Below are 60,592 nucleotides of genomic sequence, written 5' to 3'. Positions count from 1 at the left end.
TTTTTCAATACATGTACCCTTTAGGTTAGGTTATATTATATTAGGTTAACTGTATTTGATAGTTTAACTAATTAAATTTGGTTGTCAAATGTGACACAATAAAGGAAAATAAAATACTAATTCATTGTTGTGCTGGTGGGGCCCCATGGTAAAGAATATAGGTTCCTTTAAAAATGTTCTCCCCTGCCCTTCAGAGAGATGTGCAACTGTCCTTCTAGGGCGTCAAATTTGAGTCAAAAGTCTATAGGGCACTGAATCACATTTTCTTCACTGGGATTGTTTTCTCTCTATTGCAAGGCACTTCAACATGTTTTCTCACTTGGAAGGGCATCTAAGAGGGCACTTCATGAGCTTTTTCATCAGCAAAGCACCTGTAGGAAACCTCAAGTTTAGTCCATTGTATGCCACCTGCATGGCACCACATCACACATTGGAGGGGTTTCCTTTAGGACACTTACATTTACATTTACATTTATTCATTTAGCAGACGCTTTTATCCAAAGCGACTTCCAAGAGAGAGCTTTACAAAGTGCATAGGTCACTGATCATAACAACAAGATAGCCAAAAAACATTGCGAGTAGCCAAAACATGAAGCACACATTGTGAACAACCAAAGTAAGTGCCAAAGGGAAGAACCATAAGAGCATGTAGTTAAACAAGTTACAATTAAACAACATGAACCGCTATAAGTGCAAGTGTACCTGTGGAAAAAAGCAAGCAACAGTAATAAAACAATATATCACAGCGAGAACAAAAATTTAAATCAGTTATCACTAACCACAAGAGCAACAAGTCTCTAAGCAAGAGTCATTGTGATCCTTGAGGAAACTAACATCGGGTCAAGCGAACCGTTCCTAAGTACTTACCCACATTTTCACACATGTAGGGACACCCTTTACAGCACTGCATCACATTTTATCCACTTAAGGAGCTCTTCTCCATTAGATGAGCACCTAATTGGGCACTTCATGTTTTTTCTCACCAGTAAGAGGACTCTATGCAGCACTGCATCCCATTTTCTCTACTGGCAAGTGCACCCTATGGGACACGTCATGTAGGAGCAGCATAGACAGCACTTCATAATGACAGTCTTTTTCCATTGGAGGGAAGGGCACTAATATGGAATGTCATGTTTAGACCAATGAAAGGGAATCTTAGAGGGCACTGCATCACATTTTCTACACAGAACAGCACTCATGAAGACATGTCATGAAATGTTCTTCCTCTAGAGGGCACATCATCATAATTTCTTGCATGAAAGGGAATCCTGGAGGACACCAATCATTGTTTTCCCATGTGAAGGACAGCCAGAATGACACTTGTTCTCCCAGTTCAACTGAGCACATCTTCAAACTCCTACATTAAGCACGTGACCTGAAGCCACTTACTTAGCACTTATGTACCTTCCTTCTCATGGTATCTTTGAATCTCTTTTCTACGGTGGACGACATGTGCAAACGCGCTGCAAATTAAGAAAACACGTGCAAATAGACAAAACACAAGCAAATTAAGAAAACATCTTCATGAATTTCACAACACATGCGCAGCATTCAGCAAAAACGCTGCAAATACATAAACGCGTTGCAAAAAACGAAAGCACGCAAAACAAAAACGCTGCAAATACATAAACGCGTTGCAAAAAACTAAAGCACGCAAACCAAAAACGCTGCATCCAGTTTTCACAACGGAAGTTTTCCAGGCCTCTAAATGGAACAGCTTGATTTTCGGCCCCACGGAGCGAAAGAGAGTTTGGACCAACATCAAAGTAAAGAGGCGACATAGAAAGGTTATTTTCATTTTAAATGCGGCCCTCCTCTTTTACAGTTTTTCAAAAGAGAAACTTCGATTTTGGTCCCATTTCCAAAAAAAACTTCTCATATGTCTCTCTCGCTCCGTGGGGCCGAAAATCAAGCTGTTGTATGGTTGTGTTGTGTGTATTTGCAGCGCGTTTGCTGAATGCTGCGCATGTGTTGTGAAATTCATGAAGACGTTTTCTTAATTTGCTTGTGTTTTGTCTATTTGCATGTGTTTTCTTAATTTGCAGCGCGTTTGCACATGTCGGCCACCGTACTTTTCTGCATGATATACAGTTAGGTCTATATATATTTGGACACTGACAGACACAATTCTTTTTATTTTGGCTGTTTACCAAAATATATTGAAGTTACAGTTCAACAATGAATATGGACTTAAAATGCAATCTCTCATCTTTAATTTGAGGGTATCCACATCCAATTTCAAGGAACGTCCACGCTTGGACGTCCACGGAAGACGACAGTGGTGGATGATCACAGGATCCTTTCCATTGTGAAGAAAAAACACATCACAACTTCCAGCCAAGTGAAGAACACTCTCCAGGAGGTAGGCATATCATTATGCAAGTCTACCACAAGGAGAAGTCTTCACAAGAGCAAATACAGAGGGTTCACCACAAGATGCAAACCATTCATAAGCGGCAAGTTTAGACTTTGCGGGGGGGAAAGCCAGTCCAGTTCTGGAACAGCATTTTTTGGACAGATGAAACTAAGATCAACCTGTACCAGAATGATGGTAAGAATAAAGTATGGAGAAGGCTTGGAATGGCTCATGATCCAAAGCATACCACATCATCTGTAAAACACGACGCTGTGTGATGGCATGGGCATGAATGGCTTCCAATGGCACTGGGTCACTAGTGTTCATTGATTAGACAGAATACAGAAGCAGCCAGGTTGATTCATCTGCTCTCAACCCAATCGAGGATGCATACTGCATGCATACGGAAGACAGCTGCAGTAAAGGCCTGGAAAAGTATCAGAAAGGACATCGTCTGGTGATGTCCATGGCTTCCATACTTAAAGCAGTTATTGCCTGCAAAGGATTCTTGACAAAGTATTAAGAATTAACCTTTTATACATTATTATGGTTATTTGTCCAATTACATTTGAGGCCCTGAAATAAGGGGAACTGTGTATACAAATGGTTCTAATTCCTAGATGTTTCATACAATATTCTTGTTCAACCCCTTGAATTAAAGCTGAAAGTCTGCACTTCAAATACATTGTGTTTGTTTAATTTCAAATACATTGTGGTGGCATACAGAGCAAAAAAATAAAAAATGGTGTCACTGTCTTAACCTATCTTTTTACCAAAGCATTTAACTAATTTTATCTCAGAAGGGTTTTACTACTTTTATTAGTTTTATTATTGTTTTATTATTGCATTTTATTATTGCATCTAGTCTGGGTTGTTATATGTTTTGGAAACTGCAAAGGCAGCTCGAGTCTAAGACGGATTCGAGATACCTCAAAGACTGCGGCTTATGTGTTTTGATTCACGCAAAAACTGCGGCTTGTATTTTGTTGAGTTACATTTTAATTTTTATTCTTATTTTGTATTTATTTTTATTACTTTTATCACTTGTATTATTGTTTTTATTGATTTTATGTAAAGCACATTGAGCTGCAATTCTTGTATGAAATGTGCTATATAAATAAAGTCTTATTATTATTATTATTACTGTCTCAACTGTATTTTAGATTTGTAGCACTGTCTTGTATCACAGACTGCACCTGGGACAATTTACAATGTTGTACCTGACGTGATTTTTTTGTCTTATCTGTGGAACTATGCAATATCTCAATCAAGATTATGTTATTGTTTGAACCAATTAATGCCAAATTGGTCATACGGTTATCCTGAAGGTAACTAGCCCTCCTCTGAGACGATATGCATTCAATCAAAGCTTTTAAAACTGACATGGCCAGGTTAGCAGTGCTGACTGCTGGCATATAAATCAGATGTTGTCAATGGGTTTTCTTTATGGATGAAATGCTGGCTAGCTAACAGAACAATAACATAAAGTGGATACATTCAGTATAGATCAGTGAATTTTGTTACATAAATTAACGTGTTTACTGATGTCAAAACTGCCTGCACATTGCAAATATGCTATGACATTATTATCACCAGCTGCATCACGGACATGGGCACAATTCCTACCACTTGAGCCTCCTTGGCCGTTTTCTTGAGGCATGGATATAGTGACAGGAACAATGTTCGTACAAATATAGTATTTATGTAAATGTGATACAGAAAATACAAGTAAACAAATACAATATGCATTGCATCGCACAAAGGAAAAAATACAAACGTTTCTGTAAACATAGCAAACACCTCTTAGGCAGAACTGTACATGCAAGTGCTGTATGATGAATTAGGCCTACAATTATGAAAACTGGCTCAACCATTGTACATGTTATGACTTCTGTTATGACTGAATGTCTAGATATTTGTGGTGGTAAGAGACTACAGTAGATGATGTGGAGATTGAACAAGTTTCCCACTTCAGAGAGGCCTGAGAATTTCAATTATGATCTGAGAAATATAGGTACCAAACTCAATGAGAAGAACTGTCATCACCAGCTGCATCACGAGCACTGCACAATCAGTCTATAATTCCAGAAATCTTTGTGTGTAACCTACATCATCACAGGCACTGTGCCCTATTTATAATTCAAGTGATCTGTATTTGTTTGTTTCACTGACATCTTAATCACCAACTGCATCACGGGCACTGTGCGATTTTTGATGTTGTGACCATGCAGGCCATTAACAGGGCGTGGTATAAAGCCAGGGCCTCCTGGAAACTGGATTTCCTTTACTTCCTCTCCACAGCCTGTAGCACCATATTGTCTGAGAAGAGAGACTCTGTGAGCTCTGATCCAGAGGGCAATGGCTGTGCCAGTTTGCAGACAGAAAGACGAGAGATTTTTGAGAATCCAGATTGGGAGAATCAAGAGTTAAAAATGCATGTTGCAGTGTCTGCAGGCATGATGCAGACATGCTTTTTATGCAAGTAAATACATAATGTGGCTTCATTCTGAAACTGCAAAGTTGAAAATGTAACTGTGGTCAATTTACAACTTTTGGCAAATGTTGATATAACTATTTATGAATGGAAACCATTGCAATTGTTGTGAGCTATAAATAACTGTGTGCATTGTGTGTGAATTGGTTTTGAACAACTAAATGGTTTGTCTATGGAACTGGTTATCATAATAGCATAAGAAAGAGAATTTTGGTTGTACACGTAGGCTACCGGCCATATTTATTTTTATTATATATAATATTGCTATTTGTATAATGTTTTTTTATTATTATTAAATTACTGTTTGCTAAAAAAAAAAATCCATTATTTTGAAAAGGATACAAATGAGAATTCTGTTACAAAAAAATCACGAGTAGATCTTGTCCTAAGCAACACATTGCCCCAGTATAAATGTTCGTGTTTTACAGATACATCATTATACTTGGGACCTGGTACACACCTCAACATTTCTATTTCATGGTTTAGGAAGACTAGAATTAAGTTATCTTCTCTTCCTGCAACCAAAAGATATAGTACCATTGTCTTTGGTTGTGTGTTTACCTTTACACCACAAAAGCGGATGAGTGATGTCTGACCTGGTTTAATAGGGTCAGCACCCATGGCTCAGTCAGTCATAGATGAAGCATCCGGAGGCTTGGGACACAGAGATACCAAGCAGACAATGTTAAACCATTGTGTCAAAATAGGGTAGCAAACACATGTTGAGTAAACAACAAGAAATCAACTTCCACATGTAGTAAGATAAGTCTAAAAATAGTTTGTGTGTGTTTGCGTTTATATGTTTGTTAGTGTACGTGTCTTTTTTGTTGTTTTAGTTTTTACATATGTTAATGTCATGTACATATGTTAAGTCTCACTGACATTAAATATGCTAAATGTCAGGATAACCAAGAACAGACAACAATACAGATAATAGTATTTGAGAATGTACAGTTTGTACAGTTTCCTCTCGCTTTCTTTTACCCAAGTACCCACAAATTCTTGTGACTGCATTCCATTGTCAAGTATTTTTAAATATTCTATGAATTTATGGATTGAAAAAGACACAAACAAGTATAGGCATAGACTCAAAGCTAGATAATTCTCTTAATAAAAAGTGGTAGATTTGACCTGAAAGGTTGCCGGTGGTTACAGAGACAACAGACATAGTGAGTGGCTTCGAGAGACTTTGCCAAGCCCTTCCTATTGTCAACATGGCTCTCATTGGTGATCAACCATCTAAGAAGTATATATTTTACCAATACTTTTTACCTCCTTGTTTTATCTATTAAAGGATATGTACATAATATTCTGAAATAATATTTTGTTCTTCCATAGACCAACCATTACAATGCTAAACAACAGAAACTGATGTAAAATGGTTTAACCATTAAAAGTAATCAACTTTTTTATTTTGTGATTTTTACATTCAAATATCAAATGGTACACAAAGTGATGACTTATCAATTTTGAAATTCAAATAATGAGATAACAATTCATGTGTTGCAGATTGATACAAACTTTGTCTTTGAATATGCACTTTGCAACAGACGCACAAGTTAGTGCTAGTAATCTGAAGTAAGAACTAAAATCACTGACAACCGACTTGTATCTCACTCTCACTCACTATGATTTAGATTTTCTTCACGTAATGCAGTGACTATTTGGGCCCTGATACAAGGGCTGACTGCCATGCCATACATAATTATTTCAAAACCCCAGCGTTAAAACACTTTATACATCCTGCTCAATCCCGGACTTGACGCAAAATGGCGCATCCGGGTGATTTGACCAGTGTGTGTGTGTGTGTGTGTATGGCGCATGTGAGTAAGCTTGTGAGTGCATCTATGTGCACATTCTTGTTCAAGAGAGACCAAGATAGAAAGAGGGAGCATACTCAGCTATGCAGCCCAGCAACCCAGAGGGTAGAAACAGCATTCCTGTACGCAGCCAGGGGGTCACCGCTCAAAATCCCTCAAAAGAGAGTGGCGGGGTACTGTGTAATCTGGTTACACAACAGCCACAGATGGAAAACCAGGAAAGGTTATTTAGCTACTCGATCAAGATCCTAATGAACGTTTGTATGGAAGACATGAGAACTGTATGTGTGATTTCCCTTGTACCAATGACCTAGCCAAGTGAAAACAATAGCGGTAAAGTAGGATCCACTTTGCTGAAATATTTCCCTTCTGGCCCACACCGGGGGGGACCCCACTGCTAAAGGGGCTCATGTGGGAAATGAAACAACAAGTCAGTTTCAGTAAGTCGGAGGAGATGGAAAGTTGGGGGGAATCAGTGGAGATCAGAGCAGCTGTAGACAACAGGGGGCTTATTTTCCTAGATTTTTTGGGCCAGGTCACCATCAGAAAACCCTAACACCTAACACTAACCCTTATTGAAACGTATTGTAGTTACAAAAGCTAATCTAATCCTAAATTTTTTATAATATATAGAATAGTTCAAAACAATATGAAAGTCAAACAGACTTATTTGGTATCTGCACAGTACATGTCTAATGTTTCACTACGCAGTAACTCTTCCCATATGGTACCCTGCATCGTTCCTTCTGGCTACTGTAACATTCTTTATGACATAGTGAAAAGATAAGTCTCATCATGTTCTTATAAAGTCATAAAATAGGATGGAGAGTAAGACATAGGTTTGAACCACACCACACTGTTTAAGACATTCAATTCAATTCACTTTGGCCTCCATCTCTCTACATTGTTGTAGCCAATGCTACCTCCATGCAGTCTGGATTTAGGATTAGCATGTTCATCTCCAAACCACTGTAGCTAGCCATGCTATGCTACACTGCCACAGTGTTAGCATTAGCATTGGCATTAGCCATGGCTGAGGTGAGCACTCCCATGGAAGTGCTGTTGATTGGTCCTTGTGGGGTAACTTTAGCCGGGCGGTGATCCTTTTTGTGGGCACAGCTGCGGGCGCACAGGTGACAGGAGGCACAAGTGGAGTTGCAGCATGGCAAGAAGCGACAGACACTAACCCTCCAGAGAAACCAGCCAGGTGACCAGCAGCACCAACAAAGGAGCAACCCACCAGCTATCACACCCAGGACGATGTAAAGGGCCAGCAGAGACACATGGGAAGGGGAGTCTGGGGAAAGGTAAAGGAAGTCTGTGAGTAGTCAATCATAGAAATATCATGTATTGCATTATAACTGTATACTGGGCATATTTGTGAAATATGATAAAAGAGGTGTGATATAAGAACACACTGTTTGTCTGTTTGTCTGCCTACAAGTTGAAGGGTTGCAGATCTTTCTAAATTGATCTGTCCCTTTAGCTTTTGTTTTGTCTGTTCAACAAAAACATGCTCATCAATTTACAAATCTACCTCAACCAGCCTTAGAATTGAGGCTAAAAGTGGCCTATTCAAAGTGGATCAGCTTTATAAATGACTGACAATTTCCATAGTCATCTAGTTTCTAGTTTTTTTCCTGACCGGGTATCTTATTGGCTTGGCACAGACAAAAGAAATCCAAGGCTAACAGCCAGTCACTAACGTATCTATTTGCACCTTGACTGAGAGGAAAAGAAACAATAGTGACAGGTCACTCAAAGGACCACATTCACCACTGAGTATCCATCACAGTTTATGGGTTTACGACAAGTGCCAACATTAAATGAACAACTATGAGCACCACAGTTAGCTTTATGTCCTCTGTCATAGATAGCTGTGCTTTGCATTTGAATGGGCCTCTAGTTTATTTGTACCCACAAAATAGTTTTCAGATACTAACGTTCCCCTTTCTCCAGCTTCATCCTTGCTTACCAAGAACTAACTCAAAACAGTGGGCTATGAAAATTGAACCGGCCATTCACCTGTCACAGAGTCATGATTGGGTATGCTGTCTGGTGTACCACAGTTCCTGTGAGTAGATACTGCCACAGTGGGCGGGTTGAAGATAGGTGGTGGCGGAACAGTTACAACTGGGGATGGGGGTTGCACTGGAGACAACTGGCCTGCTGAGAAGGGAACGGGAGAGGTTCAGTTCTATTGGTCATTGGAATTTATATTGCAACTTGTGCTCAACTTACATTTAGTCATTTAGCAGACGCTCTTATCCAGAACAACTTACAGTAAGTACAGGGACATTCTCCCCGAGGCAAGTAGGGTGAAGTGCCTTGCCTCGGGCCTACTCACCCTACTGCCCAACCTTCAGATTACTAGCCCGCTTCCCTAACCGCTCAGCCACCTGACTCCCATACTTATCCCTGTGGACCACCTGAATTGCATCCTGTGGGCAGGTGGTCTTCCAAGTCACTTCCATCCCCACAGTTGTCGATTCCCTTGTCATCACAGACCAGACTCATGGGGATACACTTCCCATTCCGGCATGAGAAGTAAGGCTCCCCACTGCACTCTGATTGGTTAAAACCTACAGATAGACAAGGAACAATGCATCTGAGTGAGTAATGAACAAATTAACTAACTAACTAATTTAAAAGGAAATGCTACTTAACAGTTTACTACCTTCAGGCCCTGACTATACACTCCAACACAACTCTTATGCAACAGTGGTATTTGACACGACAGCAACAAAAGTTTGAGACTACAGTCAACCATGCCTTCATCTCTCACCCAGTCTAAAGGAAGTGAAGTCTCCCACAAAGTCCACTCTGGGCTGCGTACCCCGGGTCACCAGGCGCAGGGTCAGATAGTTGCCCGTGGAGAGCACGGGTCTCGGTGGACTCTTCCCACATAATGGTGGCCCAATGGTAGGCGAGCTCTTATCCCGCCCGTCATGGAACTGGATGTAGGATCCTGCGTGGCATGGGTCGCCTGGACCCTCCCCTGGTGTGGGCTCCAAACGTGGAGCAAGTGCGGAGGAGCCTCGAGGGGACTCTGGAAAGAGTGGGGCTGGGCTGAGGGGTGCAACGCGCAGCAGACTGTAAACCAGGAAGAAACGGAAATGGAACTGGACCTTGTCCTTGGGAGACGCTGCTTGCATGGTTAGATGGCAGTCTGTGCCCATGGTGACAAAGTAGTACTTCTTGGACTCCAGGTGTGAGTTCACAATCATACCATCTCCCCGGATGATCTGTCCACAGAAGTCCACTACATTCACTACAAGAAACAAATAGGGGGACTGTCAAATGGGAATATATTTCAATTGACCACATATGGCAGACACAGTTTTTCTTGTAGTCTACGTAGGACACGCTTCATTTTAATAAAAAAAAGTATAAACTTAAAAGAGATACTATGTTCTCAAATGGGTACGTGCTTATATTTTCATCAAGCGTTAGGGTCTGAGAAATAGTCATTATATCATCATCCTCATCAATGTAACAACTGACAAATTGTCTGTGAGGGCAAGATGGAGCCAGATGATTTGCCCTCACATTCCCCTATATTGGCAGTAAGCCAAATAATGAGGAGATTTATGTCCACCCCTTGAGTTTATTAGCTCCGTTTCCTGGGGCGACTGCTCAATCCTCCTGCACTGACCTCCGGGAATGTTCACAAGAAGGGGAGGAAAACCAGCCATTTCTGAAATGTTCCAGTGCAAGTCGACATAATGCCACACAATAGTTGTTAAAAACAACAGCATAACATTGGTTCTCCAGTGATTTAGTCAGATTTGTGTTAGACTGTGGAATGCTGTCTAACATTGAGGCTTTAATTGCCTTACGAAACATACACTGAGAAAATGAGTGTGTAATGTAAACATAACATTTTAAACACTTTAAACCTAAAGTTTTCAGTCTTCAAAATAAAATGAATATTTGAAAAAAGATAACAGCTCCTGATTGCACACGTAGTGAGAGATGAACAGGGCAACTGGCCCCATGGTACAAACATTAACACAATACTGTAGCCGTCAATGACTCACCAAAAGTAAACAAACCTAAACTAATCAAAGGCTAAGAAAAAAGACGTTTTCAAAATGACCTGAAATATTTAGCGGGGCTTATTTAAGGTAAACTATAGCAGACAGCGTGTTAGGTGTGTGTATATCCTGACGTTATCGTTAAATTACGTTATGATAATGCATAACTGTCCGTTCCATACGCGCTCCTCTAGTTTATCTAGATCAAGGTTTAAAGGGTTACATGTACACAGCAAGAAGAAAAAAACTAAATATGCTTTATTAAAGCGAAGACAATAGCATGTTATCGGTGGTCTAGACGACAGTAGCTCCAAGTGCATTGAAGCGTCAGCAGTCACAAATAAATTACTTGCACGGGGCAGTGCGTCAGCCCGATGGCAACAAGTGGCTGGCAAATGAATCAGCCATGGAATCAATCTTAAAAAATGATCTTCCATCTCCTTACCCGTCTCAATAGCACAGGTCGTGAGTGTCATTAAGCTGAGAAGAACAAACGATTTTGACAGGCGTTGAAATTGGTTCTCTTTGTCCATCTCCATCTCCATCTCAAGGTCTATACGTATTCCCAATTGTGTTCTTCAAGACTCCCACCCGAAAAAGCTGTTATGTTTCAAAACCTGTGTGTCTGTTTCCGTGTAAATCTCTGCTACACGTGAAAAGTTATCATCTGGCTAAATAAACTGTCTGGCCATGCGAAGACTTGTGCGCCCCGAGAGAAGCCAACGATGACGACGCGCAAGGAATATTCCCTTTTCTGGATAATTACTCTTCATCATACTGGCTTTTGTTCCTTTTAACCCCCTCTTTGATGAATCTATCTACGTGTTCTGTCATTCCCATGACAACGGAGGGGCAGTCGGCCCCTCAATCCGCCTCCATTCAATCTCTAGAACACATTCAAATGGGCCGGTGGACGCGGGACAAGCCATCTGTTTCCTTATACTTCTTGAATATAAAGTATAGGTATACTTTGTCTCGCGCTTTTGGGAAAAAGAAGGGACTGCACAGGCTCGGCTACAGAATGAATCAGTTGGGGGGGGGGGAGGGGGGGGGCATTAGGTTTCCACAAGGGGGCATTATATGCTCTCTTATAGAAACGTATCGCTGGGGGGGGGGGGGGGGGGGTGCTTTTTTGATTCAGCCCAAAAAGCTAAATTGCCATGTTAAACAATAGTTAATTCATACATTTGCCTCACAGTGATGCACAGGTTATTACCCGACCTGACAATTTACACCAGACCTAAGTATGACACCAGTGAGCAAGGTCATGGGTCAGGAGAATCTTGTTAAAAGGTTCCCTGCAATGATTTAGTGAAACTATAGAGGCTTTTCCGCACCGTCACCAGATTTATTGACAGTAAATGTAAGCTGTTTTCTGACATGATTTAAGAATCAACAAACAAGCTAAACAATATAATTTCATCCATTTATGGGTTTAAAATAATAACACATTTAGTCGGAACTCATTATTCTGCCAATAGTCTGACCTGCACAAATGAGAACAAAACCATGTACTGTTTTATATTTTGAATTAGATGAAGATGCTGTAAATGTAAGATGTTAGAAATACTGGCTGAGTAGGGCGGCGAGAAGCGCATCTTAGTCAGACTAAACTGTAATTATCTTCTTGGTGGTAGAATAATTTAATAAAGGTTGGTTAGCGCTATTGTCAGTGCGCATTCACGTAACATTGGTGGAGATAAAACTGAACCAATCACAAATGTGTGCGCTTTTACGTGCAACAAGCACAGCCGGCAGGAAAGACGTGTTGTACGCCAAGGAAAACCCGTACGTCACGCCGCGTAGCTTTGAAACTGAAGGAGGAAATATTTATTTAAAATCTGACGCAAGGGCGCTAAATCTAAAACAAATTGTAAATAAAATGTAAAAAATAAATAAAAAACTATTTTACTGAAGCAGCTGCACATTCAGAAGTTTGTGATACACGCACAAAAGGTTCGAATAAACATTTCGTTCAAAATAATTCTATGTAATGATTTTGCTAATGAATGTTAGCTTGTTAGCTTGCTAGCTATAGCTTGAACGCTACCGTAGCTAGCTACGCACTTGTCTGTTGCTGTTGTTGCTAGCTTGTTATGGAAAAAAACGTCTGCCCACTTAGCATTGCGACTTCTAGCTAGCGTTAGCAAGCACTGTAGCTAGCGACTCGTCAGATAGATTTTAATAGTAATCTAAATAATCTAAATCGTGCTTTTCGAAGGTTTCAAATCCGAACAGCAAAAATGCACGTGACATGAAAAACTGCAATTTGAGATTTGCTAGCCAGCTAAGGTCCGATAACGTTAAGATAAAGTAAGGTAACGTTTACCAGTACCAACAATGACTTGTGATATATCCTATGCCATATTGGCTAGGTAGGGTTATCTAGGCCGCAGCAGCCTCGACCTCTACTAGCCAAAGGGCTCATTTTTGCGTCCTGTCTCTTGCAGAATGGCACCGCGCTTGCAGCTAGAGAAGGCAGCCTGGCGCTGGGTCGAATCGGTGAGACCGGAGGACATTAAACGGGAGCACATTGAGCTGGCGTACCGGATCGGTGTACCGGCGTGTAAGAGAGGTACTTGCAGGTATAGCGCTCACACGTTATCACTCTGCAATATTCATCTCCAGCTCTGACAAATTCAACTAACATGCCACTATCAGCTAGCTAGAGCTAGCTTACTAAAATGTCCGTTTATGGCTACATCGAGATAGGCTAATAGATGTGGCAGACTGTAAATAGTTATTCTATGTCTAAGTGCGTTGCTTTATTGTTATATTTCAGTCACGAACCCCAGATATGTGCAAGATGTAGGAATTGCGTGACCTGACTTTCCTCTTATACAGGCGGAATTGTAAAGGAAACCCTAATTGCCTTGTGGGCATTGGTGAACATGCCTGGTTGGGGGAGATTGATGAAAATACTTTCCACAACATTGATGACCCCAACTCAGAGCGTAGAGATAAGGTATCTTAATTTGCGATGAAAAGGTTCACACTTTAGAACAAACTCACAATCACCTTCCAATTTGAATATTGATGTTTGTCTTGTTTCCTCTCTGTCCATTGTTCTGTCAGAACACCTTTGTGGGACTGACCAACCTAGGTGCCACATGCTACGTCAACACCTTCTTGCAGGTGTGGTTCCACAACCTGGAGCTCCGCAAGACCCTTTATCTTTGTCAGAATGCCCGGGCTGAAGAGCACAACATGGACTCAGGTAAAAGCTCATATATGTAATCAACAAATATTAGAAACGTTCACATTCAAAGAATTTACTGTGTGTTCAATTGCTGTCAGCGGTGGTATTATTGGACAATTATGCGTATTTGCTTAAAGGGGTTCAGTTAAGTGTATTTGTACCCGTAGGTAGGTAGATTTTAGGGGTGGTGGTGGGGGGGGGGGGGGGGGGGGTTAATCAATAGCATCATATTTGATGCTTGTCTTCTAACGTGATTGTTTTATCCTAGGTCTGGCCACTAGATACACTTTTGTTTGTAACTGGAAAATGCAGTTTGACATGGATAATCCACCCAAAACGTAACTGTTTTTCAAATACTTGGCATACCATGTCATTTCATTTGATAGAATAATTCTGTTTTTTCTCTCAGACTATGAGCCTCAGACTATCTGTGAGCACTTGCAGTACCTGTTTGCACTGCTGCAGAACAGTAACAGAAGGTACATTGACCCCTCGGGGCTGGTCAAAGCACTTGGGTTGGATACAGGACAACAGCAGGTAAATTCTATACTCTAAAGCCAGGCTGTGACAAGATAAGTCTTAGCTTGATCAAAATGAAAGTATTTTTTCTTGTATCTCAACCCATCCTTGCTTTTTTTTTGTGGTTTTCTTCTTTCTTTTACAGGATGCCCAGGAGTTCTCCAAACTCTTCCTATCGCTGCTAGAGGACACCCTGTCCAAACAGAAGAACCCCAGCCTGCAGAACATCATCCAGCAGCAGTTCTGTGGACAGTTCTCCTACGTCACTGTGTAAGATAACTAGATTAGCAGTATTATCTTTGGCCCATCAAATAAAATCCTCCTTGCATCAGACCACTCACTTAATCCAGATAAAGAAGTGTTAACAAATCTAATGTTTTTTATATTGGAGGTGTAAGGATTAAAAAGGGTATAAACTTAATTGTTTTGTTGCCTCTAAGATGGAGTCTTTGGGTTGCTCCTGGATAGAGTTCCTGCCATTCGGTTGTTGTTTTCGGTTTTTGTTTACACTTTTGATGTGTCAAAGTGTAGGGGGGTTCTCTCCGTTTATCCGTGACTATGCTAGTTGTAAAAGCGTCTGAGATTAACAGGCATTTATTCCTGTTGTGAAGACAAAAAAAAAAAAATGCCTGAGTCATTATTACTGGACAATCCTGACACTTCATTTGGTTTTCATTAGATTTGACGTCAAGCGTGTGAGGGATATTGCTTTTATCCAAGCCAGGCTTTGGCCATCTATGGTCTTGGATCAAGAATAATTGTACACCTCTTTTTTAGAGGTGTACAATAACCACACTAGGCATGCAATACTCCAACGATAAAAATGGGTCAATATCTAATCAAATGAGCACTACTGCTAACAACCATTAGCGTGAAAATGTCCAGTATTAATTACAAATAATTTTCGGAGTTTGTGATATAATGTGCTCAGGTGTAACCAGTGTGGCCGTGCGTCCCCCTTGCCCTCCCGCTTCTACGAGCTGGAGCTCAACATCCAGGGCCACAAGAACCTCACAGAATGCATCACAGAGTTCCTCAAGGTAATGTTGCACCATGACGTCACACAGTTTCCCTAGAAAGCTTATCATCGAGTTTCCTTAGGTAGGAACCTATTATGATTTCACAGCGTTCCTCAAGGTAATGTTGGAAATAATGCAACGGTCGCATGTGGTGGAAAGTATGTGCGACCAGCTAATTGGAGGGAGTCTCTACTCTTCGAAAATAAGGATATAGTTCAAGCACACGGTGAGAGTAGCAAAGTCTTTCTGAGGCTTGAAGGTTAGAGGACAGTGTTTATAGTGAATAAGAAAAAAACAAGTACTACATCATAGACCTGTGACTGTCATCACAATATAGGTTACCGTAGGAACACATATATGAATGAATAAAAAGACAATACATGAACAGATAATAAGGTAATAGCTGGTCTACTGATTGTGATTAACATACTTGTTATGTATCACGTAGTGTCTACTTAGTTTTAATGGATACGCCATTACAATTATTTTTCTGAGAAACAAATAAATGTATCATGACATCCATTACGCCTTGTTACCTCATAATCCCCCCCACCTCTCCTTTTAAAATATCTATTTTAAGTGAACCTTAAATCAATGCTCTTCCAAATTGATCCGCACCCATTGTCTGTAGGAGGAGAAGCTGGAAGGGGATAACCGCTACTACTGCGAGAGCTGCCAGAGCAAACAGAACGCCACACGGCGCATAAGACTCCACAGCTTGCCGCGCACCCTCAACCTCCAGCTTATGCGCTTCATCTTCGATAGGTGAGCGGTACAGCTTTAGCATTAGCCACATCCTCTGATTGAAGTTAGTGCTACTTACTTACTGTCCGTGATTGACTCGCCTATACAGGAGACATTTCTTGATATAAACTCTTTGAGAGGAACGATGTGGTAATTCTAGGCTGAATTGCTGTTGTTATTCCAGACAAACAGGCCACAAGAAGAAGCTCAACACCTTCATTAGTTTCCCTGAGCAGCTGGACATGGGCCCCTTCCTGGAGGGCAAAGGTATCGCCAAGCTCTCAATGGTTCAACCAGCCGTATCAATATGACAGTGGACACTGTTTGGAAGGATCCCATTTTTCCAAAGTTCAGTTTTCAATAAATTGCCGCGTTTGCCCAGAACTACTTTTCAAGGAACTAGAATGTTCATGCAGACATTGTTAGCTGCGTTTCTACAGCAGGAACTTTCCCCAGAAGATTAGGCAAATGAGTCTGCTTATGTATGTACTGTACGCAACTATCCAGGCAGTCAAATCACTTGCTGATGTCAATATCGGTTGATAGACTCTTCAGTACTCAACCAATCAGATATATTAAACACTGCCACCCCCCCAAGCCCCCCCCCCCCCCCCCCCCCCCCCCCAAGGTTCCTGTATTTTGGAAGGTACAGTCCGAGGAGCTAGGAAACCAATACCCTAAGCAGTAGGGATGCGTATTGATAAGATTTTAACGATTCCGACTCTTTATCAATTCCTGCTTATCGATTAGATTCCTTATCGATTCTCTTATCGATTCTCCCCTCTACAGCCAACTAGGTCTGTGCGTCCCCCCACACACACACTCGTTCTAAACGAATTTCTCAAACTGGCTTTGACTGGCTCTGAAATTAGCTAATACCTACCACCTCTAGGCCTCTTCAGGCCTCTGTTTTCAAAACAAAATCTAGTCGGAGATAGAAACTTTCAGTTTCCTTGTGTTCAAGCTTCTATTACTCAACACCAGTAGGACTTACAGGGGTCCTAACAACAGGGTAAATAACTTCAGTGTCACCTTTCAAAAGAGACCATTTACATGCATGTACTCCAAATGGTTCAACAACAGCTTTCAATGTACTTTGGGTATGTTGTTTAGGCGTTTTCAGGCACATTTAACAGGACTATTAAAAGGTTAAACAATTAAAATGCTAAGTTTAATAATGGATTAAAAATCGATATGCTCAGTTTAATAATGTTTGCTGATAACACACGCTGCCCCGATAACGCGAAATGATCAATAAGATCTATACTAATGGGAGACGAATGCCGGAGCTAAAATGTATGCTTCAAACGACGGGACAGAAGATAACTAGATCGACTACACACAATAAAGGCAAATTGCTTCACACAGTAACAAGTGGTTGTGATCACTTTTGAGCAGTTTAGCTCTACCTTAGATAGTTAGAGATGAAGCGCGAACGTTAGATGCGCTGCATCGAACACATGACGTTCCAGTAACTTCATCCCATGCTGTGTGTTCAAATGCTTCTTCATATTTGTAGTATTTCTTCCCTTCGACAAAATAGACTTTTTACACACGTTACAAGTGGCGTTGTTGTCATTTTGTCGTGTGAAATACAACCAAACTTTAGAACGCTTCTTCCTAGTTGCCATGTTTGCTGCAGTCTGTCTGAATAAACTATAAAAGTTTGCGCATGCGCAACGGCACAGAGAATCGTTAACAGAATCGTTAAGGAATTTTGCTAACGATTCCAAGGAATCGATTCACTGGGAACCGGTTCTAAACAAGAACTGGTTCTCGATACCCATCCCTACTAAGCAGTAATGTATGGTTCTTTCAAAATATTTTACCATGGCCTACTTAGTTTTTACCTTTCAAAAAGTCACAATATAGCAATGACCAATGTGGTAACATATATCACAAGGAAAGTTGGTTAGTCTGTTGTTTGTGTGTGTATGTGTGTGTGTTTTGGCTCCCGTGGGTGGTGTACCCCAGACGAGAAGTGTGTGTACGAGCTGAGCGCCGTGCTAATCCACCGTGGTGTCAGTGCCTACTCCGGCCACTACATCGCACATGCCAGGGACGCCCGCACCAGCGACTGGTACAAGTTCAACGATGAGGAGATCGAGAAAATGGAAGGCAAGAAGCTGCAGCTAGGCATCGAGGAGGACATTGGTGAGGCCACTGTACTCTCTCTCTCCTCACTCTAACTGAATAAAAATGCTTTGTTCACTCTTTGGAACAACGTAGGCTTCTCAAGTGTATACCCAGTGTCAATCCTCACATTCTAACCTTTGTATCTTGCTCTCTACACTCAACATAGTATGAACAAGCAAACAGACAAAGTTTTTACAGAATGTTTATTCCAGAAGATTTGAAAATCCAGTCTTGAGTAAAAAAAAATAATACAAACCTCTAATCCTAAACCCTTCTTTAGCGAGTCCAAAAATGTTTTGTAACAATAGGTGTGTTCGACTTCATGCAGCGCCGACAGCCGGCTACAGTTGGCTGACTTGAAACAGTGAATTATGGTTAGACCTTTTGTCCGACTTGAGACGGCGCCGAGGCTATGTCACTGTGACGTATCCATCAAAGTACCGTGAGATCGATTGATGTGTGTTTTGTATTTATTCTGACACCTTCAGTTTCTCCAATGCTCAAATCCAGAACAAACAGTACAATTTAATTAAATATTTGCCTTTATTGACAGAGTGCGATAGCCTACTATTGTTGAAGAAAGGGTTTTAGTCCGCCTCTTCACAAACGGAAAGACTACATTTAATTGAGTTCTGGTTGTACTATCAGTCTGCAGATTGGAGAAAGAGTTTAACATATACATAATACATAAAATGGCAAATTTCAGTGCACTGGTTTCTAATGCGAAAACAATTAAATTCTCGACCATGCAGTTTGTCAACGATAAAGTACGCAAACAGCGCTTGATCGGCCATGACTGACGTGACGTCAACGTAGCAAACCACGAGAATCTGGAATGTATAACTTTACGGACCTGTTTTTAACTGCTCCCCAACAGCAAGCGGCAACTCTCGCCGGTCGTTTCATGCAGCCGCAGTTTTTCTTATCCATTCTTTCCCCCTTCTCCCTCTCTCTCTTTTTCTCCCCGCTCCCCCAGCCGAGACAGTGAAGACTCAAGCACGCAAGCCCAAGTGCAGCAAAGGCTACCACTGCTCCAGAAACGCCTACATGCTGGTGTACAAGTGTCAGGAGGAGGAAGTCACCGATCCCTCACAGACCATCGTCCAGGTGCCAGGTGAGCAGGGCCTCCTTAAAGGGATAGTTTACCCACATATCCACCTGAAGGGCTTATTTTAGTAGCGGTTGTTATACAGTAGGTTTAGGTCCATGCTTGTGAACCTTTTATCCACCAATTTATCACAAGGCCGTTTGTTTGACTGTTGCTGACGAACGCTTGTGAATAGAACGTTCAGAGTTGACCGTAACCCCCCAGCAAAGCATGTGTGACGTGACAAGAAAACCCTCTGTCTGTGGTGGCAGCTATTTTGCAGAGGCTGGTGGACCTGGACAACCGTAAGTTTGAGGAGTGGTGCTGTGAGATGGCGGACATGCGGAGGCAGAGCGTGGATAAGGGCAAGGCAAAGCACGAGGAGGTGAAAGAACTCTACGAGCTTTTACCCGCGGACGACGGTTGGTAACCCCCACACCACTCTAATTCCAACACCGGGTTCATGATGACTAATTATTTTTTGTCACAGTCAGTGTGGTGTTTTGTTGTGTGAGAGTAAAAAAAGTTAATGTGGTAACCTTAATGTTGAAAAAGGCTTGTATGGAAACCACTGCAGCGTTCAAAAAAATATTTTAATCACAGGATTTTCCATAAAGAAATGTAAAAAATTATGTTTGATGCAAAACGTTTAAATAAAAGGAATATCCCTTATCACGGAACAAAGAAAAAAATGTACTTCAACGATCACCAGATCAAATGATCATCGTGTTAACTGAATGACGACTGCAACAACACGCCGGTTCCCTCCCTCTCTGCCTCGCAGGTGAGCCGTACGAGTTTGTCCCTCTGGAATGGCTGAAGAAGTGGCTGGACGACTCCACGGCCACCAAGGAGATGGACAACTCGCACTTCCTGTGCTCACATGGCAAGCTCCACCCCGACAAGGTGGGCGAGGCCAAGAGGATCTCGCAGCGCGCCGCCCAAATCCTACACGAGCGCTACGGGGGTGGACCCCGACTTGACCGTAAGAGTTCCAACTGCCATTTTAGTGTAGCCTCCAGACATTCGTGGTCGTTCGAGCTATGAGGAGTTGAACCTGGCATTTGATGGTCAATGACCGGAGCACTCATCCTGCAAATGTCACAACTTGCTTGTGTGTGTGTTCACCCGTGTGTCCAGACACGTCTCTGTGCGAGGAGTGTGTTAGCCAGCGCTGCCGGGTGCTCCGTCTGAAGAACCAGCTCCATGAGGACTACAGGGAGGTTTCCAACCTGGTCAAAAGCAACACCAAGAGGTAGTGTGTGGACATACGCATGCTTGTGTGTGTGTGTGTGTGTGTGTTTACCAACCCTTCTCTCCTGTGGCTGCAGCGATGTGGGCTACTGGGTGAGCAAGGCGTCCCTGCGTGTCTGGAGGGTGCTGGCGCTGGAGCAGCTGGACGAGGACGAGGAGGAGACCCGACACAGCAACGGCAAGACCAACGGAGAGGGACCGGAAATCAGCGCCATGAAAGGTAACCAGGCCCGCAAGGCTATCCCGCCGCTACCGCTAGGTGGATCAACCCACACAGGGTGTCCAAACTGTGCCTTTTTATCTAGAGGTCAAACATCCTGTGATGCCAAGGTCATTCCAATTCCAATTTAAGGAGCTGTTGCAGATGTGTCTCCTAACCTGTGTGTGTTTTTTACCCAGAGTATGAACCCGAGCCTCAGGAGGGGGGCGGCGACGAAGAGATGAAGACTTTTAACGAGGACATCCTCTGTTGTCACGGTAACAGCCCCTGAACTGGACCACTGCTGCTCTGAGCTGTAGAGTCGATACAGTATGTAACACTAGCCACCAGTCTGAATCCCAGCACTAACTCAGTGCTGGAGTTCAAGGTATTTGTTTGGTAAAACAAATACCCTAGATCAAGGATGGAAGACATTAGTTTTTTTCAGAAGTTAGATGGATGTCGACTGGGGGGTTTTGGTGATTAAAATGATGGTTATTTTGACGTTAATGACTGCTTTCTGGCTGTGCTGTGGGCCCATGCAGGAGGTCTGAGTATCCTGGAGACGGAGCGGCGCCTGGTGACGGCGGAGGTGTGGTCCAAGTTGAGGGCGTACTTCCCCAAGGCACCCCAGTTCACCCAGCAACAGGAGCCATGCCAACAGTGCCTGGTGAGGATTGGCTGGCACAAGCGGAGGGGGATGGACTGTGTGTGTGTGTGTGTGTGTGTGTGTTGATAGATGGCATGGAACTTTTAACGCAACTTGCTTGTGTGTGTGCGCGAATGCTCACCAGACATTGGTACTGCTGATGCCACAACAGAAACCATACTCAACCATTTCCTCAGGTTGAACTATCTGATTACTGTATGCAATGGAACATTAGCAAAGTAGTAGGTTTACATGAGTGCACATTGTTGTTATTTGAGTTATTGTTGAAAATGGTAGTGAGCATCTCTAACAGTTTCCCTCCTTTCTCTCCACACACACACAGAGGCTGGAGCGTGAGGGGAAAGAGAACGAGGCCCTTAACAGGATGATGGCATCGGATCAGAAGAGCTCCTTGCTCAACCTCTTCCAAGAGAAGAACAGGCCCGTGCTGACCAAGTGGCCTCAGGTACCAGCTGAGCGTCCCATCTCCAGGGCCTTCTCACAGCCGGTGTGGAAAACACCCTTAGGGAATAGTTTAGTGGTTTAGGAAGACATGATTGGAATTATCGGTATGAATATCTTTAAGTGAAGTACACTTATAGTCTGCTGGGAATCTCTGGATTCTGGTGATGTGATGGCAGGTACCAAGACTGGGGCAAACCTAGACTATCTTTGTATGGTTTAATAAGCACAAACAGAATATATTATAGCTGAGGAACAGCCTTCAAAGCACTGAATACCTCTCATCTGTATTTACACAATGAGAAGATCTTAGAGGAGAACTTCCTCCTTGCACAATTCCGCTGTCACACGTATACTAACTGCACAGGTTTACCCCAAGTGCTACCTATCTCCTACACATGTAAAGGAACATGTTGAAATGTACAGCCCCTGTTTGTCCAGCATACTCAGGGCTCTATGTCACTGTGTCTGATGCAAACCGGTTTCTGTTTTAGGATACGGACACGCTTTATGTGGTTTCTATGTTCTTTGTGGACGAGTGGAAGAAATTCATAAGGTAAGGTCCTCTCCCTTGCATATTATGCATTCTATACTATTAGAGAGTACTTAAGTGTATATTGCTTGAGAATATAACATCTGCAAGAAATGGATAAATGTGTCAATTTTTCTTTTTTTCCTTTTCCATTTCTTCTTCTCTGGTTCTGTCTCGCTTTAGGAGGCCTGCAAAGACCACACCAGTGTCCAGTGTGGGGAACAGCCTGCTGCTTTGTCCTCATGGGGGGTTCATGTTTACCTACGACTCCATGTTGAAAGGAGACGCCCAGCAGTGAGTGCCTCCTGTCTCATGTCCAGTCCTTGAACAGGAATAAAAGTGATCACATCTGTAACAAAAAGCAAGTCACAAGGCAAGACTTCATTTCAAATAAGCACAATTAAAAATAAGTAAGGTCACTAGCCTACAGACACTGAGCAGTATGCCTACAAACTACAAAAAAACTACAAAATGACTACAATAAAGATATATTGTCAGCCACCAAATCAAACTAAGACCTATTCTCTTGTATATCAGCGGTACTTGCAAAGTTGCCTGGCTAGCAAGACAAACTACAAATGTAGGCTGTATGTCATCTTAGTATTTGCTAGTTATACTAAACATTATAGGCATTACCACAGTAAAATAATCCAACTTTAAACAAACAAATGTGTGTGACCTTTATAGTCCTCAATAGATGCTAAGAACTTAAGTGTAGGAAATAATAGTTCATTAGATGGAAGCATGTAGTTTATTAAATTATACTCAGTTCACTGTGCTTCAAATATAATTTATTCATAAAAATTCAACTAAATTAAAGTTTACTGTTTCATACCTTGCTGATTGAGTCATTTTCCTAATACTTAACAACCTGTCTCTTTCATATATTGGAATTGTTGATTTACACAAGTCTTGTAGAATATTTGTAGTGAAGGAGAGAGGAAGGCCGGCGACGGACGCTCTCATGTTGTGTGCGGCTCTCTCTGCACAGTATAGCTCTTCTCTGGCCCAGCGAGTGGGAGGTGATCAGCAGACTCTTCCTGGTAGACCAGCCAATCTCCATCTGCCGCCTCAGCCAAACCACGCCATCTGGCCCCATTGTGGAGTACACCACTCAGCCTGGTAAAGGGGGTATGGGAGTGGGATGTACGTAGTGTGTGGAGGTATACAACGTGTCACTTTTTAACCCCCGCTTTTGTGTCCACGCGTGCCGACGTACAGAGCTGTGTAGGGAGTGCCGAGACGGCTTCATCTTCCAGCAGCAGAGAGACCTGAGGGAGTATGCCCAGGCCACCGTCTATGTCCGCAAGGTCGTCGATGACAAGAGGGTAAGACTCTCTCTTTCTCAGTGTGCGATCTCACACTCCTGCGTTGTCCCGCCGCCAGCCTGTTAGTTCGCAGTCATTCAGGATAACAGCAGTAAACACCTGTGTTTAGATGATAAAGGACACGGCTCCTGAGATGAATGTGAGCGGATCTGAGGCAGAGGAGGAGAGGGAGGAGCCCACCAAAGTAGACGGAGAAAGGGACCCAGACTTCAGCCAGGTAAGAGGTCTTTATTAGACGAAAGACCCTGCCATGCGCTGCTCTCGCTTCCCGCTCACGTGACCACGTCTCGTCCAGTCAGAAGATGGGGCCAAGCGTCTGAAACTGAGCGATGACGTCGCAGCCGGAGCCTCCCCAAGCCCCGCCCCCATCTCCAGCACCAGCAAGGCAGGCAGCATCAGGCGGAGCACGCGTCACAGGAAATTGCGGGGGGAGAAAGCTCTTATTGTCTCAGCCAATCAGACACTCAAGGAGCTGAAGATACAGGTAGGGACTCAATATCTGTCCAAATCTTGTCCCTCACTGGGAGGAAACAATATAATAAGATCCGTGTGCCAAGGTTGAGGACCGTTTATGATTCTTATTATATTATAGTAACTTAAACGAATAGTTTATAAAATACTCGTATGTGTTAGGTATGTCTTGTCCCTAATCTCTATGAAGACATGGGGCTGGAGCTGGCAGGATTAGCCAAATTTAGCTTCTAATCTACATTGATGATTGTCATGATATGATGACTTATGAGAACTTGGTTGTAGGAAGTGACGAGTTCCATGAGTCCTCAAGCATTTACAGCTTCTCCCATGTAATCCGAGCTTTCACATTGTGATGATGTCGTTGTCTCAACCTTGATATATGTGTGGCGGTCTGCAGAAACCCGTCGGATGTCGCGGCCGCTCATTTTTTGGCTATAAGCCATAAAAGATCGAAAACTTTTTCTGTCCAAATTGAGATTTTTGATGTTTTATATAGTTAACACCCTACACTTCATTGTAATGTACAAAAAATATATGATTACTTATGAAAAACAGTTACTTTCAACAGTTTTTGGACATGTCAGCTAGCAAGATTTTCAAGCCATGTCAAATCAAATGCTCAGTTTGCCTGCTCTTTTGAGTGCTGCAGCAGCCCCAAACAACTGATCAATTAAGTCAGGCTGTTAAACTTAAAAATAACTTGCTGAGAAGTTATTAATGTAGCCTATAGTTAAACTGACATTTACATTCACAACGTGATTACGAACAAAAGGATTTCCTTTCCATATTCGCCACAGTAAACTAGAATGAAACGGAGTGGAATCTTTGAATGCAGTTTTCTCCCTTATCACTTTTTGACACAAGTCAACTTTAAAATGATGTAACTTCAGTTGTGATAAAGATATATGAGTGATTTTGTATTCAGGGGAGTTTGTAGTTTCCAAATATGTATAATACACAGAAAGTCACATTTTCACCATGTAAAGGGTTTCCCCAGACCGCCACACATATTCAACTTAGTGCACTCATAGCCTTCATATATTTCAGTAACTAGCAAAGGGTCTAGTACTCCTATTATCATGATCTTTTTTTTTTTTTACTACAGTAAAGCTATACATGGTCATGATCATATCTTAATGTAACTACCTCAACCTGAAAAATCACTACTCCTGTATATAGAGAGTAGAGTAGAGTAGTACTTAATTGATTCCAGGAAGAAAATATTGGCCATACAGGGGAGGGAAAAGGGGTTCATGCTTTTAATGTTTGAGTGGAAGTCCCCTCAATGACCAAACTGTGTACCTCCACGAGAACTTTTCTGCACCATCTGCTGTTGCCCCTCAGATCATGCACGCCTTCTCGGTGGCTCCGTTCGACCAGAATCTATCCATCGACGGGCGGTGTCTAACAGATGATTCGGCCACGCTGGGAAGTCTAGGCGTCATCCCAGATAGCATCATCTGCCTTAAGGTAAACACCCGCCATCTTTAGAAGCATGCAACTGAATCATCCTCAAACTTTTATTTTGTTATTTTTGTCTCTATCTTACTTTCATTGGATGATATATTTGCAGGCCGATGAACCCATAGCAGATTATGCAGCAATGGACGATGTTTATCAGGGTACGTGCTCATTCATATTCTGCTGAACATGTTACTCCAGTTTATCGTTGGTTTGTAGTTGTAGTTCAACTACAAACTACAAGTAGTTGAGAAATGTAGCATGCACAAAACTTCAACAATAATCAATTGAGGGTTTTTTTTCCCAGTTGGTATGCCTGAAGAAGGATTTAAAGGTAAGCACAGCTCATTAAATTCCTGTTGTCACATAGGAACACTACTTTGGTATGTAGACAACTTTGGCTTGAATTGAAATAGTTTTCTATCTAACCACTATTGTCTTGTATGTCTTTTTAGGCACTGGGCTTCTTGGACACTGAGAAAAACACTGCTGAAGATGCCCTTGATAGACTAAAGTCAGAAGAAAATCTAAAGCTTGAATTTGTCAAGTGTCCATACTTGGATTTAAGTGCTTTAATTTGGTTCTGTTTTTTGTTTGTTTTGTTCTTTTTTAAACTGTGACTATGTTGCAAACCTTTTTCGTTTACCTGTGTTCAAAATTATTGCTGGCTTTTAATATTTAAAGACGCTTATGCATTCTCTGAGACTGTGTTTGTGCTCTTACCCCGGACTGTGATTGGGTGTAGAAAGTTCAGTAACATTTTCCAGTGCTCTCCAATGCCATTTGTAGCAGAGGCTTTGCATCCTTCATTGTAGGATGCAAAGTTACCCTGAAAGTTACCCTTCCAAGAAACATCTTTACGTTTGATAGAAGCCTGTGGTGTCACTGCAATTTTCTTCACACACATTTAAAGAATGCATGAGCAACTGTTAAATATTGGAATCATAACTATTTGGTGGATAAACGTGAATTACCTCAACAATAAATAAAATATGATAACCCCCTATGAAATTTAGAAGAGATAGCAATGATATCTGTATATTTCTTAAAAACATTTTGAAGTTAGATAAGGTTTGTGCTGCAGCCAGAGCAAGAAAGCAGGCATTGGTGTGAATTGTTTTTTTTTCTCTTTTATTTCATATTGGGCAATAAAGTAATTGTTTCTTCTATTTTACAGCAGTTTTTCCATAAAATTATTATGAAATAGGTTTTTGTTACTGTCACTGGAGAACAGCGCTTATCACTTGCAGAGTGCAATAGAGAACAGTTATCTCTGTTTATTCAGTTACAAGCCTGTTAAGTACATTGGTGTTTTTCGTCAAGCGTATACTCTTGTATCGGTCTTTTGTCTTTGGCCAGACATGCTGCCTGTAGGCATGCGCAGTTGGTAGGTTTTCTGACGTGAAAGTCGCCATAGAATCGCCATTTTTCAAAACGCCGAAGCTTTATTGCGCTGTGAAAACACAGTTGTTTGTCGTTTGAGTTTAAATAAAGAGACGGATAATTTGAATTACGTTAAAGGTAAAGAAAGCGATGCTTGCATGTGGAACTGCAGTGCAGAATTTCAGTGAAATATGGTCTCTCACGAACACTTCAATTACCTTATTCTTTGAGGTTAGCTCCTGTGCTAGTTTGTCAGCTAATGTTGGAAAATGTTAGCAAGGTATGTCATCGTCAGTAGCTACCTGCATTTACTTGGATTGCCAACCAGCTATTAGTCATTGTAAATTACCATTTTCCCCTTTCGACCAAAAGCAACGCTTTATATGCTATAAGATTCTATTGAACAAGTCTCTTCACTCTGATTTATCTCACCTAAATTACGCTAAAGAGGTTCCAGAGTTCATAGTCCAGGGGGTCCAGAAATTTATTCGCCGAACCTCGGAATGCAACACTTGGCTCATTGTCTCGGTGCAAGCTTGACGACCTTTGTCATAGACATACCACATATACAAAACTCACTTTGCGTTGTCTTATTCATTTCCCCTCTCAGACGGCTTACAGAGAGCCATGGAACTTCCTAACTACAGCAGACAGCTGATGCAGCAGTTGCTCTCCCTGAGGAAAGAGGGACAGTTTTGTGACTGCACCATCATGGTGGGAGACAACCCCCACCAAGCCCACAAACTGGTCCTGGCTGCTGCCAGTCTACTCTTCAGGTTCCTATGAGCTGTTTGACAAAGGAATTAAAAGTTTGCATTTGTGTTGATAAAAGTTGGCAATTTAAAAACAACCCAACCTTGATTTGTACATGCACAGGTTACTGTTTTTTGTAAATGCTAAAACAAGTAATTTAGTGCAACAGATTGATAATTCACCAAAGGTGTTTTATTCCCGCGTTTGAACAGAACACCTGAACAGCCTAACCCTCTAGAACAAACACCTTCACTTTCCTTCTTGTAGGTCTCTATTGGAGGGCTCTGACAGCATTTCCATAGACACAACTGTGGTCTCGACCCAGGAGTTCTCCTGCCTCCTGGACATGGTGTACACCGGTAAACTGCCTCCGGGAAAACACAACTTCACCCGCATCATCGCAGCCGCAGACAGCCTGCAGATGTTTGATGTAGCGGTGGGCTGCAAGAACATCCTCACCAGTCTGATGAAGCGGTCAACTACCACCTCACCCTCAACCACGTCTGTCACCATCCAGCCACAAGCTACGAATCTCCAGAGCCAGGGAGCTGAGATGATAACCTCTTCTAAAAAGGTTGCCCCTTCCCTAGCTAAGGATGAGGCCACGGTTGGCCCCTCTGGAGCTCAGGTGAAAAGGGAGCAGGAGAAAGTGGAGGAAGGTGGGGCTTCAGTCGGGGGAGTAGATAAGGACCCTCAGGAGGTGGCCAAGAAAGAAAATGATGTATCCGCTTGTAAAAGACCTCGACTACAACTCCCAGAATGCACAGGTAGGTTTCAATAATTTAAGAAATCCATTCAAACTAGCAGTCAAACATTTTATTCTGATGCTTACGCTACACAAATCAAAATAATGTACACATTCAAAAAAGAAGATTGCATCTTACACTTCGTTATGACTCGCAGGATCTGACGACTCAAATGCCCAGAGCAGCGTATCTCCAGTTGGGGAGACCAGTTTGAGTGAGTCTGTAGAGGAGAAGGTCAAGCCGAGTGTGTCGGCAGGGGATGGGAATGTATCCAGCATCTTTCTGGAGCGCAACTTTGAGCTGATGGAGCTTCTCACTGAGCTGCCTTCCATCGCTGGGCTACTGAACCAGGCAGCCAGGACCTGTCTGGGGGAAGACGAGAGAGAAGTACGGACAGACACCTACATGGGACGACACGTGTGTTGTCTCCATACATATACATGTATAGATTTGGCATTGTTGATTCTCCTTTGTTCTTGTTGGTATCTTGCTGGCCAAAGCCCCAAGCACAAATACACAAATCCTCTAATTGTGCTAATATAATGCCATTACTGCTACTGTATTTTGTATGGTTTACAGGTAGTGTGTAAGTGCTGTGAGATTGGAGACCCGGGCCTGACTGTACAGATGCTGATGGGGCAGGTCAAAGAGGGGGCTGTGAGTGAGGAGGGCCTGGAGTCCCTGCTCTACACCGTCCAGGAGATAGCCCCCACTCCTTCCCTCCGACTGAGCCAGCTGCTGGAGGGGAGAGCTGGCGCACTGGACGCTGGAGGTAATGTATCATCCAGGGTATTTTTGGGTGTGTTTTGTATGCTTTCACGTACAGTACAGTGTTGGTCATCCATCCATTCACAGTGATAAAAATAAATAAAAAATCTAATAAACAGTGACAGTGTCACCTGGACAACCACAATTCTTAAGATGAGGCTGTGGGAGCAGTTATTTAATAAATCTTAGATTAAATAAAGAGTAAAAAAATATTTAAAATAAAATTGAGGAACAGTGCAATTAGTAGTGCAAAGAAAACTAAAACAAAAAACATTCGGTTATAATGTCCAAATGGCTTAGTAAAGTGAGTCAAGTGGCCTGGACGTGGAGGCCACGCTGAACTGCCGGTTCTGTGTTCTGCTCTAACCATGTCTACCTTTTCAACAAACTATTCATCTGGAATTCAATCTTGCTGGCGGGGCCTCCCAGGCTCAGAGGCGGGATCACAGGAGACCCAACCCTGCTCCTCCAGCCCTGCAGACGATCACACCATCGAGGAAGAGGAAGGCAAGGAGAACAAAGCAGAAGACAGTGTTGATGAGAGAGACCATGGGGAACCGGCAGATGACGAGGATGACGGAGTGAGGAAAACCAAGGCCAAAGCGAAAGCCGCCTCCTCCCAGCCCTACTCCTGTCGCTGGTGCTCCAAGGCCTTCGCCTACAAGTGTCGTCTGTCGGCCCACACCAAGAGCTGCTCCCTGAACCAGGAGGCCAAACAGCGATGCCCGCGCTGCCCAGAGGTGCTGCCCACTGTGCGGGCACTGCAGCGCCACAGCGCCCACGCTCACCCCGAGGCCGCCCGTGCCAAGAGGAAGGTGGTGTGTGACCTGTGTGGCAGGACCTTCGCCCACCCCTCAGGTGAGATGTCAGTGAGCTTCACTAATGCAGTGCTTGGACTGAAAGCGCTTTGTGTATGTGCTGCCCAATGAATGTGGAACTATTCATTATTAAAAGTCCCTTGTCCTAAATAAATACTCCCATGTCCAGTGACTGCTGTTCTGTTTTTTGTTTTAGGCATGCTTTACCACAAGCGCACAGAACACTTTGAGGAGAAGCCGTTTGCGTGCGAGGAGTGCGGGGCCAAGTTTGCCGCCAACTCCTCTCTGAAGAACCATATGCGTCTGCACACGGGGGAGAAACCCTACCACTGCAAACACTGCGACATGAGCTTCAGTGTGGCCGCAGCACTAGCGTACCACACCAAGAAGAAGCACTCCGAAGGTTCAGCTCTCTCACGACACACATTTACACGCCCGCATTATACACATACTTTCACACTAATGCCGAACTACATCATGCACACACACAATACACAAAACCAGCTGCCCAAAAAGCTATTTGTGTGCCCTGATGTGTGTGTGTGTGTTTGTAGGTAAGATGTATTCGTGTCAGTACTGTGAGGCTGTCTTTGCCCAGTCTATTGAGCTAACGCGTCATGTGCGAACACACACTGGAGACAAACCGTACGTGTGCCGCGAGTGTGGTAAAGGCTTCAGTCAGGCCAACGGGCTCTCTGTCCACCTGCAGACCTTCCACAGTGAGTCCCACATACACCCACACCCTCACACTGGAGACAGCTGAACGTTTTGTGTCTTTCACCTGCTCTGAGTTTTCTTTGATGTCTTAGATAAAACACAACAGACATATTTAACCAAAGCACACAGTGCATATAGCAAGTACAGCAAATAGAAGTGCATCATTCTAACAGTATATAGTGACTAATGCCTAGGAACGGTCTATATTTTACAAAATAGTGCTGTTGCACTATCATCTCAACTACAATACCGCATGATTCCGTAGACTCAACGGACAATAATATCTCGAGTCAGTTTTACAAGACATATAACTTGCACAAGACATTTCATTTCACTATTACCACGTGAAGTAATGTACAGGTTAGTGCTGCGCAAACTGACCTTTAGGTCAAGTGATTAGTCCAGGTGGAGTTTCTGTTTTTTCATTTGTGACACTGATGTGTCTTGTTTGGTTCTTCTGACGGTCTTCTGTCCTCTTCTTGTTTGTTTTTCACTTATGTTCTCTCTCTCACTCAAACTTGATTACTCTTCCTTGTGCACTCTTTTTTGTTCTAACACTCTTGTCACTCTTCCCTTGTCATCCCTCCATCTCTTCCTCCTTCCTTCCCTCGCCAACTAACCTCTCCATCTACCCTCTCACCCTTCTTTTTTTCCACCCTCTCATTCCATCCCTTTTTCCATTTCTCACCCTCTCTCCCTCCCTCCCACCCTCTCCCTTCCTCCAACTCAGACATCACAGAGCCCCATGACTGTCAGAAGTGTCGTCTGAGCTTCCCCTCTCTGGAGGATCACAGGAAGCACATCCAGGAGAGCCACCCTAAGGAGTTCCACCAGTGTCTCCTCTGCCAGAAGACATTCAGTAGCGCCGCCCTGCTGGACAAACACAAGGCCAGCCACACGGGCAGCAAACCTTTCAGCTGCAAAATCTGCCAGAAGTCCTACCAGGTAAGGGTACGATTTTTCCGTTCTTCATTTTATTTATCATGTTTTGTGTGACCAAACCCACACACTGATCCCTCCGTTCTCTCTCATCACAGCAACTGTCAGGCCTGTGGTACCACAACAGGACCACTCACCCGGAGGTGTTTGCGGGTCAGAGCCACAAGCAGCTGAAGACGCTGGTCCAGTGCAGCACCTGCCCCCGCTTCTTCCCCAGCCCGGGCAGCCTGGCCAAACATACGAGGGCCGATCACCCAGGTGAGGCCAACCACACTCCCACACAACCCCAGGAAAGGCTGTTTACAAGTTCAACAAACAAACTAGCCTAGTTCTTCAGTTTGAAAAACTGCACTTGAGCACAAAATGTCAGTATGTTGTGATGAAATTCATTCAGCCCATTTGAAGTATAGAGCTCCGGGAGTTGACGTCACGCAATCCCAGCATGCACCGGACATCGCCATTTTGGCAGTAAAGTGGAGAGCCAAGTGGAGCGCCAGAGTGTACATACATATATACTTACATACATATTATACATAGTTTAATTTGCTGCCTATTTCAGTAAACGTTGATTTAACATGGTGGATAGCTGCTGTGCGCCGGGATGCCTGAACCATCGGGGAAAAGATAAAGGGAGAGCATTTTATAGGATTCCTAAGATCCAGAGAGAAGAACCCTATAATTCCTGATAACCACCCATGGCTTCAACTGAGGATCATTCAGTCTCTTGGAATGATTTATCTGTAATAAATGTTATGGCATTTTTGTGATGAAAAGTGCACTGATATAATGAACGTTAGCCAAAGTTAGTAGCTAACCGTTGACGAACGTTACAGACTAGCTAACACTAGCTAGCTATAGAAGTTATAAAACTGACTGCATTAGCTAACGTTACACATAGCAATTTGTAGCCGGTAGACTTCAAAGCTGAATATTCATCACTAATCCCGCTGATTGCGTCCATTTATATCCCTCCAGGCTTTTGTAGGCTTTCAAAGACTCCAGAGTAGGACGAATGAAAGTTGATAGAGAGTTGTAAATATCTGGATACAGAAGGTCATGGAAGCCTTCCGTTTCACTCGTAAAGGTGGTAAAAATAACTCCGGGAGCATTATATGGATCACTAATGTTTAATCGATCAAGTTTTGCTTTATAGTTGCCTATGTCTTTTGAATTAAAGTGCGCAGTGAACTCGGACAGCTTGAAATGCCTGCTGGCGCCGTTCATTTTTGCCAGTACTTTCCTGCCAAAATGGCGACATAAACAGTAAAGTCACGTGACGTCCGGAGCTCTATTTGTTTTGTCTTTCGGAGGAAAATTCAAAACAGAACTTTCAGTGTGAAATGTTTTTAGTTTTAAAATCATTTAGATAATAAAATCCTGTCAAAAATACTTATGCATTTCAAAAGGCATGACTGAAGCTGACGGGCTGGTGATTGGATGTGACTTATCTTCAGGTGAGGGTTGGAATGTCCTACTGATATCACAAGTCTTTGACAATCTTAATATTAATCATGTGTTGGATATACATTAATTAGTGCTGTCAGTTAAACGCGTTATTAACGGCGTTAACGCAAACCCATTTTAACGGCGTGAAGTTTTTTTCACATGCTGCAAAAAAAAACTACAACACCACACCGGATCTAGCTAGACCGGAAACAAAACAACAGTCACGGCGCACAAACTTGTTTGGGCTTGCGAGCTGGCTAAAGAGTAGTAGGCTAACGTTACGTTTTGAGTGGATAGCGAGCGCGAGACGCCGAAATGGATGCCAATAAGATTCTGAATGGAAAGGTTACTTTTTAAAAGTTGCAAAATGGTTCCATTGACAAGACCAAATTAATCTGTGTGTTTTGTCGTTGTGAACTGAGCTATCATCGCAGCACGTCCAGTCTGAAATACCACTTGATGGCCAAGCACACAGCTGATGCGAATTCTCCACCCCCTTGTCAAAGCCAGGCAATGTTGTTAAAAAAAACAAAAAACATTTGCACTAACTAAGCAATCCAATCCACTTTTCCATGTTGATAAGAGCATTAAAATGAGAAAAAATAATGGGACAAAAAGAAATTAAGGGACATTTAGAATAGATAAAAATGGCGATTAATTGTGATTAATCGCGAGTTAACTGACATTAATGCGATTAATCGAGATTAAATATTTTAATCGTTTGACAGCACTAACATTAATAGATAGTTTGTCCATTAAAACATTTAACATGCATGTTAAATACTAATCATTAATCCAAGCTTATCCTATGTGATAACAAAAAAAAACATAGGCTCATCATATTGTATCAATAATTTGTATTAACACATGATATTGATAAATATACTCATATATAAACCTTGAACATCCTTTTGATTTATTGTGAATCTGTGTCTCTACATATAATTCACCCGACGTGTTCCTTCTCCAGACTCCAGCGCGGTGAAGTGCCCGTACTGCCCTGCATTGTTCCCCAGCGAGGAGGAGATGCAGGAGCACGCCAGCAGTGAACACTTCAGCCAGGAGGGGGCAGCATTTGGCTGCTCTCTGTGCCCTCTGGTGTGCCCCTCTCAGCTGCAGCTCCAGGAGCACTTCCTCTCCTGCCACATAGGGGCGCTACAGGACGGAGAAGAGGAGGCCTCCACATCCCAGACAGTAAAGCTTCTCAAGTTTTTTCTTAGCAATGTATCGCAGGCTACTTTGGAAACAGTGTAAGATTATGGAATGATTTCCAATGAGAGGCAACATTTAGGGATGGACACATTGTAAATAATGGCCTTGGAGTCTTTAGACAGAAAAGGTACATGACCCTGGATTTAGAGAATGTTCTTACTATGAATACTAATGCATTCATTTAGCAGACACTTCTGTCCAAAGTGACATACAGTACATGGGAGAATTTGAGCCTGTGACCTTTTGGTCTGCAGTCCAGTGGTTTAAGCACTGAGCCATGCCCTTCATTGCTCCCTATACTAAAAATGTATAATTTGTCGTCCATAATCATTCAGACAAAAGAGCGGGAAGATGATACTGAGCAGCAGGTGATCTCTTTAGACCAATCCCAGATGGGCGGGTCCCAGCAGCAGGTGTACGTTGCCCTGGGAGACGGGGAGGGTGGCGAGACCCAAACAGAGGTGCTGGCTGTCAATGTGGAGGACCTGCTCAATGGAACAGTCACTTTCATCTGCAGGGATGGCCAGTGACCCTTGAACTTTGACCCTAACCTCTGACTGAACAGTGTTTGTCGTCAGAGACACGTGCCCCATCACAATCCTCATGGGAGAGTTCCTTCCTTGAGATCACCACAGATATCATGAATGGATCGGTGGAATCCTGCTTGAATACACAGCTTTTACCAAGCCACTGATACCTCTTTGGTTATTTTCCTAAGGAAATATAAACCAATCTGAGAACATTTGACCACTGACAGTTGCTATTACAAGAATAACCTCCTTCAATCTTTCAGACAGCATTGTACAGTATTTATGAAGCTATGGTATTATGTGAGAGTGAAGCATGTGTGTCTAATAAGCTTGATGATATTTCTAAAACACTGCTGGGTGCTGTACTAGTTAGCATCCTAAATTTGGATTTTGGAAGATACAGCAATAATTCACTGTGTAAAGCATATTGCGACCCACTGATCTGCTGAAATCTACTTTGATCAAATTATCGTATTTTCAGATGATAGTCATGTTATTAGAGTCCCCAAATCAAAATGTACAACCACACAGCTACTATGACTTTATTGAAATATTAATTTTAACTGACTCACTTCACCATATATCCTGCCCACAACTGGCTGATCTCCCCTCCTAAATACTCAGCTTGTCAAATCATGAAAAAGTTTATAGATTCAGCCCTGAGTAGAACCAAACTGAAGGATATGCATGCTTAAACATAAATAGTACTTTATACTGATTATCCTTGCAGGTCAAGTATAGCCAGGTTAGCCACATTTGTATGAATCAGTCCACAAATAAACTGCAGTAGTTCATATGAGGACAAATGCAAACATACCCCAAAAAAACTGGTCTTGATATGTCTTCCATCCCATCAGCAACATTGTCAAAGGTACAAGTCCATAGATATACACTTTGTGTGCAATTTGAAAGCAATGCCATATTTAGATATTTGACCGATAACAGAAGGGATTATGAATACAAAAATGTGTAAATCCTAACAATGACAGTTATTGAATGATTGAAATATCCCGCTTTCTAAAATAACTACCACAGGCATGATCGACAAAGACAAGATTTCATTGGAAACCTCTTAATAACATTTTTGTGTTTTGACCTTACTTTCCTTTTACAGCCATGGATAATTAGTGGCCCCTTTAAGGAACAACATGTATTAACCGTTGGGCTGTCTCAGACCCCCCACATTGCAAAGGTTAAAAGAAAATGCTATTTATTTGTTTTTGTATTGAGTAAAATTGGGTAAACACAACGATGGTTCGTTGTGGACCTTTGGGTCATGTGACCCGAAGGCAACACAAGGGTTAAGGTATTTGTGTTAAACATTTTGGGAATAGACGCTGGCAAAGTGATCTTCATGACCACATGTTGCATACTTTCTGAGACAGCAAGGGGTGATAGAAAGAACAAATAAGAAAAATAGACATGAGAGAGAAACCAAGGTGTTGTGCTGACAGCTCATAGGCACAATACATCCAATAGATCCTAGTGCAAGAGGCGAGGGATTTCTTAGTTATAAAAATAGGTCTGGCTAAGGATACGTCTTTGCTGGGAGAAGGCTAATACCTGACAGTGTTGGTTGTCACAAAGAATAAAATGTTTACAAAGAAAAGTGGTAGCTAGTTTAAAGTAGACTTGGGCACCCACTAAATATTTTGGGATAAAGGACATATTTATCTGCTTAATAGAGCCTGTGGGTGTCTAGCTCCTTTAGCTCGGGTGGCTAAATTACTCTTCTGCTAATCTCTGGAAAGACATTTGCAGTTGACTCCAAGTCCACATTTTAAAGACACACACACTAAAAAACACTGGTAATCTCTGTTTTCCCCAGAGATTCAAACTGAAAACATAACGCCCTGTTTTAGGGAAAACCAGTCTTGTTACTGTATACAGTGCCCCTCTTTTGTTTGCTTGAATTGTGCAAAATGGCCTCTGAGGTAACAGGTGGAGCAGAAGACTTGACTTCAGTTACAATTCAATGTGTTCCAGTGCATATTTTTCTATGACCTCATAGGACAAGTTAGCCATACAAGTTCCTCTGGATCCCCACACCCTGGTATTTATGTAGAAGTGCATCCAGAGCCAGCTACAGCTTTTTGTTTAGTACACTATGTACTGTGTGCAGGTGTGTGTGTGTAACAGGCTGTATGTTAGCTTTTTTGTAAATGTCAGAGCTGCCTTAAATGTGTGTACACATGGTGCGTCTGAGTTGCAAGTATGAATTTTTCAACAAACTTCTGCAACTAAGTCATCATTCATCCTTTTTAACAGAAGTAGTTGCCTATATCACCATCCACTTCAAAATATAGTGACTGATGTCTCTTCCCAAGGTGTCCTCCTATGTAGTGATCTTCTTGCGAGGCAGATAAGCATTCGTAATCTGATTCATCACCACCAGTCCTGGAAATAGCGGGAGCAGCACAAAGGCATACCACACCAACCCTTTCACCGTGGCCTGGAACCAATCAGTGAACACTGCTGCGACCACAGTAACCGTCGCCAGGAGATACACCACCAATCCACAGGTGGCATGGTAGAGCTTCAGCCTGGGTGGAGACGCTACCCTGAGTTTAGGTAAGAGAAGGCAGATGCCACAGGCGGCTTGGAGCAAGGTGGCCGCCAGTGTCCCCACCCCCAGAAGGCTATGCCAGGTGGCCAGATGGGGGCGCTCTGAGACGTTCTTGCTGGCGATCATGAAGCCCACACCCGTGGTGGCTGCCACCAGGACCAGGGCTTGGAGAAACCAGTGCAGGCGGACTTTGCCCTTGCGTGACTTGAAACAGAAGGTGTTTCCTTCGGCTGAGAAGAGGAGGATGCCCTCGGTCATGCACAGACAGTACTTGGGGGAGGAGAGGAGAGAGGTTAGCACACTCAAACATACAAGGTGTGTAGCTGTGTGTAAGGATACTGTAATCCTGAATACTATATACCCAGACAAAGAGGCCATGAGCCTTGTTGTTTATTTGGGTTGCGAGTGTGTCCGTTTTGTGGGGGAAGCAAGCGACCGATAGACAAAGGTGCATGGAAGACATGGATCATTTTAACATGCAGAATCAGAAAACAAAACTTTATATTCACTGCTGCTATATAGTGTTACCCCTTTCAAATATATCAGCCCCTATGTATGCACCCAAAATATTCTGGGTCACGTGTAATGGAATATCTGAGGATGACATAATTAGCCATGGGCAATGGGTGAACCTGCCTTTATTCCTTCTGTTCCTATCTATTATTCACAAAGGAGAGAAACAGAGGAGTGGAAAGAAAGAGAAAAGGGAGGAGATGGGACAGAGAAAGGGAGGGTGGTGTAGAGAGGAAGGGAAGCTAGAGAGGATAAGACTGATACATAATTTATGTCATAGGTCTAGGATACCTGGGCCAGAATCTACACTCCTAGAAGAAGCATCGATCTTATTTCATTTCGGTCAACATCTGAACAACTCGTGGATAACAGTGTATACTCACAGCGATGGACATGCACACTGGATGCCATGAGAAGAGACCTGCAATACAAATGCAATGAACTATGGTTTTGTACTCAGTAAGGGGATGTATACCAATTAATAAGTGTTCTCAATGCCAGTTGGGGCTGCGATGACATCCAACATTTCTAACCCTATGCAGCTTTTGACCTAACACCAAACACAACTGAATACAATGCGTATTCAAAAATTCATCAGATGTTGGTACTGAGAGCGAGTGCAATTACAGTTTGAGTCTCTGTCAAGGTCTGCACTGCGATAAAGCGGGCAGGATGTTGACCATGCTCGTTAAACATGCTTATGCTACAAAGACCAGTAGCACATACGTAAAATAAAACTCACTTGTTCCAGGACGGGACAGTAGCGAAATCAGAATGGTCAGACCCAAGGCAATGACATGCGCAGCGATGACCGAGACTCTTCGCATCCACACGTAAAGCCAGAACTCGCTCATGACCAGCCCCTCGCCAACCGGGCTGTACTCGATATCGACCGGCATCGCCTCTGTTGCTCAGGCTACCTCAAGTGTATCCTTGCAGGCTTTGCGATGGTTGAGCCGAACGCATTGATAGTATTGCAGTGTTGCAGATACAGATACATAATTTTTAAAAGTGCATTTGTTAAATGTATTTAAATGCAGTCTATGGTAATATTAACATCAAACATAATTCGGTGGGAAATTTGTCAAAACTAAATATTAGATGGGACACCGTAATCATTTACGATTCAAAACGATTATATCGGATGGTGGATAGTATATTCACTGGATTAGTCGGCAATGAAAATCCTTTACGGTTCCGAGATTAGGCTATCCGACGACAGCAAGTGTTCTGCTCCTGACCTGCACAGAGCCTAAATAGAACGCGTAGACTGAATTAGATATATCCACAAATCTCGGGCTATACCGCAGAGAACGAAACCAGCAAACTCTGGTTGTCTTCATTCATCCTGTGTACGAAATCTGATATTGTTTCAAGATCAGGTGGGCCGTTGACTTTACTTCCGGGATTGTAAAAGGAGTCTTCAGAGGCGCGTTTAGAAAATGGCAACGTCACTGACTCCCGTCAGATTAGGCAGACATCTATTAACGATTTTAGTCGCATCATATACGATTGTTCACGCGGAAAGCGACTTCACCCAGCACACGCCCTACCGCCGATTGACGTAGCCTACTTTAAGGACATTCTTGCCATTTATCCTAGGTGTCATTTCGGGTATCACTTATGTTGGCAGTACTTTATATTTATTTTATTCGACATACCTGTCCCCTTAGTATTAGTTCATTATACTTTGCACCTTTTGTACAGTAGGCCTATAGTTAGACTTGCTTAAACTTACACCACTTATTTAAGATTTACTCCTATATGTTGAATGTATGCACCCTCCTGCCAAAGTAAATTCCTTGTCTGTGCAAAACTTCATGGCGTTTAAAACCATTTCTGATTCTGAACAATTGTGAGTTGTGTAGCGTAGCCTACATAAAGTAATCTAGAATTCTTTGATTTGGCACGAACAAAGTCATTCAATAAGCAAAACTCCCTGTTGCAGCTATGCAACAGGTCAACCGTGGTTACCATTTACTTAGGCTATACTACTATAGCATGATTCACACTACAAGATAATACACCACAATATATGGAATCCTGGACAAAAAGGTATCCACATTTTATGTACATATTACTTAAATGTAATTAATATTTCTTGAGATGACATCCCCTCCCACATTTGAGACAAGTATTATGACAAGTAGTCTGATATCTGCAAGTTTCTGTATAGCCTAGAAAGAGCGTCTGCTAAATGACTAAAAATGTAAATAGCCTATATGCCTGTTACAATAGGAAAAAAAGTGATCTTCAAGTGTAAAGGATACTTTTAATCCGTTTTTTTTTTTAACAAACATTCATTTAGCAGCATAACCAGAAGGTCTTGAGGTATTTCTAAATGCATACACAAAAATTCACTTGTCCACTTTCTCGCCCCCCTCCCCACTCACTCACACATACCATTGCAAAGTCAGTGACACACATACCAACATTTGATTCAGACACTGAACTCCATATTCTGGAACGCATACTGTATTGATTGTGCGCATATGCACGCACACATCCACAAGACGCATACACTCACATATAGGCTTCAACAGACATCTGAAGGCATACATACACAATGTTGTTCTCAGAACCATGACACCAAACACACACTCACACATTCTCTCCAGTCCTGTTGCCACAGTCAGAGGCAAGGTGTGGGACTATGCAGAGCTGGCTCCCTTAGTGGCTTGTAAGGCAGGCACACTTAATGGTGCAATTTTGGCTGTTGGGAAGAGGAGAGATGGAAGTCAGCAAGAAGCTCTTCTATAGTGTGAACAATGGAAAGGACCAAAAATTAAAACTGAATGTTCCTTAAATTCTACACTTAAACGTTCCTTTTGTTTGTTGTGTGAATAGGCAGAAGAAAAAACGTGGTCAAGACAGACAAAACTGCCCTATTCTTTTCAATGAAAGCCAACTATTGAGGCAGAATCTATGCAAAGACTCGTACATCATAGATCTTATTGTCTCTAGTCTCAACTACTTCCAGGACAAATAATGCTTTAAGAAAAACTGAGGTATGCTGAACTATGCTTTGGTGGCCTCCTACCCCTTCAGACCCACCTTCTGTGTACCCAGTTTCTTCTCCACCCCTCCGGGCAGCACCCCCCCTTTACTGTCTTTCCAGGGGTAGAAGTTGGAGCGAGGAGAGGTGGAAGAGGAGGAGGGTGGGCGGTGCGAGGGCTTGGCAGGGGGCGAGGGCTCACCGTTGTTGCCCCCCTTGCGTTTTTTGACCAGTCCCCTGTGCTCGTAGCCCCCGCCTCCCCCCCGCACGTGCAGTCCTGAGTCCCCTCCTCCCGGCCCTGCTCGGCTGTGGGAGTTAGTCGGGGTGGCCTCAGGAGGCGAGGAGTGAGTCGACGAGGCGGAGGAGTGTGTCCTTTTGAAGGCCCAAGCCGCCGCAGACGGTGAGTGAGATTCCGAGGGGGAGGGCTGGGGGCGGAGCTTTCCCCCTTGGGAAAGCGTGCCGTTGGTCTGGCCGTGAGGAATGGTGGAGGGGGCGGCGGCCTTGGGGGTCACCGAGGACGACGAAGAAAGGGGCCTGCCTCGGTCTTGAGGGATGATGCAGTTCCTGTCGGGTCCCGAGTGCTCGTCTTCCTGCGATGACGCCTTGCGCTTGCGGAGCGCGGCGGCTGCAGCGGCGGCGGCCTCCTCTCGGAGGCGGAGCATCTGTTTGCTGGGGCGTCCCACCGGGTTCTTGGGCCTTCCAGGACCTGTCTGACGCACAGCTGGTGTCACGGGGGCCACAAGCTGGCCACTAGAACTACCAGAGTTTTCTGATTGACTAAGGGTAGTGGTGGAGAGATGACCACGTGGTTCCCTCACTGGTCCGAGAGAGATGGAAGTCCTAAGGGACGAACTCATGTGACTTCCTGTCCTGACTTTAGAATGCAGAGAAGACAAACAGGAAGAGGAGGGAGAAGAGGAGGGAAGGGTCTTGGTCGAGGGGCTGTGGGACTGGAGGTCTGTGGCTTGAGGTATTTTCCTAACAGGAACAAAATAAAAGATCTCAATTAAAGAGGAATACACTTTTTTTCTGCTAGATTACATTGTAATCAACTTCCTTAGGAAACACTTCCTTATCAGACAATTTTTGTTGTTGTTGACCAATAGTAGTCTTACTTCCAGAGATGGCCACTGAGGTGTTGCTCCACCATGTTGTTGAGCGCTGACCGCAGGTGGTGCAGTCTCCGGTCGAAGGTGTACACGCCATGGCCCAGTGCACGACTGCCAAAAGAGCAACACTGGAGAGAGGAAAATGCAGGTTGTAACACGTAGTTTATACCACACATAGGGATTGGCCAATGGGGTTCCCTGACACAATAAAGACCCGTTTGTAATATGAGCACTCCGGTATTGTAACTGTGGCATTTTAAACTAAATTTCTTAAATGTGTTATCCATGCCTCCTCCCCATTGACCTCTACTGTGAGGAGTGAGGTTATTAAAAGTAAAGCACACGACTTAAGAATCAATGTAGAGATAGCCTAGCCTGGCTCTTCCCTCCTACGTACTTCCACTCAATTTGGATTTTGCTTCTGTACTAGGTCTGGGATTTCAGTGCATCAGTCGGTTTTCAGAAAAAACATTTTTGTAGGTCCAATCAGCGAACAGAGGGAGTGGCTGAGAACGATGACGTTGATGTTGTTTACTAGTTTGAGTTGTAGTTCAGTAATGGCGGCGGAGAAAGATGCGAGCGAAGCTATTCTGTGGTTGTGGCAATGCTGCCGAATATCCATAAGTTAAAGCCGGAGCAAGAACAATCGTTGCCGAGTTTTGTTGGTGGTCATGATGTTGTGGCCCTCCTCCCCACGGGGCTCGCGAGTTTGATTTTTCAGCTATGGCAGCTAGCTCCGTGGTGAGGGAGTTGGCTAAGGCGAACGCTAGCGATTGGTTATGGCAGATCAGAGTGGCTCTGGGCAGATCCAATAGTTTTAAACTTCAACAGAGTACCCGCCTTCAAGGAAGTCAACGCTTGTCAATGGAGCGATCCCAGACCCTCTGTACAAATGAAATGTACGAGGGTCTGGTTAGGACCAGGCTAGAGATAGCCTAGTTCTACAAGGATTTTTCAATGATATTGCACAAGTGTCGCCTTACCGCCAGTGGTTTGGGGTGCGTGGCAGAAGACGGATACTCGGCAAGCTCGTCGGAACCGTCTGCGTCACTCTCGTCACTGGAAATGCGTCCGTAGGTGAGGGGCGACAGGGCACGGACACCGCTCTCTTCCTGCCTAGGCTTGTCTTCCTCCAGGGCGCTCTCTGAAGATGTCCTGGATCGACTAACACACACACACACAATGTAGTGTTCATCACTGTTCCTGAAAATGGGTCCTGGTTATTAGGAATTCTATCTTATGGGATGGATCACCCTAAACTATGCATTATGAGTTCCCCTACCTGAAGGCAGGGCAGTTGGTAAGGGGTCTCCTGCAGTGTGGGGCTCCTGCATAGTCCCTGTCCCTGGGTGTCTCCGGGCTGGGAGAGCGCCCCCTGCCCCCCCCATCCGAGACAGGACCGCCCCTCTCACGGATCCTGGCCCCCGTCTTCAGCTCAGCGACCAGCTGGTTAAAGTTCTTACTCCGGCCAACCACCTTCCTACGCTGGTGGATGGAGTGAATCTGTGGAGGGCAGATGAGACAGGAAGAAAGGGTGAGCAGAAGCTCAATAATCTTAGAACACTGGAGATATGGCAACATTCTAAAGAGAGTTAACCAAACTAAAACCTTCCAATTCCACAAAATGGAAGATGGAACACTAATAGCTTATTAGTGCTCATAAAAATCAAGTCAATTACCGAATGGAAGTACATCAAGTTTAACAGTGGGAGTAATACTGTCCACTAAACTCCTCGTCACATCTGATGCACAGATGGGTCTCAACACAACGTGGGATTTCATTAGCATGTTAATAGTGCCACTACAGACACACATAAGCCAAGCAAAATCTGCTCTGCTCTACAGAAGCCTACATAGCAGCTAAAGGCTAGACAAGCAACAATTAAAATTGCATTATTTGTACCAAGGCTGGAAGCATAAGAAGTTGTTGCCTACACGTTTAACGTAGCTTTTAATGAACTTCTCAGCACATGGAGGGAATTGGCCCACTTTGTACCTTTTGTTTGTACAAACATAGTACCCACAGCCAACTACAATGAGACGTGAAGTAAGAAAATGAACAAGAACACTTTGTACAACTCTAGGCATCAATACACACGCGTGAGGGATGCTCTTTTCTTCTTGTACTTCCTTTCCTCCTACCATTTCCTGTGGTTCAGAGTCCATCCTGTCTGTCCACAGCTGTACGTCGTCTTTCACTTTCAGACGTACACACGTTCCTGCCGCTCTACTACTCTACAGATGCTCAACGACTTGTCACCCTAACATATGAATCAACACAGTGTTTAGTCATGTTACCATGGTAAGAAAAAGGACTGGAGTGTAGCTAGTCAAATGCAGGAGTTTAGGACAAAGAAAGTATTAAAAATTGGGGATGTGACTCAGGTGCAGGTCAAGCAAAAAGCAAGCACTCCACAATTGTCACCCCTTTCATCAAAAGTGCCTTTGTGTTGTGGATTAAAAAATACTTGAATTAGCAGTGTTTTCTAAAGGGATAGTCTGACATTTTATCATCACTTGCAGCCTTGGGTCTGGGACCAGTGGCCCTGCTACAGTTCTGTTAGTAACAGGAGGAGGGTAAGGAGGAAAGCCTGATGGCCAGATGAGAGGAGCTTACATTGCAGGTCAGCAGACGTGTGCAGACTTTCTTCCTCTCGGGGTCCAGGACTCCACAGTGCTTGTCTAGGTCACATTCTCTCCCTGAGGGAGGGAGTGGGGGGGGGGGGGGAGAGAGACAACAACCAGGGAGAGTCAGGACTGATTTGGGTGTCTCAGAAATGACATGTCACAAGTCAAGTCGTTTTATCTTATTGCAACATCTCTGTCTGGGTCAAATAAGGGCATGGTTTTACTGGTAAGGGCAGGAATTACCAGGGAAAGTAACAGGAAGTAACTGTTTGAACTCACACCACTATTCATCCACATGTAATGTGGGCTCAAATTCAAAAGCTCATTTTTATTCTATGGCCATTTGTACTCACTGGATGCCACTTTGTTGTAGGGTCTGGGGACTCGGTGATGCCCTTGGAGGGAAGGGGCCGAGGTGGACTCCTTTCTTTGGGAGGGGACCCTGTCGCTGGGAGAGGGTCGTCCAGGCGGAGTGCCCCCGTGTGGCCAGGGAGGGTCTCTGAGGGAGGGGGGCGGGGTGCTTAGCGGGGGCTCAAGAGGCGGGGGCTGCTTGAAGATGGGGGACTCCGATTGGCTGCCGTGGGAGGACTTGTCCAGAGGGGAGTGGCTAAGAAGGGCAAAAAAGAAGAGGTTGAAATACCTGGCAAATCTAGGACGGTCACATGAAACTTTCAACCTTGCGATACCCCCCTTCCTCCTTCACAGTACTTTACTGTACATACTCCTCATCACTTCTTCTCTCTATTGTCTCCCTCCACCACATCCCTCTATTCAATCCCTACAATCCATTTGTCATTTCACCCATCTTACCGAACTCCCTCCTTGCCAGTCTTGGAGTGTCTGTATTGAGGGGGGGTAGACGGGGAGGGCGGAGCTGCCCGAGGCGGCCCCGACCCCTGGTTCCGCCCGTCCCAGGAAGAGGAGGAGGCCGAGTTGGTGTGGGCGGACGACGGGGAGTGGCCATGACGGGGCCGCTGCTGTTGGGCTGGCGGCGGGGAGCGGAGACGAGCGTAGAGCTTGCCCAGGTGTCCGTGTCGCCTCTCACAGTGCTTCTCAAAGGCCTGGGGCTTGACCACCTGGCCACAGTGGCTGCACATCACCAGGTAGAAATCGTCCTGACCCGGATAGTGGCCAAAAATGGACATGTCTGATAGGACGAGAGGTATGATGAAATGAGTTAAGTGAAGAGGAGGATGAATGGGCTATGGGAGGAGGATATACAGTATAACAGACTTGAGGCACACATGCTGTAGGTTAGGGCAGGTGTACAGGTTTGATGTGCAGGTTAGTGTAGGAGTATTCAAGCACACATGCACAACAATGCTGTGCAGACAATGAGTACATCCCTTTAAATAATTAGCCTGTCCAATCTGACAAACACAAATGCACACACCAGGGAGCGTCTGTCTGACAGATGCTGCTGCAGACTGCCAGCCTGGTTGCCAGAGGGCACCTAGGCACAACAGTCTCCAGGCTTAAACACGCCCCCCCCCCCCCCCCCCCCACACACACACACATTCCCTTCCCCTGTGCACACCCTTCCTCAGCCCTGTCTAAGAGCTCCGCATTTGCCACTCTCGCCTGGGAACGCTAACGAGAGGAGTCTGAGCTAGGGTTACTCTTAATTATAGTCAATCAATCCATCTCTCACACACAAACACACAGAGACACTGTTGTGGCAAGCATATGCACATGTATATGTACCAAAGTCAGGTTTGTAGAGAACTGAAAGAAAAAAACTGTACAACATATCAGATTGATTTTAGATTACAAATAATGGAATGTGTGGCCTCAGCAGTCTACCATAACTTACCCTCCTTCCGGAGTGACATGGCCTCGGCAGCTTTCTTTCCATTCTTGTTGCAGTCTTCCACTTCGTGCCCTAGAACACACATACACACAAAACGCCTATTGGACAAAACAATAACCAGACTAAAATCCAAGTCCTTTGTCTCATTTGTCTTCAGTGGATACGCATCTCCTTTCTATTAGGGGTGCTGATGTGACACACCTGCTCCTTGAGGAGGTCAGGATAACAAGGGAAGGAAGCTACATGTGGATGGACCCAAGGTAGGCCCCAGAAGGAACCTAGACTGTTTCTACATCACTTTCGATAATGAGAACTTGATACAGCCTTAAAGACAGGCTAATGAGTCATGGCTTAACAATAGCTCTGGGGCACATTATAACTGGTTAAAAGGAGGACCACATATGCAACTTGTTTAAGAAAATGTGGCTGTCCCTCGTGATCCTGGACATAAAGTGCGCCTGTACAGGCTGCATCTGTATCCTATGAGGGTTATAGAGAGTTTATATTAAAAGTTAAGTGAAGAGTGCCACTTGGATAGACGCCAGACAATGAGTGCGTGCACACACTTGGAGCGTGATGGGGAAACAGTGTCGTTTTAAAATACAAAGATATGAGTATTTGTTCTTTTAATTCGATGTTTTGTAAGCATATATTGTATTCGTAGACGACGCAAGCATTAGCATACCTAATACACCTCACACACCCCGAATTGAGATCAAAAGCTAGGCTAGCATTTACATGATGGTAACAGCATCAGACTCCTCCTCCGTCGCCGGTGTCTGTATCCTGCTGTTAGCATTACTAGCTAGCTTGCTAGCTCTCCATGGCAAGAAGTTGCTCGACCAACCATCCCCATGTATAAGCCGCCTTCCGCTTTCGGGCCACAAACTGTTTAGCTAAATACATTGCTATATAAGCATAACTAGATGATGCCATTACATTTCTTACATACATTTCATTAGGAGACAATATAGGCCGTAAAAACAATTTTATTACTTATTTTTGTAAAGACACCGTATGCGCTAGGACCTGGGAGAGTGAGCAACATGTTATCCACCCAGCGCTAGGACCCAGCAGGGTCTTTGTTTGGGTAACATGGTTAGCGCTGCCATCCGTTTCCACGAAAATAAACCTCTACCTTTCGGTTAATTTGCGCGATCTCGCGCAATATCGATGACATAATACTCCCTTACCTTCCGATGCGGTCACACCGGCTCTTTCGGCCCAGGCACTCCAGCTTTGCCCCACGAAATCATCGAGACTAGGCACCCGCCGTTCCAGAGCAGCCATTACTTTTACTGCGCGTTCACGTACCGCCATCATCACTGCGCGGCAAGTGACTTACGTCATATCTCGCGCTCCCGACAGGATGGGAACGGAAAGGAAGTACCTGCGTGCGCGTTCAAGGAGCACCCACAAGCGCAGCGTGAGGAAGGGGAAATGCTGATTTGCATAAGTGCAAGACAGAACAGGACACATTATATTTCGTTATTTTGTAGAATACATTTTTTGTTAAATATCTGGAATTTTGTATTGATTGTGTTTTAAAGATGACCCAAATCATGTCTTCATGTGAGCAGTAGAAAAAAGTTGAGACAGCTTGTACTTTTTGTTCAGCTGATAAAGACAACCCTCCCCATACTGTACTTTACCACTTCCGGCTTTAGTAAGTCAGTTATTTCTGTGATGACCTGATACTCACTACTTATGATCCATAACATGTTCCAACAAGGCTAATTGTGACCATACATTAAGGACCTTTCTGATATTTTTTTTGTTTCTGTATGAATCTGTATGGTATCACAGGCTGGATAGGGACCTATTAGGACATTATTATCTATTTTATTCAACCCCAACAATGATTGATCTGAACAAGAGGATTGTTTAATAGGTTACAAATGCAATAGAGAAGCCATGTTGTCACAGTAGAATCCTGGATATACTTCAAGGAAAATTAGTCAACTGCACCACCTGCTGGACAAAACTGTCCAGATGTATATTAGTTGACTGGCTTATATACTTGAGTTGACTGGTACTGAACCTTCCAGAGGTCAGAAAATAAACTTCCATTTCAACTACAGTACAACAGTATAGTAAGAAGACCAGTGCACTCTTATTTTTTAATGCTTGTCAGATGTAAAGACACGCACTTATCATTTCTATTTTCAGAAACAAGGCACAACATACAAAAGACAGTCAAATGCCAGAGATACAGTTTGAAAACAGAAAACAAACATAAGTCTACCCTAAATAATGAAATTATTGTTTAAAAAATCAATGTGGCACAATTAGTCTAACTCAAAAGACTGTGATTTAAGCTTGCTCTTTGTAAATCACTACATACTAAGATTATACAGAACAGTTGCAGTTTCCCTCAACATTAGAACCATCTTACATATTATAAGACTTGGTTAACTGACACTCTTAGTGCAAAGAAAAATGCTCAAACAAGTTCCGTTATTTTCCCTACAGTGAGGCTGACGTAGATCACATGAACTACAAAGAAAAATGACATGCATGGCCAACGATTTGATTAAATTAAATAGCAGTACAAATGAAGAAATACAGCAGGATTAATTTATTTGGCACTAATACTTTGCTAAATGTTTTTGCTGCTCACTTTATTAAACCTAAATTCACGACGACTCCTGCAGCTTGCCCAGTGGTATGACAATACAACAGCAAAAAGGAAATCACAACCACAATGTCCAACAAATTACTCAGAGAAGCCACACAAACACATTTACTTTAGGGAAACGCATTAAAGACCAAAATGTAAAATACCAAAACAACAAAAAACAACTGCATAAATAACAACATCTAAATTGCTATTCAAACAAATATTTCAAGAGGAAAAGTCACAAACAGAGGAAACTTACTGCTGTTGAAACTTAATAACTGAACATGGTAAGCTCTGTTTTGGAAGCTAAGTTAAACATAGTGTACCAATGGATACTGACACCCATGAACATCTAAATTTGGCAGCGTCTAGCATTGTGTCTAGCTCAACTTAAATCAGTCAACATAAATTGTTGTATTTTAGGATGCCCAGCTGGGCTGAGCTACTGCTATTTTTGGTGGTAATTACCTAGGCACTCTGCATGTCAATACCAGTAAGAAATAAAATACAAGCTATATCTCGCATAATGAACATGTTTATGCATGAGCATGAGGCACCGTTGTGTGTTCAAGTAGCCACCACAGTTTAGGTTGGTGCTTTTCTCCACCCACTCATTAAGTCTTTTTCAAAACATATAGAAGTAGTATACAAGGGAAGTTAAGCTAAAATGCAAAACAAAAGTTATTCTTACTTTACTACTCAAATCCTGGTTCATAGTCATAGGTTTAATGTACAGCAGGTGTGTTAAAGTTGTATATGTCTGTCTCCTCTATCTTGCACATTGATTGGTTTTAGTGTACGACAGCAAGTTACTGAATTTCTTAACATCTACTTAGTAATAATACTAAAAAAAAGTTTACAGAATTATTCATGTAGACCTGAATGCACCTGCTCACTGGGAGACAAGCAATATTTTGAATATTATAGATGGACAGTTTCTTATCAAAGTATTCAGCTCAAGGCATGCTTACAGTATCTAACTACATTTCATGTAAGGTAAAGGCACTTTGTATTGGCATCATCATTTAAAAGGGTCTCAAAAAGGCACTTATTTTCACCTCAGAAGGGGTAGAACTGATTGGAGTAGGCCTGTAAATCAGATAAACTGATCAATGTGAAATAAAAGTAAATGTAACTTAAGATTGAACTTGAGCTGAACACCTGTAATGATGAAAGTGACCTGTGAGATTAGTGTAGTAAAAAAAAAGAAGCATTGTTTTCCTTGGTGATTTAGTTGTATTATCTAACGGCGTTACACAAGAACCAGTGTGGGACCCCAAGCATTGTTGTGATATTGTAGGTTTGGGTAGCAAGGGGGCCTTCAGGAGTGAATTAGGTTCCGGTGACTTTGCCCTCCTCCATAGTGGCAGGTGGGTTAGGATCCTTGTGGAAAGGAGTCTCCTTATATATAAACCAACAGTTTCCTCCCCAAAGGATCAGATTCAGGAACCCAAAAATCTAGTTATGGGAAGGGCAACACAGAAAGGCATTTATTACTAAACTAAATATAGATCACTGAGTAACTTAGTCAAATTCTGTTATTTTATGTGTAAATCAAACTAGCTGGAGGACAAATTGCAGCTTGATTAGAATGTCTGCTAAACAGTCTTAAGGGTAATTTGTTATCACTGTTTGCACTTTTTTCAACTGAAAGAAGAGTTTAGCATGGCTATGAGTGCTACCTCTTCCCTCTCAGATGTCTACTGCCTTGTAATATCTTTATTATTATACTAATTATGAAACCATTTAAAAACCACAATATAAATAGAAACTATAAAAAAACATTTTAATAACTATCATATAATTTTAATTAATATTTTAAACACTGTGCACCAGTGCATATGATGATACTGTGCTATAAAAACCTGTCCTCACCACTGAAGCATTGAGGCGTCCCATGGGTGGGAAGGCCCCGGGGATGCAGAGTGGGGTGCAGCTCTTTGCTAAGTTCTCAGGGTTGGTGGCCCATTTCACGTCGGTCAGGCCTTTCCCCCAGGCCGAGGACGACACCAGCCACAGGAAGGCAAAGGCTGCAGTCACAAACAGGTCCTGAGGGGCAGGAAAGAGCGCAGTAACATTGTTTACTGGAGAATTCTATCTATAAAGTACAAATGTTACTTTACTGCACCAAATGTTTTTATTTAAATATTGAAGCACGAGAGTGGAGTAACTACATGCTACTCTGCAGTACAGATGTTGGATTAAGATTTTGACTGCCCAACCCTCTGATAGGGGCTACAACTGAACCAAAAATATTCCAATGAGAACGGCATATGATGGCGCACACATCTAGCCCCATACTACAGTGACCGTGAGCCTAGAGCTGATCTTGGTAGTAGTTGAACTAGAAGATTTGGTAATTTAAGCTTTAACTTTACTACAAATATAATACTACTACAGTTTGACGAGCAATATATAACATCAAACATAGTGTTGTTTCAGACCATCACAGGCTAATCTGATAGTTTGAAAAAGGGAAAAAAAGGGAAAAAGTCGTTCTGCTACATAGTAGATTCTGCTTTCTAGTTACCCGGAAATACCCCTCATGTTGTCACAATAATGGGTCTGAGGCTGCTGTTGCAGCTAGCATGTGGGTGGCCACAGTTGCCACAAACTCGAAACACACACAGGTACTCACTACGATGGGTCCACGGCTGGTCTCACGGTAGATATGTTGGTATCCCAGGTACAGCACCAGGGTTGCTGTGCAGTAGAGGAAGCCAAACACACCCACACACACGAAGAACTCTGCTGAGGAGGAATAGTCACCCATAAGGTAGGTTTGGTTGGCACTGCCACCGATGCATGTTGGCACAAAGTACGGAGTGCTCGGCATCCTAAAAAAATAAGACGAAAGTGTGTTTACAGGGTGTCTGATTGTTTGGTTGAAATGAAGATCAAGCACGTTAATTTAAGCACAGGACATTTTTGTTAGAAAAGAAAGACTTATTCCCAAGAAACTGTCCCCCTGAAGAGGTTCTGAATAGTTTGTCAAGGAGTGTCAGAGCGAGGTCTCCTTTCTAGACTATCTGAATGGAAATGTTCAACATAGAGGGAGAGAATACATTTAAGGAGTCGGATAGCCCATCATATATGAAAAATATATATATAAAGTTCTGCCCGGAAATGGATAACAAAATTAGCATTATCACCTTAAGAAAAAGTTGTCAACAACTCTTACATACCCTATACAGTACTCTGATGGAAAAAATGACATTAAACCACTGACAAGTGTAAGTGAACTCATGCATAAAAACATAAAAAAGGCGGTATTGATCAATTACCTGAAGGGGTAACCGAATGTAGCCGGTACATCCACCACGCTGGCATTACATTTACTAGTGATGTGGGAGGTCCCAGTGTAACCCCCTGTGGTGGCAAAGGCAAAGATGGTGAACACCTGTCCAGCGAGAGGAGAAGGGACCATAGCTTAGCGTTATTTTATATCTTATTATCTTAGTGACATTTTCACAATTGAGATCTCCTGGTTCAGGGCCTGCTAGCTTCACAAACTAGTATTCACATGTATATTCACATTCACCTGGTCACAGACTGTGAAAAACACAAATATTTTGGTAGCTCAAAGGAGCTTGAATGGGGTTTCAGTTGCAAGCATGAACTTTCTTTAAAGGGGTCAATGACTGTTTTTTGGGGGTATTTCACACTGTTCCTTAAGGTCTTCGAATAGGGTATGTAACATTGGTTGGGCTGAAAATGGCCCGGGTGCTGTTCTATGAGCCCTGATGCATCCTGTGAAATAGCCCTGGGAAAAAAACAAGAGGTTTTCTCGTTTTATGGTATGCTCATGAATATATAGATGAGCTGCGCGCTGATTGGTTGGTTTAGAATGAGTGAAGCCGCGGAGCAAAGACACAACACGGCCAACAGCACTCACTGAAACATCGAAGGTGGAGACTTGAAATAAAAACGTACAAATAAATCTATTGTGTCTACACAACACTGTTTTCAACAGATTGACTAGATATCATTTGAAATGATAATGTTAGTTGTTTCCACTTCTGTTGTCGAAGCAAACAAGATCAACTTAGGTGGGTAACGTTAGCACTACAGCTTAGCAAACAAACTATCGTGATTCAACTCAGCTTCAGTTAGCTCTAGCTATCTTGCTGGAAAAATAGATCTGGACAAACATGCATCTTGAATTGTAGATTTACATGACAACACGGTTTTCGTTTATTTATTTGAATGAAACACAGTCAGGAACATGAAATAACGTTTGCCCCATTGCCAAGAAACTAAATCATCACACATTCTACCGATGCTGGATACAGGCAGGATACGTTAGCATTGCTAACAACTGTTAGCGACAACATCATACTACAGCTTGCGGTTGTGATGAACATAAGGTCGGAACAGCACCTCTTTTCAGCAACAGCTTCATGGCAAATGCTGCTTTACATTGTCCCAGGTTTTCAAAACTGTCCTTGGTGAAATGGTTCGAGCAAATGTGTAATTGAGGGTCGAACTGCACAGGGATCTTCTTATAGACAAACATCACAGCCCATCGAGTGTTTGGTTCCTTAGGAAGACTCTGAAAAGTGTCAGCATTCCCTGTACAGCCTGGAACACTGCATTTACGATGGTCCATTTTCAATATCCTTTAAAAACTTCCAAACGTTCTGCTTTGTAATTCCCGTGGAAGAACACAGAGCAGCGCACAGCTAAACTAGTGGCTGAGATACTGGGCCAGAGCACCAGAGGGCTGGTCTGTATGTAAATGTTGGGGCGTGACAAAGGTGATGCTACATTAGTGACGACACAAATTCAGCTTTTTCGAAACCGATCGTTTTACATCTGCAGTTTCAATTTGTGAAATTTAGATAGGAAAGAGGTGTCAATGGACTTTGAGGTTCACTGTATGTCCATTTTACCCACTGAACTGTCGTTATTCAACTATGACAAGGTAAAATCGGTTTTGCACCCCTTTAAGCATTCTGCACATGCTCAACTGAATGCAGCCCTAATCCATTTGTCTTAAAGGCAGGGTCGGTAACCTTTGCCAACCTAGCAATCTTGGCTTGAGTTCGAAAGGATTCAAACCAAAATATCCCACCCCCTTCCTTTAAAACCACTTCCCCAAAACACATGAATGTGCTGCCTGACGACTGCCGGGAGGTAGGTAGACAGACAGATAAGTAGCCCATCCAAACATTGCATTCGGTCCGAATGCCTTCCAATCATTAAGTTCAGTCCAAACTAAATGATTGGTCTTGTTTATTACAGTCCTGCAATGCCAACAGATATCGGATATATTTCATTTTACTGTCAAACCTTTAGATGTATTGGTTGCTATCAGGATGTGAAGTTCTTTTCAGAATGACAAAAAGTGCATCTACCTTTATCTTTAACAGTGCATCAGTTTATAAAGCATGTAACTCTTGAAGATTGACATTTAGAAATATGTGGATCTCCGCAACTCCCCTACTGCTTGCCTTTAACGTTATTTAAACCAAACAGTGATTTGTTGTTTTCCCAAGCTTGGGATGTGCAGCTGATCAATGTGGGCAGGTGTCCCTGATGCTGCACATATAGGAGGATTGTTCAGAGCAGTCAGACCACCTTGGTGACTCAGCAAGCTCAGGTTCAAGTACAACGCCTGACTGGAACCAGGGTTAAACAGGAAGAGGCCCCTCGGATGCTGTGGCTAACTTGTTAGCCTCTCTAGCGCTCTGTGTTGTGTTGCTGACAGGACAAGAGTAGCCACACACCACTTCATTCACTTTGAGCAGAGGAGAAAGACCCGCCCAATGATGTTCCTCAACTTCCCCTTCCAACATCCTTTTTCCACACAGGAAGCTCTCTCCCTCCTGGCCTGAGCTTAGAGTGCACACTGCTAATGCTAAAATGATGAACAGTGCAGCAGAGTGGCTACTGTTCCCTGTCCTACAGAGTAAACGCTGAAGGGCTGTCACTGATGCTAACAAGAAGAAGGTCAAAAAAAGTAAACTACATTCTCTGCTTTTTGCATGATCCTTCCCTCTGGCCTTTTAATATGAGTGGCTGAACAACTTGTCAACTTAGTCGTCGTTGTATGATAACTCTTCTATACGATAACTTCTTTCAAGTTTGTGAATCAATGGTTTGGAAGAGAGGGTTAGTCAATCCTTCTCACACATTATTGAAGTAGTTTGCATACAGTTTATGCCTGCATATGATTGCCTGCTTCAAAAATATTATCTTGGACTGAACGACTTTGTTACTGTCTGAAATATGGCCAATGCCAAGTCTAAAATGTAGGCCTAAACAATCAATCGTTTAGTGTCTGGGTTAGTGTTAGAGTGGGAGCCTTGTGAGGAAACCCTTCCTCCAATTATAACAGTTGAAAGGGGCGTGTGGCGTGTCCGGACTTACTCTCCAGAATAATGCCCTTTGTTCCGCTTGTTCCGCCCACATAAGGTTAAGCTTGTCCCCACATGGTCATAATGCACACCATTTACATAGCAGTTAAATTGTCAAGTCCCATGGAGGAAGAGGTGGGCCACAAGTTCAATGCACACACAAACACTCACACTGCACAAGTATGTGAAAACACACACAAAAATACATGTCAGTGAAATAATAGGGCAGCAATCTATTTCATAACCATTCAATCGCATCTATGCTACTGTTTTTAAGTCTCCGGAAGACTACCGATTGTAGGTCAAATCCCTAGAACACTGGTTTACAGCTCACCCTGTTTGAACTCCATACAATATTTCACAACCCTCATACAAAATGCAGCGAGATGGGTGGCTTAACCCCTTGGATCAGTCGTCTACATGTGTGAGTGTGTTGAGTAACCCTGGCCCCTGGAAAGACACTTTGAGAATGTGGTTGCACAGCCATGCGCAGGATTCCCAGAACATTTCCTGGTAAATGCTGCACCCCCCCACCCCATTGCTGGAGAGGTATGTCGTTGACACAAACAAACAGGAGAGGGGTTTATGATTCACAAAATACACCGAAGATGATTCTTAATGGTGCTATAAGGATGCATGGACTTTGAAATGTTGCCGATGTGCAAATGTTTTCTATGTTCACAGATACAGATGTACCTATGTTCAAATGAGTTGCTACTGAAGAATTCTGGCACAGATGTCAATTGGAACCATGCTTTATGTTCCTTGTGCAACTACAGATTATTATTATTTTTATACAGAAATTAAAACCTTGAAATTAAAAAACCTGAACATAGATATCAAATATCTGTAAATGTGCATTTGCGATAGTTAACTATATTCAAAGACCTTCACTTTGCAGACAAATTACATCTCCATTTGTCTAAAACCAAGCATAACTAAACAGCAAAAAGACAGTAAGTAGGCCAACATATGTTGTGGATTCAGTATGGCTAGATGTGAACTGCTTAGGGCTATAGTCACACAAACAGACTTCAGCAGGATTCAAACTCCAACCTGTAAGATAAGGCTATGTTAATTACCCAAAGCAGGGTGGACTGTTTTAACAGTTACAGTCCACACCTTGAGCATACAGACAGAGCTATCCAAGCCATGTCAGCCTAGCAAGTTACAGGCAAAACCCTAAATGCTGAAAGTCACATTTAGCTTGTAGTTAAATGTGAAAAAAGTGGGGCATACAATCCAAGCTATCTGTGTTGAAGCTTCTTGCATTCTTCAATAAAGCAAGCAAGCAACATCCCACTATAAAAATTACAAAACATCTGACTTTGGCTAATTAGCAACACTACCAGGCCTAGTGTTAAGACCCTGTAATGTCCTGACAGTTGGGCATATTCACCATCTGTCTCATGGCAAATCCCACTGCAAATGTAAACAACTATGTTATGGTAGTAGTTGCAAAGGCATGCATGCTGTCGCTAAAATATACAATGGTATGATTTATCAACATCAGAAGTGGCCCACTTTGTTGTAATGCTGATCACAGGTATTGCTGCTACCAACTATGCACTCTCACTACGGAGACAACAATGCACAGAAGTCCCTTATTAGGAAATCAGTAGCCAAGATGAATGTATTCTATATCTCTAGTGCAGCCTCAATGTTCTTAGACACAATTTAACTACTGAAGGTCAAATGCCAAGGAGAGAATCGTAAATCATCCTCATATCACACAGATGTAATTCATAAATATGCAAAAGTTGTTATTAAAGGGAGTCAGGTGGCTGAGCGGTGAGGGAATCGGGCTAGTAATCCGAAGGTTGCCCGTTCGATTCCCGGTCATGCCAACTGACGTTGTGTCCTTGGGCAAGGCACTTCACCCTACTTGCCTCGGGGGAATGTCCCTGTACTTACTGTAAGTCGCTCTGGATAAGAGCGTCTGCTAAATGACTAAAATGTAAATTAAAATAACAATGCACTGCTGAATTCCAACTGAGAAGTCACATTGACAACTACTAAAAAGGGTGCAGCCCAACATGCTGGCAACATAAATAAATACAAATAAGTGTCGGCCTACGGTACCCTTACTTAGATTCACAGATGGAAACAGATGTGAGAAATAAAAGCAACTGAATGTTGCGCATTATGTCCAGCATTTTGTTTTTATAGACAGGCCTAACTACCAAACTATGAAATAAAAGAAATGGCTAACTTACCCACTCTAATACCCGAATAAACCCCAAAGGTTCTTTGAGCGGTCCCAGATCCAGACTGAATCCAGATAGCAGCCTCTGATGATTTAAAAAAAGACGGGGAGAAAATACCTGAATCATTGAAAGGTAGTTAGATCGCTAGAGAATAGTTACAGTAATAATGCTAGTAGTGCTAACTACAGTATTATCGTTTCTTCCAGAACAGCTGATTACCAGATACGTAGACTATATGGCTGGCTTATTAAAATTATGTAAACGTAACCCTTGTTGAATTACAACCATCAAAATGTGTAATGTTCCTGCTACTTATGCTACAGTAGCTTGCTAACGTTAGCTAAAGTTAGTTAGCACTTGCGTCTATCGTCTATCTTTAGCTCGTGTGTCCTACCTGAAAAACATCCATGGTGACTTTAAACAGCTAACAGTAACTTTACGTATTCATAAAATGTATAAACTATGTCAAGGGTAACTTATCCGTTACATTCGGCAAAATTATGAATTAGTTATCTAAAAACTAGCATTGACGTAAAGTAGCAGGCTGACGTTGTAAACCCTGTTGCTGCTGTCAACTTTCTGAACTAGTCTAGTACACGTGACTGTAAACTTACTCTTAAGGAGACCACGCATATTTATTTGAAATCTGGGGCGTGGCCTTCACAAATTCACATTGACTGCAACACAGTCCAGTACGTTACATTGTATTTACTTTGTAGATGCTTTTATTCACATAGTGCATAGAAATTAGCCTACAACAGAATATCAATGATCAGAAGTGCATAGTTCTACAGCATTTCAGTGGTTAGAGTCAAGGAAAAGTATGTATTTACTTGCCACATTGAAAAGTAACTAGGCAAAATCTCAGCTAGCAGGTGAAAATAACCAAAATAAAGAATAGGTATACTACATTGCAACTATAACATTTAAATTGCTTAACTGTAGCACAACTATATGTTGTGTCTCGATCACAATAGCTAGCTGATTGATGTCTGGTGAACAAAAATAATAATACTACAGTGTAATGACAACATCCTAATACCTCAGCTATAGTCTTGCAACAACATCTCAATAGTTAGCATTTGTGTCTAGTACAGTTTAATTCCTAATACAGTGCAATGTCAACTACTCATGGGTGCAGTTTCTTGCCAGACAGTGTAATAACAGGATCTTGAAGTGTATGGAAAGGAAAAAGTTGCTGGTATCACAAGAAGCGATGAATTGTTAAGTGCTGCTTCCGGTGGCCTTAAGCCGAGCAAAACAGAAGTTTGAGTGTAAGAGAAGCTTGTAGAGAAGCGTCTTGAGACCACGGTGGAAGGTTTGTTAAATGGGAAGGTCATTCCACCTCTGTGTGTGAGTACGGGAAAGAGTAGTGTGCTATTCACATGTTCCCAGGGTCCTATATCCCAAATGTCCTATCTTTCCCAGCTCTAGCATATAATGGGAATTTGAAAAATATTGGGTTTTCTGTTGCCCAGTACTGCCATATGGCTCTCAATATAGTAAGATACACTAGGCCAATAGACCACTATACGCGATTTGGAATTTATCCACCCACCCCTATCATTGCATGAACTGCAGCTATCATGGTGGCAACTTGTTTGAATATTTAGCTCATCCAAACAACTTAACACGTGACACTGCTGGTCCTTGGGTCCTGGGCAATACACTGACTAATTTTCAACTTTATACAGCGCTAGGGCTGTCACGATAACTACTTTTTGTTGTGCGATATATTGCACCAAAATTAATTGCGATAAACGATATTATTGTAATTTTCAGACCGTTTTATGCCACTGATTACATAATGACAGGGCTGGGGTATCTGGTCTCTAAACACTTTGACTGCAGAGTCCAGTCAGCAGTTATGAAGTGTATGGCCATGCTCATATAAGGCGTCATATTTGAGCTTGACCACATATCTGTAGTGGCAGAGTAAAAGGAGATGTCCTTTATCTCCTTCAGAATGTCGTCTTTTACTTTATTGTACAAGGATGGAATGGCAGTTTGGGAGATGTACGTTTTCTTTGGCAGTTTGTACTGTTTGTCAAAGGTTTGCAGCATATTTGTAAATGCTGGTTTTTCGACCGTGGCTGCATCTCTTTGGCTCTATAGCGAGTTACGCTATCCGTGAGTGTGCGCCATTTTGCGCTGTCACGTTTATATTTGCACTGTCGGGAAAAGGCATCTGGAACAGATAACTGTATGGAAGACCCCTTTCTGGCTTCAGCTGCAGTTGTTGTTCCCAGGTTGAAAAACTGGGTGGGATGGTTATGTTTTAGGTGAGGTTTTAAAGATCCCATGACATGCTGTTTTTGGATGCTTTTATATAGGCCTTAGTGGTCCCCTAATACTGTATCTGAAGTCTCTTTCCCGAAATTCAGCCTTGGTGCAGAATTACAGCCACTACGAGCAGTCCCACAATGAGCTTTCCTCAGAACGAGCTTTTTCGGTGTCTGTAGCTTTAAATGCTATGAGGAAGAAAGAGGCGGAGCTAACTGCCATGCTTCAGGCGTTTGCAAGCCAAAAACCAATGTCACGCTAGCACAGTCTTAGCTCATTTTGTCATTGTTGGGCCATATTCTCTGCGCGGGCAAAGCAGAAAAAGGGGAGGTCACCATCCTCCTTTCCGCCGCAACCTCCGCTCCCTATCCCCCTCCCATTTCTCCTCCATTGTAACATCCTCCCTCCCTCCCATTAACG

General features: G+C 42.9%; 6 protein-coding genes across 10 annotated transcripts; 2 read left to right on the top strand and 4 right to left on the bottom strand.

Annotated features, from left to right (window-relative positions):
* Nucleotides 1–9,082: 9,082 nt before the first annotated feature.
* On the bottom strand, nt 9,083–11,252 carry ldlrad2 (low density lipoprotein receptor class A domain containing 2). The gene is made up of 3 exons (XM_067242506.1): nt 11,153–11,252; nt 9,456–9,941; nt 9,083–9,252 (listed from the first exon to the last, which is right to left on the bottom strand). The coding sequence occupies exons 1-3, from the start codon at nt 11,250–11,252 to the stop codon at nt 9,083–9,085; spliced, it is 756 nt and encodes a 251-aa protein (XP_067098607.1).
* Nucleotides 11,253–12,522: 1,270 nt separating this feature from the next.
* On the top strand, nt 12,523–26,939 carry usp48 (ubiquitin specific peptidase 48). 3 transcript variants are annotated; one of them, XM_067250573.1, is made up of 28 exons: nt 12,523–12,663; nt 13,158–13,292; nt 13,552–13,672; nt 13,783–13,924; nt 14,316–14,443; nt 14,571–14,695; nt 15,357–15,465; nt 16,076–16,209; nt 16,373–16,455; nt 18,163–18,342; nt 19,301–19,438; nt 19,684–19,833; nt 20,196–20,396; nt 20,552–20,666; nt 20,743–20,885; nt 21,065–21,142; nt 21,410–21,534; nt 21,857–21,979; nt 22,470–22,531; nt 22,691–22,801; nt 23,499–23,629; nt 23,729–23,835; nt 23,945–24,052; nt 24,131–24,319; nt 25,654–25,779; nt 25,883–25,931; nt 26,078–26,104; nt 26,226–26,939. In XM_067250573.1, exons 2-28 carry the CDS (start codon nt 13,159–13,161, stop codon nt 26,246–26,248), a joined length of 3,162 nt encoding a protein of 1,053 aa, XP_067106674.1. In that variant the 5' UTR covers nt 12,523–12,663; nt 13,158; the 3' UTR covers nt 26,249–26,939. The 3 variants fall into 3 exon arrangements, 1 of the variants encoding a protein (XP_067106674.1); XR_010878228.1 differs by lacking the exons at nt 25,883–25,931; nt 26,078–26,104; nt 26,226–26,939 and having other exon boundaries at nt 23,504–23,629; nt 25,654–25,706; XR_010878231.1 differs by lacking the exons at nt 23,729–23,835; nt 23,945–24,052; nt 24,131–24,319; ... (2 more) ...; nt 26,078–26,104; nt 26,226–26,939 and having other exon boundaries at nt 22,691–22,880; nt 23,504–23,629.
* Nucleotides 26,940–27,066: 127 nt separating this feature from the next.
* On the top strand, nt 27,067–36,028 carry zbtb40 (zinc finger and BTB domain containing 40). Of its 3 annotated transcripts, none has more exons than XM_067250851.1 (13): nt 27,067–27,291; nt 27,764–27,929; nt 28,174–28,673; nt 28,810–29,039; nt 29,232–29,424; nt 29,850–30,278; nt 30,435–30,641; nt 30,793–30,957; nt 31,686–31,900; nt 31,993–32,152; nt 33,301–33,348; nt 34,311–34,534; nt 34,888–36,028. In XM_067250851.1, the coding sequence occupies exons 2-13, from the start codon at nt 27,781–27,783 to the stop codon at nt 35,080–35,082; spliced, it is 2,715 nt and encodes a 904-aa protein (XP_067106952.1). In that variant the 5' UTR covers nt 27,067–27,291; nt 27,764–27,780; the 3' UTR covers nt 35,083–36,028. The 3 variants fall into 3 exon arrangements, with proteins under 3 accessions (XP_067106952.1, XP_067106872.1, XP_067107033.1); XM_067250771.1 differs by having other exon boundaries at nt 27,067–27,384; XM_067250932.1 differs by lacking the exon at nt 33,301–33,348 and having other exon boundaries at nt 27,067–27,929.
* Nucleotides 36,029–36,508: 480 nt separating this feature from the next.
* Nucleotides 36,509–39,495, bottom strand: cyb561d1 (cytochrome b561 family, member D1). The gene is made up of 3 exons (XM_067251049.1): nt 38,904–39,495; nt 38,545–38,582; nt 36,509–37,918 (listed from the first exon to the last, which is right to left on the bottom strand). The coding sequence occupies exons 1-3, from the start codon at nt 39,058–39,060 to the stop codon at nt 37,418–37,420; spliced, it is 696 nt and encodes a 231-aa protein (XP_067107150.1). The 5' UTR covers nt 39,061–39,495; the 3' UTR covers nt 36,509–37,417.
* Nucleotides 39,496–40,428: 933 nt separating this feature from the next.
* atxn7l2a (ataxin 7-like 2a) lies at nt 40,429–48,117 on the bottom strand. Its single transcript, XM_067239054.1, has 10 exons — nt 47,897–48,117; nt 46,707–46,775; nt 45,704–46,040; nt 45,247–45,500; nt 44,883–44,965; nt 43,548–43,768; nt 43,249–43,429; nt 42,272–42,393; nt 41,216–42,134; nt 40,429–40,874 (listed from the first exon to the last, which is right to left on the bottom strand). The coding sequence occupies exons 1-10, from the start codon at nt 48,024–48,026 to the stop codon at nt 40,857–40,859; spliced, it is 2,334 nt and encodes a 777-aa protein (XP_067095155.1). The 5' UTR covers nt 48,027–48,117; the 3' UTR covers nt 40,429–40,856.
* A 2,405-nt stretch (nt 48,118–50,522) lies between these two features.
* sypl2a (synaptophysin-like 2a) lies at nt 50,523–58,483 on the bottom strand. Its single transcript, XM_067243688.1, has 6 exons — nt 58,284–58,483; nt 57,899–57,973; nt 52,608–52,723; nt 51,962–52,160; nt 51,199–51,372; nt 50,523–50,781 (listed from the first exon to the last, which is right to left on the bottom strand). The coding sequence occupies exons 1-6, from the start codon at nt 58,296–58,298 to the stop codon at nt 50,656–50,658; spliced, it is 705 nt and encodes a 234-aa protein (XP_067099789.1). The 5' UTR covers nt 58,299–58,483; the 3' UTR covers nt 50,523–50,655.
* Nucleotides 58,484–60,592: the final 2,109 nt, after the last annotated feature.

Source organism: Osmerus mordax, chromosome 1 (genome assembly GCF_038355195.1).
Source record: "Osmerus mordax isolate fOsmMor3 chromosome 1, fOsmMor3.pri, whole genome shotgun sequence".
In the NCBI taxonomy this organism is placed as follows: domain Eukaryota; kingdom Metazoa; phylum Chordata; class Actinopteri; order Osmeriformes; family Osmeridae; genus Osmerus; species Osmerus mordax.
This window is presented reverse-complemented; position numbering and strand designations above follow the sequence as displayed.

Coding starts and splice junctions, on each gene's coding strand:
- ldlrad2 (XM_067242506.1), bottom strand. CDS start 11,252: ATGGAGATGGAGATGGACAAAGAGAACCAATTTCAACGCCTGTCAAAA. Junction 9,942..11,152: donor GACCTGTGCTATTGAGACGG/GTAAGGAGATGG, acceptor TGTTTCTTGTAG/TGAATGTAGTGGACTTCTGT. Junction 9,253..9,455: donor CTTCACTTCCTTTAGACTGG/GTGAGAGATGAA, acceptor GTCTATCTGTAG/GTTTTAACCAATCAGAGTGC.
- usp48 (XM_067250573.1), top strand. CDS start 13,159: ATGGCACCGCGCTTGCAGCTAGAGAAGGCAGCCTGGCGCTGGGTCGAA. Junction 19,439..19,683: donor GACCATCGTCCAGGTGCCAG/GTGAGCAGGGCC, acceptor CTGTGGTGGCAG/CTATTTTGCAGAGGCTGGTG. Junction 26,105..26,225: donor GCCTGAAGAAGGATTTAAAG/GTAAGCACAGCT, acceptor ATGTCTTTTTAG/GCACTGGGCTTCTTGGACAC.
- zbtb40 (XM_067250851.1), top strand. CDS start 27,781: ATGGAACTTCCTAACTACAGCAGACAGCTGATGCAGCAGTTGCTCTCC. Junction 29,425..29,849: donor TGGCGCACTGGACGCTGGAG/GTAATGTATCAT, acceptor GGGGCCTCCCAG/GCTCAGAGGCGGGATCACAG. Junction 30,958..31,685: donor CCACCTGCAGACCTTCCACA/GTGAGTCCCACA, acceptor CCTCCAACTCAG/ACATCACAGAGCCCCATGAC.
- cyb561d1 (XM_067251049.1), bottom strand. CDS start 39,060: ATGCCGGTCGATATCGAGTACAGCCCGGTTGGCGAGGGGCTGGTCATG. Junction 38,583..38,903: donor ACTGTCCCGTCCTGGAACAA/GTGAGTTTTATT, acceptor TTTGTATTGCAG/GTCTCTTCTCATGGCATCCA. Junction 37,919..38,544: donor CAGTGTGCATGTCCATCGCT/GTGAGTATACAC, acceptor TCCTCCCCCAAG/TACTGTCTGTGCATGACCGA.
- atxn7l2a (XM_067239054.1), bottom strand. CDS start 48,026: ATGATGGCGGTACGTGAACGCGCAGTAAAAGTAATGGCTGCTCTGGAA. Junction 46,041..46,706: donor CATGTCACTCCGGAAGGAGG/GTAAGTTATGGT, acceptor TCGTCCTATCAG/ACATGTCCATTTTTGGCCAC. Junction 42,394..43,248: donor CGCACCCCAAACCACTGGCG/GTAAGGCGACAC, acceptor TCCTCTCTCCAG/TGTTGCTCTTTTGGCAGTCG.
- sypl2a (XM_067243688.1), bottom strand. Junction 52,161..52,607: donor ACATTCGGTTACCCCTTCAG/GTAATTGATCAA, acceptor TTATTTTTTTAG/GATGCCGAGCACTCCGTACT. Junction 50,782..51,198: donor GACGCCTCAATGCTTCAGTG/GTGAGGACAGGT, acceptor TCCCATAACTAG/ATTTTTGGGTTCCTGAATCT.